Source organism: Phyllobates terribilis, unplaced genomic scaffold (genome assembly GCF_046119375.1).
Source record: "Phyllobates terribilis strain yellow unplaced genomic scaffold, ASM4611937v1 Scaffold_12__6_contigs__length_324123572, whole genome shotgun sequence".
NCBI lineage: Eukaryota > Metazoa > Chordata > Amphibia > Anura > Dendrobatidae > Phyllobates > Phyllobates terribilis.
The window spans coordinates 40,980,693-41,052,781 of NW_027362772.1; positions in this window are offsets into that span (position 1 = coordinate 40,980,693).

A 72,089-nucleotide genomic window follows, 5' to 3' on the forward strand; every position below is an offset into this window, starting at 1 on the left:
AATAGATAGATTGTGGGAGTAAAGACTAATTGTAATTGGAGTCCTTTTCAGGACTAGGTTACATCAGTTCCTATCAGTTTTTGCCAGGCAGGTCTGTGCCAGTGCTGTGCAAGTTTTTTTCACAGCATTTGGCTGAATCTAGCAAAGCTAATCATTTTTGGCCTATTGCAGAGTGTGTTAGTCAGTGGAGTAGCCTATCTGTGTTGCAAGATATACCACCTGTGTATAGAATACCAATTTTTTTACTGCACCTAGTGAAGTAAAATCTTTTGGGCATAGCATCATTCTATTAGTCCATCTATACTGACCTCCATCAGGTTGCAAACTGAATATAATTTTTTTCTGCATCTAGCTCTGAAAAAATATTTGGGCTTCTAGCAGTGTGTGGGACTTGGTCTATTAGTCCATCTATACTGACCTCCATCAGGTTGCAAATTAAAAATAATTTTTTTCTTCATTTAGCTCTGAAAAAATATTTGGGCTTCTAGCAGTGTGTGGGACTTGTTCTATTAGTCCTTCTATACTGACCTCCAGCAGGTTGCAAATTGAATATAATTTTTTTCTGCATCTAGCTCTGAAAAAATATTTGGGCTTCTAGCAGCGTGTGGGACTTGTTCTATTAGTCCATCTATACTGACCTCCATCAGGTTGCAAATTAAAAATAATTTTTTTCTGCATCTAGCTCTGAAAAAATATTTGGGCTTCTAGCAGTGTGTGGGACTTGGTCTATTAGTCCATCTATACTGACCTCCATCAGGTTGCAAATTAAAAATAATTTTTTTCTGCATCTAGCTCTGAAAAAATATTTGGGCTTCTAGCAGTGTGTGGGACTTGGTCTATTAGTCCATCTATACTGACCTCCATCAGGTTGCAAATTAAAAATAATTTTTTTCTTCATTTAGCTCTGAAAAAATATTTGGGCTTCTAGCAGTGTGTGGGACTTGTTCTATTAGTCCTTCTATACTGACCTCCAGCAGGTTGCAAATTGAATATAATTTTTTTCTGCATCTAGCTCTGAAAAAATATTTGGGCTTCTAGCGGTGTGTGGGACTTGGTCTATTAGTCCATCTATACTGACCTCCATCAGGTTGCAAATTAAAAATAATTTTTTTCTGCATCTAGCTCTGAAAAAATATTTGGGCTTCTAGCGGTGTGTGGGACTTGGTCTATTAGTCCATCTATACTGACCTCCATCAGGTTGCAAATTAAAAATAATTTTTTTCTGCATCTAACCCAGCCAATAGTTTTGGCCTAATACCACAGTTTGGCCACTCAGCTCTGCTCGGTTACCATCCATTGTTTTTTTGTGCAAACAACTCCAGAGTTGTGAATTAGTTAACCACCAAAATGAGTGGAAAAAGGCCTGCTGCTGGTGGAAAGGGGAATAGGCGTGTTGGGAAGGGGAAAAAAGGTTGTGTACGTGGGGTAGGTGCAGAAGAAAGACCATCTTCCAGCCAAACTAAAATGTCTACTTCTTTTAGCGGACAATGTGATAAGATCCCTTTCTTACGGCCACGTCAATCGCTACAAATTCCAGATGAGGCACAAAAACAGCAGGTGCTTCAACGGATATCAAGTGCTCCTTTAAGTGGGCTCTCCTCCACATCAACTTCAACATCACAAATACTCCAGTCCTCAAAGGTGTCACCCAAATCGCACTTGCTTCCTCACAGCTCCCAAATCTCCAGCTGCCCGTCTGAGTATGAGGTAGAACAGATGGTTGAGTCTGCAGAGCTGTTTACTCATACTATAGCCTGGGAATCAGAGGTCGACTCCAGCGCTTCTGTGAATCCAGACGAGGAAATGATCTGCACTGATGCCCAGAATCTTTATGAGTCGGATCCAGGACCAGACGCAGAAGGTTCTGACCATAATGTAGACCCTCATTCCCAAAACTGTAACTCCTGTTGGTGGAGACAATGAGGAAGACGATGATAAGACTCAAATACCTGATTGGAGCGACAACTTTAGTTTTTTGTCAGGGCAGGAACAGGTTGGCTCTGAGGACGACGGGTGTGATAACGCACAGGGTGATGATGATGAGGTCGGAGATCCCACTTACTGTCAACCCACAGTCAGCCAAGAGATGAGGTCAGCAGAGGAGGTGGAGGAAGATGCTAGTGACGACGAGGTCAGGTTGCGCCTTCCTGGACAGAGACGTAGTACTGGAAGCACGTCAACAACTGCATCCTCAAACACAACTCTGCCTCTCACCACAAGTCGTGGTGGCTCTTCAGGTCGCATGGGTGCTAAGCCTTGCATAGCCTGGGCATTTTTTCAGATCGATAAAGATGACCCAACTCGTGTTATCTGTAACATTTGTAAGCAAAAGCTAAGTAGAGGCCAAAAAATACATAGTTTGAGTACTTCATGCATGAACCGGCACATGGACATGAAGCATAAGTTGCAGTGGGAAGCTCAGTGTGCTACAATGCGGTCTAGCCGGCCGGGCCAACCACCGTCTGCCATATCTTGTGCATCCGCGGCCTCTTCATCCTCTGTGACTGGGGGGACAGCAGTCACACCTGTTTTGGGGCGCAGACCTGCCACCTCTTTACCCGCAACAGCCAGCGTGATTAGCAGGTCATCATTTTCTTTGGAGGTGGTAACACCAGCTGGTCTTGAGCGCTGTCCGACATCGATAGCACCACCTTTGGATCAAGGCAACCTAACATGTCCGCCTGCATCTTCCTCACAGACCGGCAGTTTGCCGGGGACACCCTTATCAACCCCGTCTAAGCACAATAGCCAGCCCTCGGTCCCTCAGATGTGGACAAGTAAAAGACCATTTCCTCCTAGCCATGAGAAAGCTAAGAGGTTGAATTTCACCATCTGCAAGCTCTTGGCTACAGAAATGCTGCCTTTCCGCCTGGTGGACACAGAGGATTTTCGAGACCTTATGTCCGTCGCAGTGCCCCAGTACCAGATGCCCAGTCGGTACTACTTCTCAAAGAAAGGTGTGCCTGCGCTCCACCAGCATGTCGCACACAACATCAACGCTTCTTTGAGAAACTCTGTGTGTGACAGGGTGCATTTCACCACAGACACTTGGACGAGTAGGCATGGACAGGGGCGTTACATGTCGCTGACTGGGCACTGGGTAACTATGGTGACAGCAGGACAAGGGGCTGCTGTCCAAGTCTTGCCGTCCCCACGAGTTGTGCGTCAATCCTCTTTATGTCATTTTTCCTCCACTGCTTCTGCCTCCTCAACCTCCTCTCGGTCTTCCACCTGCACCCAAAGCCTGTCTGGTCATGCCACAAGCTTTCTAACTGCGCAGAAGGGATCCTGCACACCTCCTTACTATGCTGGCAGTAGGGCTCAACGTCATCAGGCGGTTTTTACATTGAAATGTCTGGGAAATGTGAGTCACACAGCTGAGGAGTTGTGGTCAGCTCTGGAGAACCAATTTCATGAATGGTTGTCTCCACTGGACCTGAAACCAGGGAAGGCCGTGTGCGACAATGCTGCAAACCTGGGTGCGGCCCTTCGCCGGGGCAATGTCACACACGTGCCTTGTATGGCTCACGTGTTGAACCTGGTTGTCCAGCAATTTTTAGCCCACTATCCAAGACTAGATGGCCTTCTGCAGAGGGCACGGTCGCTGTGTGCTCACTTCCGCCGTTCGCATCCCGCAGCTCAGCGACTTACATCTCTACAGAAGTCGATGGGCCTGCCACTTCACCGGCTAAAATGCGATGTGCCTACCCGGTGGAATTCAACTCTGCACATGTTGCAGCGACTGTGGCAGCACCGACAAGCCCTGGTGCAATACGTTCTGACGTATAGCCTGGGCCAACGAGATTCAGAGGTGGGGCAAATCACGCTGGAGGAGTGGTCTCAGATCAGGGACCTATGCACCCTTCTGCACAGTTTTGAAATGGCGACGAAGATGTTTAGTGCTGACGATGCCATTATCAGCATGACTATTCCGGTGATTTACATGCTGGAGCACATGTTAAACAGAATTCGGAGTCAGGTGGTGGCACAAGAGGAGGTGGAGGAAGTAGAGGAGGAGGAGTTGTATGCGGAAGGGCTAACATCTGCAAGGTCCAGACGGTCGGCAGCACCAGGGCGGCAGGCATGTGAGGGTGGGGGAGATGATTTTACCAGGGCGCATGGTAGCAGCCAAACTAGTGAGGAAGGTGCAGGAGCCCAGGAAGAAATGGAGGACGAACTGATGGAAGACTCATCAGATGAGGGAGACCTTGATCACATTTCTGTTGTGCGAGGTTGGGGGGAGAGGACAGAGGAAGGAAGCATGATTGTTACCTCGCCACCAACACAACAGGGACTTGGTGCTCCTGGATGCGCAACACACATGAGTGCCTTCTTGCTGCACTACCTGCAACATGACCCTCGAATTGTGAGAATTAGAAATAATCCTGACTACTGGGTTGCCACACTGTTAGATCCCTGGTACAAAAGTAAATTTGCAGAAATTATTCCTGCCATAGAAAGGGATGCACGCATGCAGGAGTATCAGCAGAGACTGTTGCAGAATCTTACATGTGCTTTTCCACAAAATACCAGTGGTGCACGTAGTGAATCTCACAGTTCCAACTTGCCAACCGTGGTCTGTATGGAATTGTTCAATAAAGGGCCCAAAATTAAGATAACATAGATGGGAGAGGTCTCTATGAATAGGAATTCCTAAGTATTTGATACCCTGTGATGGCCAGGCAAAGGGAAAGTTGGACTGGATGGAATCCTATATGGATTTAGGGAGGGAGACATCGAGGGCCTCAGACTTCGCTGCATTGATTTTAAAATTTTACCATGTAACAAAGTGATCTATTTCAGCCATAACAGCAGGGATGGATATATGTGATTGAGTGATATATACTAGGACATCATCAGCAAATAGAGAGCACTTGTACTCGGTGCCTCCCACCTCAATCCACCTAATATTGGGGTTATGGCGAATTGATGAGAGCAGGTGCTCCGTCACTAGGATGTATAAGAGAGGGGACAGAGGACATCCCTGCCTTGTCCCATTGGTGATTGTGAAAGGTGATGAAAATGTTCTGACGCACCCCCTGGGCCTTGGGACACCCGGAGCCGGACCCTTTTTGGTGGATGCTGGTGGTTGTAGTCTTCGTGGCGGCGATCCGGTTCCGTGGCTCAGGGCGGTCAAACCAGTGGCGGAACTATTTATGTGGTTTTGATGTTTAAATGTCCGACTACGCCACCCGTGGATTGCGGTCAGAGTGAACCGCCGCTACAGGGCAGACCGCTAAGGCTGGTGTTGTGGGTGCAGCAGAGCGTAGCATAACTCCCCACGGGAGGAGTATAGCCTCAGGGCAGTGTATGCGGAGGATGGGGGTGATGGTGCAGGGCAGCAGCAGTAACGACACGGAGTCAGTGATGCAGTTCAGGGCCTTTACTCACAGTTCTTATTATCCAGACCACGTCTGCAGGTAACGGCTGCCCACGTCGTACTGTGCTCACCAGGTGAGGGGCTCAGACAACTCCCAGATAACTTTGGAGCGCTTCACAGGACCCCCTTTGTGTGTCCTTTGTCTGGCCTTTCTTACCAACACTTCTGTCCGGCTGCCTCGGGCCTCCTCTTGGTAAACTTGGCGCCAGTTTCCCTGACCCTATGTGGTGCCTTCCTAGCGGGTGGAGCAAGGGGCTGCGCCACATAAAATGTCAGAGCCTCCGGTTTCTAGCTGAGGGTCGTTTCCTGCCTCCACTAGTTCGGGGACCGGTCTCCCCCTTTGGCCTGACCCCTCCACGCAGGTGGATTCGGGCGTGTGGTGGCGACTCGCCCGTCCGCACCCCTGGGATCCCTTCATTCCTCGTTCCTGGAGCCTTCTCCGCTCCTCTTCCTTCCTTCTCCCTCTTGCAGGCCTGAGCCTCTGTTACTAGGCCCGCCTCCGGAGCAGAGCTCATGCAGAGCCCCTGCTCCCTGCCACTTCTGCTCAGACTTCTCTGCACTGAACTAAGATGGTGCCCACCTTTTATACTCCCTTCTCAATGCACCCAGGAACTGCTTCCTCCCTGCTCCTGCACTGCAGGGTTCCCCTTCCTCAGTGTTCCCTCCCCCCACTCCAGCCAGGGACAGGGACTGTCGTGCCCATCTCAGGGGCATATTGGTCGCCCTGCCCCACGGCAATGTGGTGTAATGCATGCAGGTGTCGGGTCCTGATCCACACTCCATCCTTATCTGAGAGTGAGATATCACACCTCTGGGTGAGGTGCAATACGTCTGTAGCAACCGAGCCCTCGGTGCTACAGTTCCATTTATCTTCAGCCTATGTGACGTATTGTGATACAGGGCCGTGATTTTGGCTATAAAAGGGTCCCCTAGACCCCTACCCCAAGCTTTTTAAGAGAATCATATATGGCGTGCCAGGAGACTCTATGGAATTCTTTCTCAGCATCCAACGAGAGTATCTACTTACAAATTTTTAACTGCATCTAGCCCAGTAAATACTTTGTGCCTAGTAGCAGTGTCTGCTAGTCAGCGGATTATCCCGGCTGTTAAGCAAGCTACACCACCTGTAGTTTGGACACTTAATTTTTTCAAAGGAAATGCTTCGGGACCACGGGATACTTAGTGAAGAGCATCAGGAGGCACCCCAAGGCATAGGGGCTGGGACTGGCACTAGGATGCCTTGCGGTGGACAGCCGAGCTCGATCCTTATAAAAGCTTTTTAACTGCAGCAGCTTTAGTGGACGCTACTGGAGCTGGAATTACGCGGCTGCTGGCATGAGACTTGCCCTCCAATAGATCCTTGTAAATGGATTTAAAGTGTATTCATTCAAATTAGAGGGACAATTTAAATTAAAAAGCTTAGAGCTGCCTCCACCACAGGGGGGCTCTCTCGACCCACCAGCGGACAGGCACCAGTATTGGGAGAGGGGGGCTGGCCGTCAGGGTTCACCGCGGCTCTGGCACAAACCCGGCGACACGGTGGTGGCACGGGCAGGAGCGGACTGGCCGTCTCGGCTTCTCACTTTTTGGATTTTAGAAGGGCATGACATGCCTATATCTGTGTCTCCCCCTCCTTTTACTCCTCCACCTCTTTTCTTTTCGCATGACTATATGTGCTTGTCACTTTTCCATGTTAGTTGTGTCTTCTGAGCAGTTTGTCAGCTTTTGGACACCTTTGAAGGTGTTTTCTATGTGTTTCTATGTGTTTTTGTTTGCCTGCCATTGGTTTTAACGGTGTTCGAAGGTGTTCGACGAACAGTTCGACGAACAGTTCGGCGAACACACGGGTGTTCGACGAACCGAACCGAACTCGAACACTACGGGGGTGGCTCAACACTACTAACAGACACTGAAGCTTTGGAGCAGAACTCTGAGTAAACAGCACTTCAGTCTCAACCATCTGTGTTATCCCAAGCCATAGTGTATGTAGTTTATTACAGTTAAAAGGGGGGGGCCACCCAACACACCTGGAATTGACGATGCCAATTTCACGCAAAACACAGCAAGGGGATTCCAAAAATAGTCTCCATTTTTTCCAAAAATTGTTGCACAGACACCACTTAAGTGGCATCAATTGCCCCAGAGTTGCTTAAAACGGTCGGTGAGGTGATTTTACCAAATCCTCAAGCATTTAGTCTCCCCAGTATGCCACAGGGGTAGAAAAGTCCTTGCAGATCCATGATTTGTTCATCTTTATGAATGTGAGTCTGTCTACATACTCAGTCGACAGCAGCGTGCGCTTATCTGGCAGCACACCACCAGCAGCACTGAACACATGTTCAGAGAGAACGCTGGTTGCAGGGCATGACAAGATCTCCAAGGCTTGAGAGGCAAGCTCCATCCGTTTTTCCAGATTGGAAGCCTAAAATGAGCAAGGGTCCAGTGACACAGCCATACCTTCGATATTCACTTGGAGATACTCCTGTACCATCCTCTCTAGGCATTGACTATGTGTCAGACTTCTTGTCTCCTGGGGCCTTGCAAAGAATGGTCTAAAAAAGTGGTGAAACGATTCCACAAAATTGCTGTTACCAGCAGATACTGTGTTACTGTTATGGTTTGAGTGATGAAGACTCGACAGTCCCACGGTTTTCAAGTTAGAACTGTGAGATTCACTACGTGCACCACTGGTGTCTTGTGGAAAAGCACATGTAAGATTCTGCAACAGCCTCTGCTGATACTCCTGCATGCGTGAATCCCTTTCTATGGCAGGGATTATTTCAGCAAATTTACTTTTGTACCGGGGATCTAAGAGTGTGGCAACCCAGTAGTCGGGATTACTTCGAATTCTGACAATCTGAGGGTCATGTTGCAGGTAGTGCAGCAAGAAGGCACTCATGTGTCCTGCGCATCCAGGAGGACCAAGTACTTGTTGTGTTTGTAGCGAGGTAAGAATCATGCTTCCTTCCTCTGCCCTCTCCCCCCAACCTCGCACAACAGAAATGTGATTAAGGTCTCCCTCATCTTATGAGTCTTACATGCTCATCGCCAGTTCGTCCTCCACTTCTTCCTCGGCTCCAGCACCTTCCTCAACAGTTTGGCAGCTACCATGCGCCCTGGTTAATCCCTCTCCCCTACCATCCCATGCCTGCCGCCTTGGTGTTGCCGACCGTTGGGACCTTGGAGATGTTATCCCTTCCGCATACGACTCCTCTTCTACTTCCTCCACCTCCTCTTGTCCCACCACCTGACTCTGAATTCTGTTTAATGTGTGCTCCAGCATGTAAATCACCAGAATAGTCATGCTGATAATTGCATCGTCGTCTGCACTAAACATCTTTGTCGCCATTTCAAAACTGCGCAGAAGGGTGTGTGGTGCCCCTGAGGGTTCAGTCGCTACAGAGGTACTGCATCTCACCCAGAGGTGTGGTATCTCACCATCAGGTAAGGAAGGAGTATGGCTCGGGACCCTAACACCTGCATCCAAAACATACCCGCAGTGGGGGTAGGGCGAGATTGCTCCTAAGGGAGAGCACAGTACTAGCTCCCTAGCTGGTGGGATGGTCCTATGTAGTGGGTGTGGGTGGAGAAAGCAGCTTAGGGGAGCACATGACAGGGAGAGTATAAATAGGAAGCCATCTTAGAAAGAGCAAGCCAGTCAGAGGAGAAGTGACAGGAGCAGAGGCTCTGCATGAGCTCTGCTCCGGAGGCGGGCATAGCCAGGGAGGCCCTGGACTGAAGGAGAGAAGAGAGGAGTGGGAGCAGGAAGGCTCCAGGAACCAAAGGGACCCTAGGGGTACGGGCCATGCAGAAGGCCACCCGTACGTCCGCTGCTACCAGGAGGTAGAGGGGTCAGGCCAGATAAGGGGAACCGGTGCCTCAACTAGTGGAGAAACAGCAAGGCTCAACTAGAAACCAGAGGCTGCAGTATTTCATGTACTGCAGGCCAAAGTCCACACCAGTCTCACTAAGAAGGTAACCACATAGGACCTAGGGGACGGAACACACGTCGCCCGCCAAGGCCCGAGGATACCGGATAGAAGTGTCACTGGGTGTGAGGTGCAGGGAGAAGGCCAGAGAAAGGACACACAGAAGGGGGTCCTGCTAAGTACTCCGGAGCTATCTGGGGGTGGACTGAGCCCCTCACTGAGTACGCACAGCACGGCGGGGGAGATTGATCTGGTACCTGTAATCTGGACTGCAACAACTGTGAGTAAAGATCTTGGGACTGCATCACATGGACTCTGTGTTAATTACTGACTCCCTGCACTACAAACACCATCATCCACCCACACTGCCCTGAAGCTACACTCTTCCTGTGAGGAGTAATAATACCATTGCTGCAAAACCACCAGCTTCAGAGGACTGTTCCGCAGCAGCGACCCCTTTGGCCACACTCCACAGGTGGCATAGTCAGACATTATAAAACCCATATATATAAATTAACAATGGATTCACCGCCCTGGGTCACGGAACGGGTCGCCGCCACAGTGACTACAACCCCCAGCGTCTACCGGCCCGGCTACCGGTACCTCACGGGCCAGGGGGCATGTCAACTTCATAGGTCCGTGATATGAGACCACTCCTGCAGCGTGATTTGCCCCACCTCTGGATCTCGTTGGCCCAGGCTATACATCAGAACATATTGCACCAGGGCTTGTTGGTGCTGCCACAGTCACTGCAACATGTGCAGATTTCAATTCCAACGTGTTGGCACATCGCATTTCAGCCGGTGAACTGGCAGGCCCAACGACTTCTGTAGAGATGTAAGTCGTTGAGCTGCGGGATGCGAATGGCGGAAGTGAGCACACAGCGACCGTGCCCTCTGCAGAAGGCCATCTAGTCTGGGATAGTGGGCAAAAAATTGCTGGACAACAAGGTTCAACACGTGAGCCATACAAGGCACGTGTGTGACATTGCCCTGGTGAAGGGCCGCAACCAGGTTTGCAGCATTGTCGCACGCGACCTTCCCTGGTTGCAGGTCCAGTGGAGACAACCATTCATGAAACTGGGTCTCCAGAGCTGACCACAACTTCTCAGCTGTGTGACTCACATTTCCCAGACATTTCAAAGTAAACACCACCTGATGCCGTTGAGCCCTGCTGCCAGCATAGTAAGGAGGTGTGCAGGATTCCTTCTACGCAGTTAGAATGCGGGTGGCATTACCAGACAGGCTTTGGGTGCAGGTGGAGGACCGAGAGGAGGTTGAGGAGGCAGAACCAGTGGAGGAACTTCTAGATAAAGAGGCTTGACGTACAACTCGTGGGGACGGCAAGACTTGGACAGCAGCCGCTTGTCCTGCTGTCACCATAGTTACCCAGTGCCCAGTCAGCGACATGTAACGCCCCTGTCCATGCCTACTCGTCCAAGTGTCTGTGGTGAAATGCACCCTGTCACACACAGAGTTTCTCAGAGAAGAGGTGATGTTGTGTGCGACATGCTGGTGGAGCGCAGGCACACCTTTCTTTGAGAAATAGTGCCGACTGGGCATCTGATACTGGGGCACTGCGACGGACATAAGGTCTCGAAAACCCTCTGTGTCCACCAGGCGGAAAGGCAGCATTTCTGTAGCCAAGAGCTTGTAGATGGTGAAATTCAATCTCTTAGCTTTCTCATGGCTAGAAGGAAATGGTATTTTACTTGTCCACAACTGAGGGACCGAGGGCTGGCTGTTGTGCTTAGATGGGGTTGATTAGGTTGTCCCCGGAAAACTTGCCGGTCTATGAGGAAGATGCAGGCGGAAAAGTTGGTTGCCTTGATCCAAAGGAGGTGCTCTTGATGTCAGAGAGAACTCAACACCAGCTGGTGTTTCCACTTCCAAATGAAATGATGACCTCCCAATCACATTGGCTGATGCGGGTAAAGAGGTGGCAGATCTGCGTCCAAAAACATGTGTGACTGCTGTCCCCCCAGTCACAGAGGATGAAGAAGCCGCGGATGCACAAGATGGGGCAGACCATGATTGGCATGGCCCGCTAGGCCGCATTGTAGCACGGTGAGCTTCCCACTGCAACTTATTCTTCATATCCATGTGACGGTTCATGCATGAAGTACTCAAACTATGGATTTTTTGGCCTCTACTTAGCTTTTGGTGACAAATATTACAGATAACATGAGTTGGGTCATCCTTATCGATCTGAAAAAATACCCAGGCTATGCAAGGCTTAGAGCCCATGCGACCTGAAGAGCCACTACGACTTGAGGTCAGAGGCAGAGTTGTGGTTGAGGATGCAGTTGTTGACGTGCTTCCAGTACTCCATCTCTGTCCTGGAAGGAGCAACCTAACCTCGTCGTCAATAGCATCTGTGATGCCCAGCTGCGCTTGGTATCACAGATCCTAGAAGAGTGCATTGATGGAATCCTCCAAGAGAGGTGCTTCTCACCAGATACCACAGGTGGCGTCACGAACTCTTATAAAATTAACAATTATCCACCCTTTTAAAGACTGATCCCAGGGTACGGGCCCGGGAGCCTACCCCCGTGACAGCCCAAAGGCCAGGCAAAGGCCTGGGTACCATGTCATCCCCATCCCCTGGGCTAGTCACATCCTCCTCCACCTCCTCTGCTGACCTCATCGACTGGCTGACTGTGGGTTGACAGTAAGTGGGATCTCCAACCTCGTCATCATCACCCTGTGTGTTCTCACACCCGTCGTCCTCAGAGCCAACCTCTTCCTGCCCTGACCGAAAAGTCAAGTTGTCACTCCAATCAGGTTTTTGAGTCTCATCATCGTCTTCATCATTGTCTCCACCAACAGGAGTTACAGTTTGGGAACGAGGGTCTACATTATGCTCAGAACCTTCTTCATCTGGTCCTGGATCTGACTCATAAAGATTCTGGGTATCAGTGCAGATCATTTCCTTGTCTGGATTAACAGAAGCTCTGGAGCAGACCTCCGTTTCCCAGGTTATAGTATCTCATATATACATCTCCACCTTCCTCCTCAGACCAGCAGAGGGAGCCCATTAGGTATATAAATAGGGAAGGTGGAGCTAGGCAGTTCATTTCCTCTGAAGAGTTCCTGCAGTAGAGAAGCCTAAAAGAGGTCAGTCTGCAGTGGAGCTCAGTCTAGTCTAGAGAACTCAGTTAATAGTTCAGCAGTGGAGCATGAGGCTCCTGTTAGCTAGATTCAGGGAGCCCAGTTAGAGCTTAAGGTGTGCCGGCACCATTAGATCGTTGAAGCGCGGCAAGTTGCCGTTAGTGTGTATACCCTAGTTAGGGCCCGAGTAGGCCGAAGGCGAGTGGAGAATTAGTACATAGGGCGCAGAGGAGCTTAACCAGCTCACCCTGAAGCAATTACCGGACACCGGATCCGAGCTTACCGGGATCTCTATGACCCAGTAAGGCATAACCGGAATCCCTGGAGAACAACAAGTCCCAGGATCGCTAAGGTGCTGATACATAACAGAGCCAGGAGAAGCTGAGGCCCCGCATACTGGGAGCGTGAACTCCAAGACAAAGCCCTACCACAAGGTCAGTCAGCGCAGGACACAGATAATGTTAGGCCTAGCTCCAGGCAGGTCAGAAACTTACTACGCAGAGGCAAGAAACTGGAGGCCCTACACCCGTTCACTGGGGAGGATCCTGATATGCACCCTTCACCCTACAGTGCTCCGGGAAGTGCCTGAATTTCCACCAGTAAAAGGTACTGAAGTAACTACCGTGTCCGTTCCCGTTCTTGTTCTGACCCAGCTGGGTCACGCCTGTCCTGCATTCCCCCTGCATACGCTTTTCTGAGGCCTAGCTCCACCTGTGGGGAGCTATACCATCGAGCTGCCTTATCACCAGCCTCAATGGACTACTGCAGCGGTGGTGCTTCTCACCAGATACCAGAGGTGACGTCACAAACTCTTATAAAATTAACAATTATCCACCCTTTTAAAGACTGATCCCAGGGTACGGGCCCAGGAGCCTACCCCCGCGACAGCCCAAAGGCCAGGCAAAGGCCTGCGTACCATGTCATCCCCATCCCCTGGGCTAGTCACATCCTCCTCCACCTCCTCTGCTGACCTCATCGACTGGCTGACTGTGGGTTGACAGTAAGTGGGATCTCCAACCTCGTCATCATCACCCTGTGTGTTCTCACACCCGTCGTCCTCAGAGCCAACCTCTTCCTGCCCTGACCAAAAAGTCAAGTTGTCACTACAATCAGGTATTTGAGTCTCATCATCGTCTTCATCATTGTCTCCACCAACAGGAGTTATAGTTTGGGAAAGAGGGTCTACATTATGCTCAGAACCTTCTTCATATGGTCCTGGATCGACTCATAAAGATACTGGGCATCAGTGCAGATCATTTCCTCATCTGGATTAACAGAAGCTCTGGAGCAGAACTCCATTTCCCAGGTTATAGTATGAGTAAACAGCTGTGCAGACTCAACCATCTGTGTTACACCATACTCAGACTGGCAGCTGGAGACTTGGGAGTAGGGTTGAGCATTCCGATACTGAAATATCGGGTATCGGCTGATATTCACGGTATTGGAATTCCGATACTTAATTCCGATACTTTTGCAATATCGTATACCGGAATCGGAAGTTCCCATAATGCAATGAGCCATTTTCATTTTATTCAGCCAATGAGGATCCTAAGAAGTGTGGGCACATCCTATTAGGCAAGTAGGCATCTTAACTAATGGCATGGCTGTGATTAGCTGATGAAATGATGTCATGATGCACTATAAAAGCCGCCGCCGCCATTTTGAGCTCACTCTGCTGTGAATTCAGTTAGGGATAGGATGCTGTTGTTCTGAGGGACAGTTTTAGCTACCTATTTGGTCTATTCTGCTTTACCCAAGCTACTTTATAAATCGCTGTGCGTTGCAGTGCTAGTGCACAGTTCTCTGTGCTGTTCACCGCTTTCTGCAAGGTCTGGTGTGTGAGTGCAGCTCACCCTGTAGTGTGTGCTTCAACCACGTCTGGTTGTAGTGCACTCAGTGTGTGTCACTGCCTCATACATTGTCCTTTTTTGCCAATTCATAATTTTTCCTGATATCTCCTATTAGTGTGGTGGTTCCATCCGTATTCAGCTAAATTGGTTCCAAACACACTATATAGGAGTAGATAGAGACATTTTTTTGGTCTTGCAGCGCTAGTGCACAGTGCTCTGCATTTGTACTAGAGATGAGCGTTGTTCTACTCGAACTGTTCGCCAATCTCAAATTCGAGCTGTTTTGGGCGGTGTTCGAGCCGTTCGGTGAACACGAACGATTTGAGAAAAATTCGGCTGTTCGAGGTTATGTTCGATAACTGTTCGTGCACCAAAATCATAACTGGATTTTTTCTCAGTAATGATGAAAATTAATGTTAATACGCAGTTTGAGTGTACAGCGGGGTGGTGGGAGGGGCAGGGGATGGATCTCTGCAGGAATAATGAAAATCTCCATTTTTTTTTCTCTTTCCCAAATTTACAGTGGGGAGGTGCACTCTGTCAGCCTATCAGCAGCGCACACACGGAGCGAAGTGCTTTTTTTCACACAAGCAAGGGCATGTGTCATTGGCAGTGTATGTCACATGTCCTTGCCATATAAGACCAAGCCATTTTCCCCGTCGCCACCATTTTCTCACTGCTGCAGCTGCGTGTTAGATGGCACCGCTGTTGCTGTGTGCGCTATATCTTGTTAATTTCAAGCCAATTTTCGCGCAAATCTACAGATAGCTTGGGAGTAGGGAATAGTTGTGATTGCAGTCCTTTTAAGGACTAGGTTACAGCATTTCCTACGACTATTTTCAGGCAGGTCTGTGCTCTTAAATAGATAGATTGTGGGAGTAAAGACTAATTGTAATTGCAGTCCTTTTCAGGACTAGGTTACATCAGTTCCTATCAGTTTTTGCCAGGCAGGTCTGTGCCAGTGCTGTGCAAGTTTTTTTCACAGCATTTGGCTGAATCTAGCAAAGCTAATCCTTTTTGGCCTATTGCAGAGTGTGTTAGTCAGTGGAGTAGCCTATCTGTGTTGCAAAATATACCACCTGTGTATAGAATACCAATTTTTTTACTGCACCTAGTGAAGTAAAATCTTTTGGGCATAGCATCATTCTATTAGTCCATCTATACTGACCTCCATCAGGTTGCAAATTGAATATAATTTTTTTCTGCATCTAGCTCTGAAAAAATATTTGGGCATCTAGCAGTGTGTGGGACTTGTTCTATTAGTCCATCTATATTGACCTCCATCAGGTTGCAAACTGAATATAATTTTTTTCTGCATCTAGCTCTGAAAAAATATTTGGCCTTCTAGCAGTGTGTGGGACTTGTTCTATTAGTCCATCTTTACTGACCTCCATCACGCTGCAAATTCAAAATAAATTTTTGTCTGCATCTAACTCTGAAAAAATATTTGGCCTTCTAGCAGTGTGTGGGACTTTCTCTGTTAGTCCATCTATACTGACCTCCATCAGGTTGCAAATTAAAAATAATTTTTATCTGCATCTACCTCTGAAAAAATATTTGGGCTTCTAGCTGTGTGTGGGACTTGTTCTATTAGTCCATCTGTACTGACCTCCATCAGGTTGCAAACTGAATATAATTTTTTGTCTGCATCTAGCTCTGAAAAAATATTTGGCCTTCTAGCAGTGTGTGAGACTTTCTCTATTAGTCCATCTATACTGGCCTCCATCAGGTTGCAAATTAAAATAATTTTTATCTGCATCTAGCTCTGAAAAAATATTTGGCCTTCTAGCAGTGTGTGGGACTTTCTCTATTAGTCCATCTATACTGACCTCCATCAGGTTGCAAATTAAAAATAATTTTTATCCGCATCTACCTCTGAAAAAATATTTGGGCTTCTAGCTGTGTGTGGGACTTGTTCTATTAGTCCATCTATACTGACCTCCATCAGGTTGCAAACTGAATATAATTTTTTTCTGCATCTAGCTCTGAAAAAATATTTGGCCTTCTAGCAGTGTGTGGGACTTTCTCTATTAGTCCATCTATACTGACCTCCATCAGGTTGCAAATTAAAAATAATTTTTATCTGCATCTAGCTCTGAAAATATATTTGGCCTTCTAGCAGTGTGTGGGACTTTCTCTATTAGTCCATCTATACTGACCTCCATCAGGTTGCAAATTAAAAATAATTTTTTGCCTGCATCTAGCTCTGAAAAAATATTTGGCCTTCTAGCAGTGTGTGGGACTTTCTCTATTAGTCCATCTATACTGACCTCCATCAGGTTGCAAATTAAAAATAATTTTTATCTGCATCTACCTCTGAAAAAATATTTGGGCTTCTAGCTGTGTGTGGGATTTGTTCTATTAGTCCATCTATACTGACCTCCATCAGGTTGCAAATTAAAAATAATTTTTTTCTGCATCTAGCTCTGAAAAAATATTTGGCCTCCTAGCAGTGTGTGGTACTTTCTCTATTAGTCCATTTATACTGACCTCCATCAGGTTGCAAATTAAAAATAATTTTTTGTCTGCATCGAGCTCTGAAAAAATATTTGGCCTTCTAGCAGTGTGTGGGACTTTCTCTATTAGTCCATCTATACTGACCTCCATCAGGTTGCAAACTGAATATATTTTTTTTCTGCATCTACCTCTGAAAAAATATTGGGCTTCTATCTGTGTGTGGGACTTGTTCTATTAATCCATCTATACAGACCTCCATCAGGTTGCAAACTGAATATTATTTTTTTCTGCATCTAGCTCAGAAAAAATATTTGGGCTTCTAGCTGTGTGTGGGACTTGTTCTATTAGTCCATCTATAGTGACCTCCATCAGGTTGCAAACTGAATATAATTTTTTTCTGCATCTAGCTCTGAAAAAATATTTGGCCTTCTAGCAGTGTGTGGGACTTGTTCTATTAGTCCACCTATACTGACCTCCATCAGGTTGCAGATTCAAAATAATTTTTTGTCTGCATCTAGCTCTGAAAAATTATTTGGCCTTCTAGCAGTGTGTGGGACTTTCTCTATTAGTCCATCTATACTGACCTCCATCAGGTTGCAAACTGAATATATTTTTTTTCTGCATCTACCTCTGAAAAAATATTTGGGCTTCTAGCTGTGTGTGGGACTTGTTCTATTAGTCCATCTATACTGACCTCCATCAGGTTGCAAATTGAATATAATTTTTTCCTGCATCTAACCCAGCCAATAGTTTTGGCCTAATACCACAGTTTGGCCACTCAGCTCTGCTCGGTTCCCATCCATTGTTTTTTTGTGCAAACAACTCCAGAGTTGTGAATTAGTTAACCACCAAAATGAGTGGAAAAAGGCCTGCTGCTGGTGGAAAGGGGAATAGGCGTGTTGGGAAGGGGAAAAAAGGTTGTGTCCGTGGGGTAGGTGTTAATGCAACAGTAACATCTGCAGAAGAAAGACCATCTTCCAGGTAAACTAAAATGTCTACTTCTTTTAGCGGACAATGTGATAAGATCCCTTTCTTACGGCCACGCCAATCGCTACAAATTCCAGATGAGGCACAAAAATAGCAGGTGCTTCAACGGATATCAAGTGCTCCTTTAAGTGGGCTCTCCTCCACATCAACTTCAACATCACAAATACTCCAGTCCTCAAAGGTGTCACCCCAATCGCACTTGCTTCCTCACAGCTCCCAAATCTCCAGCTGCCCGTCTGAGTTTGAGGTAGAACAGATGGTTGAGTCTGCAGAGCTGTTTACTCATACTATAGCCTGTGAATCAGAGGTCGACTCCAGCGCTTCTGTGAATCCAGACGAGGAAATGATCTGCACTGATGCCCAGAATCTTTATGAGTCGGATCCAGGACCAGACGCAGAAGGTTCCGACCATAATGTAGACCCTCATTCCCAAACTGTAACTCCTGTTTGTGGAGACAATGAGGAAGACGATGATGAGACTCAAATACCTGATTGGAGCGACAACTTTAGTTTTTTGTCAGGGCAGGAACAGGTTGGCTCTGAGGACGACGGGTGTGATAACGCACAGGGTGATGATGATGAGGTTGGAGATCCCACTTACTGTCAACCCACAGCCAGCCAAGAGATGAGGTCAGCAGAGGAGGTGGTGGAACATGCTAGTGACGACGAGGTCAGGTTGCGCCTTCCTGGACAGAGACGTAGTACTGGAAGCACGTCAACAACTGCATCCTCAAACACAACTCTGCCTCTCACCACAAGTCATGGTGGCTCTTCAGGTCGCATGGGTGCTAAGCCTTGCATAGCCTGGGCATTTTTTCACATCGATAAAGATGACCCAACTCGTGTTATCTGCAACATTTGTCAGCAAAAGCTAAGTAGAGGCCAAAAAATACATAGTTTGAGTACTTCATGCATGAACCGGCACATGGACATGAAGCATAATTTGCAGTGGGAAGCTCAGTGTGCTACAATGCGGCCTAGCCGGCCATGCCAATCACCGTCTGCCATATCTTGTGCATCCGCGGCCTCTTCATCCTCTGTGACTGGGGGGACAGCAGTCACACCTGTTTTGGGGCGCAGACCTGCCACATCTTTACCCGCAACAGCCAGCGTGATTGGCAGGTCATCATTTTCTTTGGAGGTGGTAACACCAGCTGGTGTTGAGCACTGTCCGACATCGATAGCACCACCTTTGGATCAAGGCAACCTAACATGTCCGCCTGCATCTTCCTCACAGACCGGCAGTTTGCCGGGGACACCCTTATCAACCCTGTCTAAGCACAATAGCCAGCCCTCGGTCCCTCAGATGTGGACAAGTAAAAGCCCATTTCCTCCTAGCCATGAGAAAGCTAAGAGGTTGAATTTCACCATCTGCAAGCTCTTGGCTACAGAAATGCTGCCTTTCCGCCTGGTGGACACAGAGGATTTTCGAGACCTTATGTCCGTCGCAGTGCCTCAGTACCAGATGCCCAGTCGGCACTACTTCTCAAAGAAAGGTGTGCCTGCGCTCCACCAGTATGTCGCATACAACATCACCGCTTCTTTGAGAAACTCTGTGTGTGACAGGGTGCATTTCACCACAGACACTTGGACGAGTAGGCATGGACAGAGGCGTTACATGTCGCTGACTGGGCACTGGGTAACTATGGTGACAGCAGGACAAGGGGCTGCTGTCCAAGTCTTGCAGTCCCCACGAGTTGTGCGTCAGTCCTCTTTATGTCAAAGTTCCTCCACTGCTTCTGCCTCCTCAACCTCCTCTCGGTCTTCCACCTGCACCCAAAGGCTGTCTGGTCATGCCACAAGCTTTCTAACTGCGCAGAAGGGATCCTGCACACCTCCTTACTATGCGGGCAGTAGGGCTCAACGTCATCAGGCGGTTTTTACTATGAAATGTCTGGGAAATGTGAGTCCCACAGCTGAGGAGTTGTGGTCAGCTCTGGAGAACCAATTTCATGAATGGTTGTCTCCACTGGACCTGAAACCAGGGAAGGCCGTGTGCGACAATGCTGCAAACCTGGGTGCGGCCCTTCGCTGGGGCAATGTCACACACGTGCCTTGTATGGCTCACGTGTTGAACCTGGCTGTCCAGCAATTTTTAGCCCACTATCCCAGACTGGATGGCCTTCTGCAGAGGGCACGGTCGCTGTGTGCTCACTTCCGCCGTACGCATCCCGTAGCTCAGCGACTTACATCTCTACAGAAGTCGTTGGGCCTGCCACTTCACCGGCTAAAATGCAATGTGCCTACCCGGTGGAATTGAACTCTGCACATGTTGCAGCGACTGTGGCAGCACCGACAAGCCCTGGTGCAATACGTTCTGACGTATAGCCTGGGCCAACGAGATCCAGAGGTGGGGAAAATCACGCTGGAGAAGTGGTCTCAGATCAGGGACCTATGCACCCTTCTGCACAGATTTGAAATGGCGACGAAGATGTTTAGCGCTGACGATGCCATTATCAGCATGACTATTCCAGTGATTTACATGTTGGAGTACATGTTAAACAGAATTCGGAGTCCGGTGGTGGCACAAGAGGAGGTGGAGGAAGTAGAGGAGGAGGAGTTGTATGCGGAAGGGCTAACATCTGCAAGGTCCAGAAGGTCGGCAGCACTAAGGCGGCAGGAATGTGAGGGTGGGGGAGATGGTTTTACCAGGGCGCATGGTAGCAGCTAAACTAGTGAGGAAGGTGCAGGAGCCCAGGAAGAAGTGGAGGACGAACTGATGGAAGACTCATCAGATGAGGGAGACCTTGATCACATTTCTGTTGTGCGAGGTTGGGGGGAGAGGACAGAGGAAGGAAGCATGATTGTTACCTCGCCACCAACACAACAGGGACTTGGTGCTCCTGGATGCGCAACACACATGACTGCCTTCTTGCTGCACTACCTGCAACATGACCCACGAATTGTGAGAATTAGAAATAATCCTGACTACTGGGTTGCCACACTGTTAGATCCCCGGTACAAAAGTAAATTTGCAGAAATTATTCCTGCCATAGAAAGAGATGCACGCATGCAGGAGTATCAGCAGAGACTGTTGGAGAATCTTACATGTGCTTTTCCACAAAACACCAGTGGTGCACGTAGTGAATCTCACAGTTCCAACTTGCCAACCGTGGGACCGTCAAGTGTTCAGCACTCAAACCGTAACAGAACCACAGTATCTGCTGGTAACATCAATTTTGCAGAATCATTTCACCACTTTTTTAGCCCATCCTTTGCAAGGCCACAGGAGATAAGAAGTCTGACACATAGTCAACCCCTAGAGACGATGGTACAGGAGTATCTCCAAGTAAACATTGAAGCCATGACTGTGTCACTGGACCCTTGCTCTTTTTGGGCTTCCAATCTGGATAAATGGCCGGAGCTAGCCACTTACGCCTTGGAGATCTTGTCATGCCCCGCAGCCAGCGTTCTGTCTGAACGTGTGTTCAGCGCTGCTGGTGGTGTTCTGACAGATAAGCGCACGCGGCTCTCCACTGATAATGTAGACAGACTCACGTTCATAAAGATGAACAAATCATGGATCCGAAACGACTTTTCTACCCCTGTGTCATCCTGGGGAGAGTAAAAGCTTTATGATTGGTTAAAATCACCCTACCAACCGTTTTAAGCTTTCAAATTACTTATCATGTTTATCTGTATCTTGGCTGGAAAATAATTTGGGCTTTGCAGCAGTGTGCAGCACTGATTCTATTAGGCCATCTATAATAAGCTCCACCAGATTTAAAATTAAAAATAATTTTTAGCTGCATCTAGCCCGGAAAATATTTTTGGGGCTCCGAGATGCGCAAGACACATAAGTGCCTTCTTGCTGCACTACCTGCAACATGACCCTCATATTGTCAGAATTCGAAGTAATCATGACTACTGGGTTGCCACACTCTTAGATCCCCCAAACTTTTCGATCAACCTTTTCATTTTAATAAAGACCAAAAAAATGGTAATTTTTGAAATTATAAGCATCAGCAGGTTATTAGAAACTGAAATCAAACAGTTTTCAACTCAAAACTTTATTCTAGGTGATGTTACATTTTCACATAGGACCCCTTGTTCGAAAGGAGCTTCTGAACTCTCTCGTCCATTGAATTTGTCAGGTTTTGGATGGTTTCTGCTTCAATTGTTTTGCATGAGGACAGAATACCCTCCCAGAGCTGTTGCTTAGATGTGATCTGCCTCCCGCCATCATAGACCCTCCTTTTGATGATGCTCCAGAGGTTCTGAATGGGGTAGAGGTCAGGGGAGCATGGGGGTCACACCATAAGTTTGTCCCCTTTTATGCCCATATCAGCCAGAGATGCAGATGTTTTATGTGCAGCATGAGATGGTGCATTATCATGCAAAAAAATGATCTTGCTGTGAAATACACGGTTCTTCTTCTTGAACCATGGCAGGAAGTGCTGTTTGAGAAATCCACATACATTATGGAGTTCATCTTTAGCGCCTTCAGGGATCCTAAAGGGGCCGACAATCTCTCTCCCCATGATTCCAGCCCAAAACATTACTCCACCTCCTCCTTGTTGGCGCTGTAGCCGTGTTTGCGTGGGGTGTCCATCAACCAGCCATCCTCCACTCCATCCATCTGGAACATCGAGCGCTGCACGGCACTCATCCGTGAACAAAACAGTTTTGAAATCAGTCTTCATGTAATGTTTGGCCCACTGGAGCCATTTCTGCTTGTGTGAAGTGGATAGAGGAGGTCGACAGGATGGCGTATGCACAGCTGCAAACCTCTGAAGGACCCTGCATCTTGTTGTTCGGGGGACGTTGGAGGCACCAGCAGCTTCAAAAACTTGTCTGCTGCTATGACAAGGCTTTTTTTGCCTCTGCTCTTTTAACCTGACGTAATTGCCTGTAGGAAAGAGTCCTCAATTTGCCCTTATCAGCACGCACACGTGTGTACTGTGAATCAGCTATATACTTGATTGCCAAGACACCTCATTCTGATCATCGCACAATGTTGATTGTAGTCATGCCTTGACCTAAACACTCCACAATTTGTTGCTTCTCAGCAGTCGACACATCCTTTTTCTTTCCCATTTTGGCAGAAAATGTAGGCTGCTTAATAATGTGAGACAGCCTTCTTAAGTAGTCTTGCCTTTCATTGGACACACCTGCCAAACTAATTAGCACAGGTGTCTGCAATTGCTTACAGTGATATAAAGAGCCCTGACACACATCACCATCAATGAGTTTAACTGACAAACAAACAAATTCTTCCCTTATCAATCCTAAACACTTCATGCATAATAATTTGGAACACAGTGTACATGTGCTTTTCCACAAAACACCAGTGGTTCACGTAGTGAATCTTACAGTTCTAACTTGCCAACCGTGGTCTGTATGGAGTTGTTCAATAAAGGGCCCAAAATTAAGATAACATAGATGGGAGAGGTCTCTATGAATAGGAATTCCTAAGTATTTGATACCCTGTGAGGGCCAGGCAAAGTGAAAGTTGGACTGGATGGAATCCTATATGGATTTGGGGAGGGAGACTTCGAGGGCCTCAGACTTCGCTGCATTGATTTTAAAATTTGGCCATGTAACAAAGTGATCTATTTCAGCCATAACAGCATGGATGGATATATGTGATTGAGTGATATATACTAGGACATCATCAGCAAATAGAGAGCACTTGTACTCGGTGCCTTACACCTCAATCCACCTAATATTGGGGTTATGGCGAATTGATGAGAGCAGGTGCTCCGTCACTAGGATGTATAAGAGAGGGGACAGAGGACATCCCTGCCTTGTCCCATTGGTGATTGTGAAAGGTGATGAAAATGTTCTGATGCACCCCCTGGGCCTTGGGACACCCGGAGCCGGACCCTTTTTGGTGGATGCTGGTGGTTGTAGTCTTCGTGGCGGCGACCCGGTTCCGTGGCTCAGGGTGGTCAAACCAGTGGCGGAACTATTTATGTGGTTTTGATGTTTAAATGTCTGACTACGCCACCCGTGGATTGCGGTCAGAGTGAACCGCCGCTGCAGGGCAGACCGCTGAGGCTGGTGTTGTGGGTGCAGCAGAGCGTAGCATAACTCCCCAAGGGAGGAGTATAGCCTCAGGGCAGTGTATGCGGATGATGGGGGTGATGGTGCAGGGCAGCAGCAGTAACGACACGGAGTCAATGATGCAGTCCAGGGCCTTTACTCACAGTTCTTATTATCCAGACCACGTCTGCAGGTAACGGCTGCCCACGTCGTACTGTGCTCACCAGGTGAGGGGCTCAGACAACTCCCAGATAACTTTGGAGCGCTTCACAGGACCCCCTTTGTGTGTCCTTTGTCTGGCCTTTCTTACCAACCCTTCTGTCCGGCTGCCTCGGGCCTCCTCTTGGTAAACTTGGCACCAGTTTCCCTGACCCTGTGTGGTGCCTTCCTAGCAGGTGTAGCGAGGGGCTGCGCCACATAAAATGTCACAGCCTCCGGTTTCTAGCTGAGGGTCGTTTCCTGCCTCCACTAGTTTCGGGGACCGGTCTCCCCCTTTGGCCTGACCCCTCCACGCAGGTGGATTCGGGCGTGCGGTGGCGACTCACCCGTCCACACCCCTTCGATCCCTTCATTCCTCATTCCTGGAGCCTTCTCCGCTCCTCTTCCTTCCTTCTCCCTCTTCCAGGCCTGGGCCTCTGTTACTAGGCCCGCCTCCGGAGCAGAGCTCATGCAGAGCCCCTGCTCCCTGCCACTTCTGCTCAGACTTCTCTGCACTGAACTAAGATGGTGCCCACCTTTTATACTCCCTTCTCAATGCACCCAGGAACTGCTTCCTCCCTGCTCCTGCACTACAGGTTTCCCCTTCCTCAGTGTTCCCTCCCCCCACTCCAGCCAGGGACAGGGACTGTCGTGCCCATCTCAGAGGCATATTGGTTGCCCTGCCCCACGGCAATGTGGTGTAATGCATGCAGGTGTCGGGTCCTGATCCACACTCCATCCTTACCTGAGAGTGAGATATCACACCTCTGGGTGAGGTGCAATACCTCTGTAGCAACCGAGCCCTCGGGGTGCTACAGTTCCATTAATCTTCAGCCTAGGTGACGTATTGTGATACAGGGCTGTGATTTTGGCTATAAAAGGGTCCCCTAGACCCCTACCCCAAGCTTTTTAAGAGAATCATATATGGCGTGCAAGGATACTCTATGGAATGCTTTCTCAGCATCCAGCGAGAGTATCTAATTACAAATTTTTAACTGCATCTAGCCCAGGAAATACTTTGTGCCTAGTAGCAGTGTCTGCTAGTCAGCGGATTATCCCGGCTGTTAAGCAAGCTACACCACCTGTAATTTGGACACTTAATTTTTTCAAAGGAAATGCTTCGGGACCACGGGATACTCAGTGAAGAGCATCAGGAGGCACCCCAAGGCATAGGGGCTGGGACTGGCAGTAGGATGCCTTGCGGTGGACAGCCGAGCTCGATCCTTATAAAAGCTTTTTTTCTGCAGCAGCTTTAGTGGACGCTACTGGAGCTGGAATTACGCGGCTGCTGGCATGAGACTTGCCCTTCAATAGATCCTTGTAAATGGATTTAAAGTGTATTCATTCAAATTAGAGAGACAATTTAAATTAAAAAGCTTAGAGCTGCCTCCACCACAGGGGGGCTCGCTCGACCCACCAGCGGACAGGCACCAGTATTGGGAGAGGGGGGCTGGCCGTCCGGGTTCACCGCGGCTCTGGCACAAACCCGACGACACGGAGGTGGCACGGGCAGGAGCGGACTGAACGTGTCGGCTTCTCACTTTTTGGATTTTAGAAGGGCATGACATGCCTATACCTGTGTCTCCCTCTCCTTTTACTCCTCCACCTCTTTTCTTTTCGCAAGACTATATGTACTTGTCACTTTTCCATGTGTTAGTTGTGTCTTCTGAGCAGTTTGTCAGCTTTTGGACACCTTTGAAGGTGTTTTCTATGTGTTTCTATGTGTTTTTGTTTGCCTGCCATTGGTTTTAACGGTGTTCGAAGGTGTTCGACGAACAGTTCGACGAACAGTTCGGCGAACACACGGGTGTTCGACGAACCGAACCGAACTCGAACACTACGGGGGTGGCTCAACACTAATCTGTACTGTTCACCGCTGTCTGCAAGGTCTGGTGTGTGAGTGCAGCTCACCCTGTAGTGTGTGCTTCAACCACGTCTGGTTGTAGTGCACTCAGTGTGTGTCACTGCCTCATACATTGTCCTTTTTTGCCAATTCACAATTTTTCCTGATTTCTCCTATTAGTGTGGTGGTTCCATCCGTATTCAGCTAAATTGGTTCCAAACACACTATATAGGAGTAGTTAGAGGAGCCTTTCTGCAGCATTGGGCCCTGCAGCCCCAGCCAGATTAGTATTAGCCTACTTTTTGCAGCCTCATCTATTGCATTGTAGGTTACCTTCCTACATTGTAATAGCTTCAAAAAGTTTGTGATACTATCGTTATTACATCTTTAGGCACATCCAGTGTCTTTTTGTGACAAAAAAAACCTAAATAAAGTTCACCAAACACTCCACTTTACAGTTGTGTAGGCCACATTAGCTCATATTAAAGTCTAGTCCACACTTTATAAAATTAGTGTTTCTTATACCTGTTAGCAGCTGTTCAGGAATAAGCACACTAAGCCCTTAGTACTTTTCTGCCTATCTTTATCAGTCTACCAAGATGAAGAAGGCAGGGAGTAAGACATGTGGTCGTGGGCGTGGGCATGGGCGTGGAGTTTCTGCAGGGAGAGGACGTGAGGATTCTGTGCCTGCAGGGAGAGGACGTGGGGATTCTGTGCCTGCTGCGGGCACCAGTGACTCAGCATCCCCCAGTTTTACCAGGGAACAGTCCTTTATGCGCAGCTTTGTAGGAGCTAGCCGTACCCCACTGATGCACGAGGACCAAATTGAAGCCGTTGTCGGATGGATGGCAGCTAACGCATCGACTTCAATTAGTTCCAGATCCTCTCAGGTCCTGAGCACTGAAGAGCACCCATCTGTCTCTTCACCACCTGCCAAATTGCCCAGGCAGTCAGAGAGCCCTGCACAGGAGCCATCTCTACTTCTGTTCTCTGAATCTCTTGGCTTGGAAAGAGGGGACCAGCCAAGCAGAATTCGAGAATTTGAAGAAGAGGTAGTATGCAGTGATGCGCAACCGTTTTGTTTCTCTGAATCTGAAGAGGCGCGTGGGCCAGTGCCTATGGTCAGCAGCACACCTCAGTATGCATCTGATGATGAGACTCAGGTGCCACTTTCTGGTGCGTACTGTGCTGTCGAGACTACCCAGGAGAAGCAGTTGTTTGAAGAGGGTGGTGTAGATGATGAGGTCCTTGACCCATCATGGCGTGAGGGACAGGAAGGTGGTGGGAGCAGCTCTGAGGAAGAGATTCCCCGAACAGCCCAAAAAGGAGGGAGAGGGAGGGGGCAGACTTGGTTGCCTGTAGCCTCCACTTCAGCACCCATTAGGAGCATGGCTCTTCCAAAATCCAAAGCAGGCGCTCCCAAGACTTGCAGTGCCTGGTCCTTTTTGACACAGTTGCAGATGACATTTGCTTTGTCAAATGCAAGCTGTGTAATCAGAAGGTGAAAAGAGGGAAAAGTGTCAGCAACCTCAATACCACAAATATGTGGAAACATGTGCGGACCAAGCACGTGGTGGAGTTACAAAAACACACTGAAGACCTAGGCCAACCTACAGCGCCACCTACCACCTCTTCAGCTCGTGTTGTAGCCTCTTCCTGCAGCTCACACACAGCTGGTTCGGCTTCCTCACAGGATCGCCATGGAAGAATCTCTTGCACTGTTGTACAGAGACACAGTGTAATTCCACCCACAGCAACACTTTCCCAGTCATCCTCACACTCCCAGGCCAGTCTACAGCCATCGTTAGCACAGGCATGGGAGAAAAGGCGCCCATACTCGGCAAACCACCCCTGAGCACAGGCTCTGAATTCTGGCATTGCTAAACTACTGGCCCTTGAAATGCTATCATTCAGGCTGGTGGAGACTGACACATTCCGTAACTTTATGGCATTGGCAGTCCCACAATACAACGTGCCCAGCCGATTTTATTTCAGCAGGCAAGCCATCCCTGCCCTGCAACATCATGTGGAGGGAAAAATTAAACATGCGCTACAAAACGCCGTCAGTAGCAAGGTCCACCTGACCACCGATGCGTGGACCAGTAAGCATGGACAGGGACATTACCTTTCCCTCACTGCCCATTGGGTAAATGTTGTGGAGCCGGGTACAGATCTTGAGTGGCGTTGTACGTGTTCTGCCAACTCCAAGGATTGCAGGAATCCAGTCTGTACACATTGACTCCTCCTCATACTCCAGTTCCTCTGAATCAGCGCTGCAGGAGCCGTCACGGTCTACCTCCACATCGACCCGTGAACGGTTACCTGTTATGGTGACCAATATGAGCGCAGCCGTGGCCAAACGTCAACAGGCCGTATTAAAATTAATTTCTTTGGGGAATCGAAGCCACACAGCGCAGGAGCTCTGGAATGCCATCAAGCAGCAGAGCGACGTGTGGTTTGTGCCAGCGAATCTCCAGCCAGGCATGGTAGTGTGTGACAATGGCCGAAATCTGGTGGCAGCTCTGGGCCTAGGCAACCTCACTCACATCCCATGTCTGGCACATGTGCTCAACTTGGTCGTGCAGAGTTTTTTGAGGGACTATCCGGATCTTGATGCACTGCTTCACAAGGTCCGCATAGAGTGCGCTCACTTGCGGCGTTCCAGCAATGCAAGATCACGCATTGCAGCTCTGCAGCGCCGATTACGTCTTCCGGAACATCGCATCATATGTGACCTACCCACCATGTGGAATTCAACGTTACATATGTTGGAGAGGTTGTGTGAGCAGCAGGCAGCAGTAATGGAGTACCAGCTGCAGCAGGCGCAAACAAGTCACAGTGCGCGCCGTTCACACTTCACCACCACTGAGTGGGCCTCTATGAAGGACATTTGCCACGTTTTGCGTGCCTTCGATTATTCCACGCGGATGGCGAGTGCCGATGATGCACTAGTCAGCATGACTATCCCCCTTATCTGCCTGCTTGAAAAAACACTGCAAGCACTAAGGGACGAGGTTTTGGAAGAGGTGGAGGATGAGGAGTCACAAATGCCATCTGCTTCTCTACAGTCTGCGCAACGTGGTTCCTCACAAAGGCCTAGGCAGGGGACACTTTGTGAGGAGGATGAGGAGGAGTCAATGGATGAGGAAGACATCTATCCAGAGGAGGGAGGTACACAATGCTCTAGTAGTCAGTATCTAGGGTGGGGTGATGCAGAGCAGGCAGAGATCACGCCTCAAGCAGGGGACAGCGTTTCTTGGCCAGTTGGCAGTCTGCAGCACATGGTTGATTTCATGCTGCAGTGCCTGAGAAACGACCGCCGCATCGCCCACATTCTCAACACGGCTGATTATTGGGTGTCCACCCTCCTAGATCCTCGCTACCGGGACAACTTACAAAGGCTCATAACACCGTTGAACCGGGAGCGTAAAATGCGGGAGTACCAAGACGCACTGGTGCATTCCATCATGTTCTCCATTCCAACCGAGAGCAGTGCTGCTAGTGCTTTACAAAGCAGCTCAGTGCCTCGAGGCAGTGGAGGAAGCTCTGCACAAAGAGGGAGCAGAAGCAGCGCCTCAGCACAAGGCAAGACCAGTATGGCCGAAATGTGGCAAAGTTTTGTGTATCCGCCGCCACAAATGTCTACACCATCACAGACGGCTCCAGTCAGCAGGAGGCAACGTTTCCGTCAGATGGTGACAGACTACATGTCTTGCCCTCTTAGTGTACTCCCAGACGGCTCTTCTCCCTTCAAGTTTTGGGTCTGTAAGCTGGATACATGGCCAGAGCTTAGTCAGTATGCATTGGAGGTGCTAGCTTGCCCTGCTGCTAGTATATTATCGGAACGCGTCTTTAGTGCCGCAGGTGGTGTACTAACAGACCGTCGCATGCGACTATCCTCCGATAACGTTGAAAGCTTACTTTTCTCAAAATGAACAAGGCCTGGATCTCTCATGAATTTGCCAGTCCTCTTCCAGAATAAATAATTGGTTGGCAACAGTATCCAGGTCTCCTGTTCTGTTCATGTTTCTACCACCTGAACTGTAGTCCCTGAGCTCCAACACCGCCAGTTGGCGCTTGGAAGTGCCATCTGCACAGTCAACACTTGCTGCCGTGTTATTGGGGTTTAGTAACGTCAGCTGTTCCCCTGCTGTGCGGATGGCAATTTCTCCTGCTCTGTCCACATTCACTGTACTACTGATTTAAAACCTCCTCCAAATACACCTCTTGCTCCTCTGTTTTCAGTATTATCCCTGAGCTCCAACACCGCCAGTTGGCGTTCGGAAGTGCCGTCTGCACAGTCAACACTTGCTGCCGTGTTATTGGGGTTCAGTAACGTCAGCTGTTCCCCTGCTGTGCGGACGGCAATTTCTCCTGCTCTGTCCACATTCTGACTACTACAGATTTTAAAGTTGCTCCAATTACACCTCTGGCTCCTCTGTTTTCAGTATTATCCCTGAGCTCCAACACCGCCAGTTGGCGTTCGGAAGTGCCGTCTGCACAGTCAACACTTGCTGCCGTGTTATTGGGGTTCAGTAACGTCAGCTGTTCCCCTGCTGTGCGGACGGCAATTTCTCCTGCTGTCCACATTCTCACTACTACTGATTTTAAAGTTGCTCCAATTACACCTCTGGCTCCTCTGTTTTCAGTATTATCCCTGAGCTCCAACACCGCCAGTTGGCGCTCGGAAGTGCCATCTGCACAGTCAACACTTGCTGCCGTGTTATTGGGGTTCAGTAACGTCAGCTGTTCCCCAGCTGTGCAGACGGCAATTTCTCCTGCTCTGTCCACATTCTCACTACTACAGATTTTAAAGTTGCTCCAATTACACCTCTTGCTCCTCTGTTTTCAGTATTATCCCTGAGCTCCAACACCGCCAGTTGGCGTTCGGAAGTGCCGTCTGCACAGTCAACACTTGCTGCCGTGTTATTGGGGTTCAGTAACGTCAGCTGTTCCCCTGCTGTGCGGACGGCAATTTCTCCTGCTCTGTCCACATTCTCACTACTACTGATTTTAAAGTTGCTTCAATTACACCTCTGGCTCCTCTGTTTTCAGTATTATCCCTGAGCTCCAACACCGCCAGTTGGCGCTCGGAAGTGCCATCTGCACAGTCAACACTTGCTGCCGTGTTATTGGGGTTCAGTAACGTCAGCTGTTCCCCAGCTGTGCAGACGGCAATTTCTCCTGCTCTGTCCACATTCTCACTACTACAGATTTTAAAGTTGCTCCAATTACACCTCTGGATCCTCTGTTTTCAGTATTATCCCTGAGCTCCAACACCGCCAGTTGGCGCTCGGAATTGCCGTCTGCACAGTCAACACTTGCTGCCGTGACATTGGGGTTCAGTAACGTCAGCTGTTCCCCTGCTGTGCGGACGTCAATTTCTCCTGCTCTGTCCACATCCACTGTACTACTGATTTAAAACCTCCTCCAAATACACCTCTGGCTCCTCTGTTTTCAGTATTATCCCTGAGCTGTAAAACCGCCAGTTGGCGCTCGGAAGTGCCATCTGCACAGTCAATACTTGCTGCCGTGTTATTGGGGGTCAGTAACGTCAGCTGCTCCCCTGCTGTGCGGACGGCAATTTCTCCTGCTCTGTCCACATTCTCACTACTACAGATTTTAAAGTTGCTCCAATTACCCCTCTAGCTCCTCTGTTTTCAGTATTATCCCTGAGCTCCAACACCGCCAGTTGGCGCTCGGAAGAGCCGTCTCCACAGTCAACACTTGCTGCCGTGTTATTGGGGTTCAGTAACGTCAGCTGTTCCCCTGCTGTGCGGACGGCAATTTCTCCTGCTCTGTCCACATTCTCACTACTACAGATTTTAAAGTTGCTCCAATTACACCTCTGGCTCCTCTGTTTTCAGTATTATCCCTGAGCTCCAACACCGCCAGTTGGCGCTTGGAAGTGCCGTCTGCACAGTCAACACTTGCTGCCGTGTTATTGGGGTTCAGTAACGTCAGCTGTTCCCCAGCTGTGCAGACGGCAATTTCTCCTGCTCTGTCCACATTCTCACAACTACAGATTTTAAAGTTGCTCCAATTACACCTCTGGCTCCTCTGTTTTCAGTATTATCCCTAGGCTCCAACACTGCCAGTTGGCACTCGGAAGTGCCGTCTGCACAGTCAACACTTGCTGCCATGTTATTGGGGTTCAGTAACGTCAGCTGTTCCCCTGCTGTGCGGACGGCAATTTCTCCTGCTCTGTCCACATTCTCACTGTTACAACTCTCCTGTTAGGTTTTTTTTTTTGTTTGCTGGTCACATGACCATTTTGCCTATTTAATCCGGCTCCGCCCTCCTGGCTTTGCTGGACTTCATTTGTATTTACTACTGTTGAGCTAGCTTGTTGCTCTATTGCCGTACTCTGTTAGTTTTGCTAGGTCTTATGACCTCTTTGCTTTTTGTTGTGTGTTTGTCTTTGACTGCTACTATTTCTGCTAGGAGGTGTCCAACTTATTCCAGTCCCTAGATCTTGTAGGGATCCCTCCCCCACATCTATAGGTCTGCGTTCAGACTAGCCGAGGACTTTAGCGGGTCTGATCGCAGGATCAGGTTCCCCGTTACATCGTAGGGATCTAGTTTAGTTCTATTGTAGGGACAGATCTCCTGCCTTTCCTTAGTCTCTGTAGCAGATCATAACAGTAAGTCCAGCCAGTAAAAAAAAAAAATTTTCTCTAAGGAAAGACCTCCAGTTTTCCATCATGGTCTCGGTGCAAGATTTGGCTTAACGCTTGCAGGGACTCTCTCTGAGGGTGACCAAGCTCCAACAACACGTGAGTAGCTGTTCTGGAGCGCATTTTGTTGAACCTAAGGTACGTCTGCCTGATCTATTTTTTGGTGAACAACAAGATTTTTTTTCTTTTAAAAATGCTTGTCTATTATATTTTCGTTTGAGACCCGGATCCTCTGGTGATGAATCACAGCGCATAGGGTTCATAATGTCACTTTTGCGCAAAGATCCTCAGGGATGGGCCTTCTCTCTCCAACCTAGTGATCCGTGCTTTAGATCAGTGGATAGTTTTTTTTCTGCTTTGGGTTTGTTGTACGATGATCCTGATCGTGTCTCATCTGCTGAGTCTGAATTAAGATGTTTGAGGCAGGGATCAGGTAATGTGGAAAAATATTGTTCTCACTTCCGTCGGTGGTCTGCCCAGGTGGGGTGGAACGATTCTGCTTTGAAAAGCTTGTTTCTTGCAGGGCTATGTGAAAGGGTAAAGGATTTACTGATTGCTTATCCCACACCTGGAAACTTGCAGGAGGCAATGCAATTAGCTATACGGGTGGACAGGAGACTGCGTGAAAGGGTTAATGTGAGCAAATCCTCTGCTATGTCAGCTTCGAGTTCTGAGAGGTTCTGTGCTGACAATGAAGAGCCGATGGAAATTGGGGTGATTGCACCCCGCTCTCAGGAAAAAGACCGCCGACTTTCTGAAGGCTTGTGTTTCTATTGCGGAAATTCTGGTCAATTTATTAAAAGCTGTGTGCTTCGTATGAAGAAAGAAAAAAAAATGGTCAGTCATGCCCGCATTGCCTGTCTAAATTCTAAGGGAGTATTCCTATCTGCCACTACTGCTGCTCAGGATGAATTAATTGAATTTCGGGTATTTGTGGATTGTGGATCTACTCTGAATGTGATTGATGGGGGATTCTTGGAAAAACTTAAATTAGAACCTAAAACTTTGTCATCCCCTATTGCTGTGGTTTCTGTCGATGGCTCTCCCTTGAAGAGTGTTACTCACAAGGTCTGTGAATTTCCCCTCACTATTAATGGTATTCATCAAGAGAATTTGGATTTGGTGGTATTGAATAATTTGCCTTCTCCAGTAATATTGGGGTTACCCTGGTTGAAATTGCACAATCCTGTACTGGATTGGTCTACCAATGAAATTAAGTCCTGGAGCCCTAAGTGTTATGACAAGTGTTGTAACGGGCGCATTGCTGCTGTGGATAGAGGGGAATTGCCTGTACCTATTCAGGATTTTTGGAGAGTTTTTTCTGAGGAGGAGTCGCAGGTTTTGCCTCCCCATAGAGACTATGATTGTACCATTGAATTTGTCCCTGGAGCGACTCTTCCTAAGAGTCGTTTATTTAATCTTACTATTCCTGAGAGAAAGGCTTTGGAGGAATACATACAGACAAGCTTGGCCGCCGGTCACATTAGGCCTTCCAAGTCTCCTGTGGCTGTTGGTTTTTTTTTTGTAAAAAAAAAAAAGATGGCGGTTTACGTCCTTGTCTGGACTTTCGTGAGATTAATAAAATTACTGTACGCAATCCTTACCCACTGCCATTGATTCCCGATTTATTTAACCAGTTAGTGGGGGCCAAGTGGTTCTCTAAAATTGATCTCCGGGGGGCATACAATTTGTTGCGCATGAAGGAGGGTGATGAATGGAAGACTGCTTTTAACACTCCTGTGGGTCATTTTGAGAATCTGGTTATGCCTTTTGGTCTCACCAATGCTCCAGCATTTTTTCAGAATCTTATTAATGATATCCTTAGACCTTTAATCGGCAAAAATGTGGTTGTGTATTTGGATGACATTTTGATTTATTCGCCGGATCTGGAGTCTCATTGGCGGAGCGTACGTGAGGTATTACAGTTATTAATGGACAATTCACTTTTTGCTAAGCTGGAGAAATGTGAGTTCGCTGTACAGAGAATTAGTTTTTTTGGGCTACATTATCTCCAGTGAAGGTTTTGAGATGGACCCGGTTAAAGTTCAAGCTGTGCAGGAATGGCCTAGGCCTATTGGTTTGAAATCGATACAGAGGTTTTTGGGTTTCGCCAATTATTACAGAAAATTCATAAAAAAAATTTCTATTATTGTCAAACCGCTGACCGATCTCACCAGGAAAGGTGCTAATGCGGTTCAGTGGACTTCTGAGGCCATTGAAGCTTTTGTGTTTTTAAAGGAGAGGTTCACCTCTGCTCCCATCCTTATGCAGCCTGATGTGACTAAGCCATTTTTGGTTGAGGTTGATGCTTCTTCGGTGGGGGTTGGTGCGGTGTTGTCTCAGGAAAACAATGATGGAGTACATCCCTGTGCCTTTTTTTCAAAAAAAATTTCCGAGACTGAACTTAATTACGATATTGGTAATCGGGAATTGCTGGCGATTAAACTCGCATTTGGACACTGGCGTCACCTCTTGGAAGGTGCTGAATTTCCCGTTCAGGTTTTCACTGATCATAAAAATCTGATCTATCTTGATGCTGCCAAGCGCTTGAATGCCCGCCAGGCTAGGTGGGCACTTTTTTTCTCGCGGTTTAATTTTTCCGTTACTTACATCCCGGGTACCAAGAATGTTAAAGGGGATGCTTTGTCTCGCAGCTTTTCTCCCATGGTCGGTGTTGAGGAGGAGGAGGAGACCATTTTACAAGAAGGTGTTGTGATTGCTGCTTTGGACTCCATTTTGGAGGATGAGATTGTTAAAGCACAGGAGAATGCACCATCTAACACTCCCCATGGGAGGTTGTTTGTGCCTAGGACCTTTAGGAGAGATTTGTTTGTTGAGTGTCATGAGTCTCGGTTGGCAGGTCATCCAGGAATTTCTGAGACCAAGAGACTTGTGGGTCGCAGTTTTTGGTGGCCTGGATGGCAGAAGGAAGTCATTAAGTGGGTGCGCCAATGTACCGTGTGTGCAAGATCCAAGTCTTCGCATGCTCCTGCTGTGGGGTTGCTTTGCCCTCTGGAGGTTCCTAGTGCACCTTGGACACATCTGGCTATGGACTTTATTACTGACCTTCCTCCCTCTGAAGGTTTCACGGTCATCTGGGTGGTCGTGGACCGTTTTAGCAAGATGTGTCACTTGGTTCCCTTCATCAAACTGCCTTGCGCTAAGACACTCGCTAAGGCCTTTGTCAAGGAGATTGTCAGACTACATGGTGTTCCTACTGACATTGTTTCTGATAGGGGACCTCAGTTCGTGGTTTGTTTTTGGCGTGCCTTTTGTGACAGGTTGGGAGTTCATTTGTCATTTTCATCCAGATATCATCCTGAGTCTAATGGCCAGACAGAAAGGAAGAACCAGGATGTTGAGCAGTTCTTGCGTTGTTTTGTGGCAGACAATCAAGAGGGGTGGTCTGAGTTTCTGCCACTTGCTGAATTTGCTCTTAACAACCATACATCCTCTTCTGCTGGGTGTTCGCCTTTTTTTTGTTGTTCTGGGAGACATCCGTCTTTTGGGTCATTTTCCAAATTGGTTTCGGCTGTGCCTGAGGAGGAGAGTTTTTCCGGTGATTTGGAGAGAGTTTGGACGGATGTGCGTGGTAATCTTCAGGAGGCTAACAATAAATCTAAGAGGTACTTTGATAGGAAACGGCAAAAGGTTTTGTTTGCTGTTGGTGACATGGTTTGGTTGTCCTCTAAGAATCTGCGATTGAGGATTCCTTCTAAAAAATTGGGTCCCAAGTTCGTAGGGCCCTTTAAGGTACTTCAGATAGTTAACCAATCTGCTGTTAGGCTGGAGGTTCCTACGTCCTGGAGGATTAATCCGGTGTTTCATGTTTCTCTGTTGAAAAAAGCTTTTGTGTCGGATGGTGACGCCTCTGCTACTGTTCCTCCGGTGGTGGAGGACGGGGAATATGAAATTTCCCGCATCCTAAATTCTAGACGGTATAGAGGGAGTTTGCAGTATCTCGTCGCTTGGAAGGGTTTCGGACCTGAGGATAACTCATGGGTGAGGGCGGATGATGTTTCTGCCCCAGACTTGTCCGAGCGTTTCACAGGAGGTTTCCTGGTAAGCCTGGGCCTAGGGGATCCGGAGGATCCTCTTAGAAGAGAGGGTACTGTTACAACTCTTCTGTTAGGTTTTTTTTTAGTTTGCTGGTCACATGACCATTTTGCCTATTTAATCCGGCTCCGCCCTCCTGGCTTTGCTGGACTTCATTTGTATTTACTACTGTTGAGCTAGCTTGTTGCTCTATTGCCGTACTCTGTTAGTTTTGCTAGGCCTTATGACCTCTTTGCTTTTTGTTGTGTGTTTGTCTTTGACTGCTACTATTTCTGCTAGGAGGTGTCCAACTTATTCCAGTCCCTAGAACTTGTAGGGATCCCTCCCCCACATCTATAGGTCTGCGTTCAGACTAGCCGAGGACTTTAGCGGGTCTGATCGCAGGATCAGGTTCCCCGTTACATCGTAGGGATCTAGTTTAGTTCTATTGTAGGGACAGATCTCCTGCCTTTCCTTAGTCTCTGTAGCAGATCATAACACTCACTACTACAGATTTTAAAGTTGCTCCAATTACACCTCTGGCTCCTCTGTTTTCAGTATTATCCCTGAGCTCCAACACCGCCAGTTGGCGCTCGGAAGTGCCGTCTGCACAGTCAACACTAGAGATGAGCGTTGTTCTACTCGAACTGTTCGCCAATCTCAAATTCGAGCTGTTTTGGGCGGTGTTCGAGCCGGTCGGCGAACACGAACAATTTGAGAAAAATTCGGCTGTTCGAGGTTATGTTCGATAACTGTTCGTGCACCGAAATCATAACTGGATTTTTTCTCAGTAATGATGAAAATTAATGTTAATACGCAGTTTGAGTGTACAGCGGGGCGGGGGGAGGGGCAGGGGATGGATCTCTGCAGGAACAATGAAGATCTCCATTTTTTTTTCTCTTTCCCGCATTTGCAGTGGGGAGGTGCAATCTGTCAGCTTATCAGCAGCGCACACACGGAGCGAAGTGCTTTTTTTCACACAAGCAAGGGCATGTGTGATTGGCAGTGTATGTCACATGTCCTTGCCCTATAAGACCAAGCCATTTTCCCCGTCGCCACCATTTTCTCACTGCTGCAGCTGCGTGTTAGACGGCACCGCTGTTGCTGTGTGCGCTATAACTTGTTAATTTCAAGCCAATTTTCGCACAAATATACAGATAGCTTGGGAGTAGGGAATAGTTGTGATTGCAGTCCTTTTAAGGACTAGGTTACAGCATTTCCTACGACTTTTATCAGGCAGGTCTGTGCTCTTAAATAGATAGATTGTGGGAGTAAAGACTAATTGTAATTGGAGTCCTTTTCAGGACTAGGTTACATCAGTTTTTGCCAGGCAGGTCTGTGCCAGTGCTGTGCAAGTTTTTTTCACAGCATTTGGCTGAATCTAGCAAAGCTAATCCTTTTTGGCCTATTGCAGAGTGTGTTAGTCAGTGGAGTAGCCTATCTGTGTTGCAAGATATACCACCTGTGTATAGAATACCAATTTTTTTACTGCACCTAGTGAAGTAAAATCTTTTGGGCATAGCATCATTCTATTAGTCCATCTATACTGACCTCCATCAGGTTGCAAACTGAATATAATTTTTTTCTGCATCTAGCTCTGAAAAAATATTTGGGTTCTAGCGGTGTGTGGGACTTGGTCTATTAGTCCATCTATACTGACCTCCATCAGGTTGCAAATTAAAAATAATTTTTTTCTGCATCTAGCTCTGAAAAAATATTTGGGCTTCTAGCAGTGTGTGGGACTTGGTCTATTAGTCCATCTATACTGACCTCCATCAGGTTGCAAATTAAAAATAATTTTTTTCTGCATCTAGCTCTGAAAAAATATTTGGGCTTCTAGCAGTGTGTGGGACTTGGTCTATTAGTCCATCTATACTGACCTCCATCAGGTTGCAAATTAAAAATATTTTTTTTCTTCATTTAGCTCTGAAAAAATATTTGGGCTTCTAGCAGTGTGTGGGACTTGTTCTATTAGTCCTTCTATACTGATCTCCAGCAGGTTGCAAATTGAATATAATTTTTTTCTGCATCTAGCTCTGAAAAAATATTTGGGCTTCTAGCGGTGTGTGGGACTTGGTCTATTAGTCCATCTATACTGACCTCCATCAGGTTGCAAATTAAAAATAATTTTTTTCTGCATCTAGCTCTGAAAAAATATTTGGGCTTCTAGCGGTGTGTGGGACTTGGTCTATTAGTCCATCTATACTGACCTCCATCAGGTTGCAAATTAAAAATAATTTTTTTCTGCATCTAGCTCTGAAAAAATATTTGGGCTTCTAGCAGTGTGTGGGACTTGGTCTATTAGTCCATCTATACTGACCTCCATCAGGTTGCAAATTGAATAAAAAAATTTTCTGCATCTAGCTCTGAAAAAATATTTGGGCTTCTAGCGGTGTGTGGGACTTGGTCTATTAGTCCATCTATACTGACCTCCATCAGGTTGCAAATTAAAAATAATTTTTTTCTGCATCTAACCCAGCCAATAGTTTTGGCCTAATACCACAGTTTGGCCACTCAGCTCTGCTCGGTTACCATCCATTGTTTTTTTGTGCAAACAACTCCAGAGTTGTGAATAAGTTAACCACCAAAATGAGTGGAAAAAGGCCTGCTGCTGGTGGAAAGGGGAATAGGCGTGTTGGGAAGGGGAAAAAAGGTTGTGTCCGTGGGGTAGGTGCAGAAGAAAGACCATCTTCCAGCCAAACTAAAATGTCTACTTCTTTTAGCGGACAATGTGATAAGATCCCTTTCTTACGGCCACGCCAATCGCTACAAATTCCAGATGAGGCACAAAAACAGCAGGTGCTTCAACGGATATCAAGTGCTCCTTTAAGTGGGCTCTCCTCCACATCAACTTCAACATCACAAATACTCCAGTCCTCAAAGGTGTCACCCAAATCGCACTTGCTTCCTCACAGCTCCCAAATCTCCAGCTGCCCGTCTGAGTATGAGGTAGAACAGATGGTTGAGTCTGCAGAGCTGTTTACTCATACTATAGCCTGGGAATCAGAGGTCGACTCCAGCGCTTCTGTGAATCCAGACGAGGAAATGATCTGCACTGATGCCCAGAATCTTTATGAGTCGGATCCAGGACCAGACGCAGAAGGTTCTGACCATAATGTAGACCCTCATTCCCAAACTGTAACTCCTGTTGGTGGAGACAATGAGGAAGACGATGATAAGACTCAAATACCTGATTGGAGCGACAACTTTAGTTTTTTGTCAGGGCAGGAACAGGTTGGCTCTGAGGACGACGGGTGTGATAACGCACAGGGTGATGATGATGAGGTCGGAGATCCCACTTACTGTCAAACCACAGTCAGCCAAGAGATGAGGTCAGCAGAGGAGGTGGAGGAAGATGCTAGTGACGACGAGGTCAGGTTGCGCCTTCCTGGACAGAGACGTAGTACTGGAAGCACGTCAACAACTGCATCCTCAAACACAACTCTGCCTCTCACCACAAGTCGTGGTGGCTCTTCAGGTCGCATGGGTGCTAAGCCTTGCATAGCCTGGGCATTTTTTCAGATCGATAAAGATGACCCAACTCGTGTTATCTGTAACATTTGTCAGCAAAAGCTAAGTAGAGGCCAAAAAATACATAGTTTGAGTACTTCATGCATGAACCGGCACATGGACATGAAGCATAAGTTGCAGTGGGAAGCTCAGTGTGCTACAATGCGGTCTAGCCGGCCGGGCCAACCACCGTCTGCCATATCTTGTGCATCCGCGGCCTCTTCATCCTCTGTGACTGGGGGGACAGCAGTCACACCTGTTTTGGGGCGCAGACCTGCCACCTCTTTACCCGCAACAGCCAGCGTGATTGGCAGGTCATCATTTTCTTTGGAGGTGGTAACACCAGCTGGTCTTGAGCGCTGTCCGACATCGATAGCACCACCTTTGGATCAAGGCAACCTAACATGTCCGCCTGCATCTTCCTCACAGACCGGCAGTTTGCCGGGGACACCCTTATCAACCCCGTCTAAGCACAATAGCCAGCCCTCGGTCCCTCAGATGTGGACAAGTAAAAGACCATTTCCTCCTAGCCATGAGAAAGCTAAGAGGTTGAATTTCACCATCTGCAAGCTCTTGGCTACAGAAATGCTGCCTTTCCGCCTGGTGGACACAGAGGATTTTCGAGACCTTATGTCCGTCGCAGTGCCCCAGTACCAGATGCCCAGTCGGCACTACTTCTCAAAGAAAGGTGTGCCTGCGCTCCACCAGCATGTCGCACACAACATCACCGCTTCTTTGAGAAACTCTGTGTGTGACAGGGTGCATTTCACCACAGACACTTGGACGAGTAGGCATGGACAGGGGCGTTACATGTCGCTGACTGGGCACTGGGTAACTATGGTGACAGCAGGACAAGGGGCTGCTGTCCAAGTCTTGCCGTCCCCACGAGTTGTGCGTCAATCCTCTTTATGTCATTTTTCCTCCACTGCTTCTGCCTCCTCAACCTCCTCTCGGTCTTCCACCTGCACCCAAAGGCTGTCTGGTCATGCCACAAGCTTTCTAACTGCGCAGAAGGGATCCTGCACACCTCCTTACTATGCTGGCAGTAGGGCTCAACGTCATCAGGCGGTTTTTACATTGAAATGTCTGGGAAATGTGAGTCACACAGCTGAGGAGTTGTGGTCAGCTCTGGAGAACCAATTTCATGAATGGTTGTCTCCACTGGACCTGAAACCAGGGAAGGCCGTGTGCGACAATGCTGCAAACCTGGGTGCGGCCCTTCGCCGGGGCAATGTCACACACGTGCCTTGTATGGCTCACGTGTTGAACCTGGTTGTCCAGCAATTTTTAGCCCACTATCCCAGACTAGATGGCCTTCTGCAGAGGGCACGGTCGCTGTGTGCTCACTTCCGCCGTTCGCATCCCGCAGCTCAGCGACTTACATCTCTACAGAAGTCGTTGGGCCTGCCACTTCACCGGCTAAAATGCGATGTGCCTACCCGGTGGAATTCAACTCTGCACATGTTGCAGCGACTGTGGCAGCACCGACAAGCCCTGGTGCAATACGTTCTGACGTATAGCCTGGGCCAACGAGATTCAGAGGTGGGGCAAATCACGCTGGAGGAGTGGTCTCAGATCAGGGACCTATGCACCCTTCTGCACAGTTTTGAAATGGCGACGAAGATGTTTAGTGCTGACGATGCCATTATCAGCATGACTATTCCGGTGATTTACATGCTGGAGCACATGTTAAACAGAATTCGGAGTCAGGTGGTGGCACAAGAGGAGGTGGAGGAAGTAGAGGAGGAGGAGTTGTATGCGGAAGGGCTAACATCTGCAAGGTCCAGACGGTCGGCAGCACCAAGGCGGCAGGCATGTGAGGGTGGGGGAGATGATTTTACCAGGGCGCATGGTAGCAGCCAAACTAGTGAGGAAGGTGCAGGAGCCCAGGAAGAAGTGGAGGACGAACTGATGGAAGACTCATCAGATGAGGGAGAACTTGATCACATTTCTGTTGTGCGAGGTTGGGGGGAGAGGACAGAGGAAGGAAGCATGATTGCTACCTCGCCACCAACACAACAGGGACTTGGTGCTCCTGGATGCGCAACACACATGAGTGCCTTCTTGCTGCACTACCTGCAACATGACCCTCGAATTGTGAGAATTAGAAATAATCCTGACTACTGGGTTGCCACACTGTTAGATCCCCGGTACAAAAGTAAATTTGCAGAAATTATTCCTGCCATAGAAAGGGATGCACGCATGCAGGAGTATCAGCAGAGACTGTTGCAGAATCTTACATGTGCTTTTCCACAAAATACCAGTGGTGCACGTAGTGAATCTCACAGTTCCAACTTGCCAACCGTGGGACCGTCAAGTGTTCAGCACTCAAACCGTAACAGAACCACAGTATCTGCTGGTAACATCAATTTTGCGGAATCATTTCACCACTTTTTTAGCCCATCCTTTGCAAGGCCACAGGAGACAAGAAGTCTGACACATAGTCAACGCCTAGAGACGATGGTACAGGAGTATCTCCAAGTAAACATTGAAGCCACGACTGTGTCACTGGACCCTTGCTCTTTTTGGGCTTCCAATCTGGATAAATGGCCGGAGCTAGCCACTTACGCCTTGGAGATCTTGTCATGCCCCGCAGCCAGCGTTCTGTCTGAACGTGTGTTCAGCGCTGCTGGTGGTGTGCTGACAGATAAGCGCACGCGGCTCTCCACTGATAATGTAGACAGACTCACGTTCATAAAGATGAACAAATCATGGATCCGAAACGACTTTTCTACCCCTGTGTCATCCTGGGGAGAGTAAAAGCTTGATGATTGGTTAAAATCACCCTACCAACCGTTTTAAGCTTTCAAATTACTAATCATGTTTATCTGTATCTTGACTGGAAAATAATTTGGGCTTTGTAGCAGTGTGCAGCACTGATCCTATTAGGCCATCTATAATAAGCTTCACCAGATTTAAAATTAAAAATAATTTTTAGCTGCATCTAGCCCGGAAAATAATTTTGGGGCTCCGAGATGCGCAAGACACATAAGTGCCTTCTTGCTGCACTACCTGCAGCATGACCCTCATATTGTCAGAATTCGAAGTAATCATGACTACTGGGTTGCCACACTCTTAGATCCCCCAAACTTTTCGATCAACCTTTTCATTTTAATAAAGACCAAAAAAATGGTCATTTTTGAAATTATAAGCATTAGCAGGTTGTTAGAAACTGAAATCAAACAGTTTTCAACTCAAAACTTTATTCTAGGTGATGTTACATTTTCACATAGGACCCCTTGTTCGAAAGGAGCTTCTGAACTCTCTCGTCCATTGAATTTGTCAGGTTTTGGATGGTTTCTGCTTCAATTGTTTTGCATGAGGACAGAATACCCTCCCAGAGCTGTTGCTTAGATGTGAACTGCCTCCCGCCATCATAGACACTCCTTTTAATGATGCTCCAAAGGTTCTGAATGGGGTAGAGGTCAGGGGAGCATGGGGGTCACACCATAAGTTTGTCCCCTTTTATGCCCATATCAGCCAGAGATGCAGATGTTTTATGTGCAGCATGAGATGGTGCATTATCATGCAGAAAAATGATCTTGCTGTGAAATACACGGTTCTTCTTCTTGAACCATGGCAGGAAGTGCTGTTTGAGAAAATCCACATACATTATGGAGTTCATCTTTAGCGCCTTCAGGGATCCTAAAGGGGCCGACAATCTCTCTCCCCATGATTCCAGCCCAAAACATTACTCCACCTCCTCCTTGTTGGCGCTGTAGCCGTGTTTGCGTGGGGTGTCCATCAACCAGCCATCCTCCACTCCATTCATCTGGACCATCGAGCGCTGCACGGCACTCATCCGTGAACAAAACAGTTTTGAAATCAGTCTTCATGTAATGTTTGGCCCACTGGAGCCGTTTCTGCTTGTGTGAAGTGGATAGAGGAGGTCGACAGGATGGCATATGCACAGCTGCAAACCTCTGAAGGACCCTGCATCTTGTTGTTCGGGGGACGTTGGAGGCACAAGCAGCTTCAAAAACTTGTCTGCTGCTATGACAAGGCTTTTTTGCCGCTGCTGTTTCAACCTGACGTAATTGCCTGTAGGAAAGAGTCCTCAATTTGCCCTTATCAGCACGCACACGTGTGTACTGTGAATCAGCTACATACTTCTTGATTGCCAAGACACTTCATCCTGATCATCGCACAATGTTGATTGTAGTCATGCCTTGACCTAAACACTCCACAATTTGTTGCTTCTCAGCAGCCGACACATCCTTTTTCTTTCCCATTTTGGCAGAAAATGTAGGCTGCTTAATAATGTGAGACAGCCTTCTTAAGTAGTCTTGCCTTTCATTGGACACACCTGCCAAACTAATTAGCACAGGTGTCTGCAATTGCTTACAGTGATATAAAGAGCCCTGACACACATCACCATCAATGAGTTTAACTGACAAACAAACAAATTCTTCCCTTATCACTCCTAAACACTTTTTGCATAATAATTTGGAACGCGGTGTACATGTGCTTTTCCACAAAACACCAGTGGTTCACGTAGTGAATCTTACAGTTCTAACTTGCCAACCGTGGTCTGTATGGAATTGTTCAATAAAGGGCCCAAAATTAAGATAACATAGATGGGAGAGGTCTCTATGAATAGGAATTCCTAAGTATTTGATACCCTGTGAGGGCCAGGCAAAGGGAAAGTTGGACTGGATGGAATCCTATATGGATTTAGGGAGGGAGACATCGAGGGCCTCAGACTAAGCTGCATTGATTTTAAAATTTTACCATGTAACAAAGTGATCTATTTCAGCCATAACAGCAGGGATGGATATATGTGATTGAGTGATATATACTAGGACATCATCAGCAAATAGAGAGCACTTGTACTCGGTGCCTCCCACCTCAATCCACCTAATATTGGGGTTATGGCGAATTGATGAGAGCAGGTGCTCCGTCACTAGGATGTATAAGAGAGGGGACAGAGGACATCCCTGCCCTGTCCCATTGGTGATTGTGAAAGGTGATGAAAATGTTCTGACGCACCCCCTGGGCCTTGGGACACCCGGAGCAGGACCCTTTTTGGTGGATGCTGGTGGTTGTAGTCTTCGTGGCGGCGATCCGGTTCCGTGGCTCAGGGCGGTCAAACCAGTGGCGGAACTATTTATGTGGTTTTGATGTTTAAATGTCCGACTACGCCACCCGTGGATTGTGGTCAGAGTGAACCGCCGCTACAGGGCAGACCGCTAAGGCTGGTGTTGTGGGTGCAGCAGAGCGTAGCATAACTCCCCACGGGAGGAGTATAGCCTCAGGGCAGTGTATGCGGAGGATGGGGGTGATGGTGCAGGGCAGCAGCAGTAACGACACGGAGTCAGTGATGCAGTTCAGGGCCTTTACTCACAGTTCTTATTATCCAGACCACGTCTGCAGGTAACGGCTGCCCACGTCGTACTGTGCTCACCAGGTGAGGGGCTCAGACAACTCCCAGATAACTTTGGAGCGCTTCACAGGACCCCCTTTGTGTGTCCTTTGTCTGGCCTTTCTTACCAACACTTCTGTCCGGCTGCCTCGGGCCTCCTCTTGGTAAACTTGGCGCCAGTTTCCCTGACCCTATGTGGTGCCTTCCTAGCGGGTGGAGCAAGGGGCTGCGCCACATAAAATGTCAGAGCCTCCGGTTTCTAGCTGAGGGTCGTTTCCTGCCTCCACTAGTTCGGGGACCGGTCTCCCCCTTTGGCCTGACCCCTCCACGCAGGTGGATTCGGGCGTGCGGTGGCGACTCGCCCGTCCGCACCCCTGGGATCCCTTCATTCCTCGTTCCTGGAGCCTTCTCCGCTCCTCTTCCTTCCTTCTCCCTCTTGCAGGCCTGGGCCTCTGTTACTAGGCCCGCCTCCGGAGCAGAGCTCATGCAGAGCCCCTGCTCCCTGCCACTTCTGCTCAGACTTCTCTGCACTGAACTAAGATGGTGCCCACCTTTTATACTCCCTTCTCAATGCACCCAGGAACTGCTTCCTCCCTGCTCCTGCACTGCAGGGTTCCCCTTCCTCAGTGTTCCCTCCCCCCACTCCAGCCAGGGACAGGGACTGTCGTGCCCATCTCAGGGGCATATTGGTCGCCCTGCCCCAAGGCAATGTGGTGTAATGCATGCAGGTGTCGGGTCCTGATCCACACTCCATCCTTATCTGAGAGTGAGATATCACACCTCTGGGTGAGGTGCAATACGTCTGTAGCAACCGAGCCCTCGGTGCTACAGTTCCATTTATCTTCAGCCTAGGTGACGTATTGTGATACAGGGCCGTGATTTTGGCTATAAAAGGGTCCCCTAGACCCCTACCCCAAGCTTTTTAAGAGAATCATATATGGCGTGCCAGGAGACTCTATGGAATGCTTTCTCAGCATCCAACGAGAGTATCTACTTACAAATTTTTAACTGCATCTAGCCCAGGAAATACTTTGTGCCTAGTAGCAGTGTCTGCTAGTCAGCGGATTATCCCGGCTGTTAAGCAAGCTACACCACCTGTAGTTTGGACACTTAATTTTTTCAAAGGAAATGCTTCGGGACCACGGGATACTTAGTGAAGAGCATCAGGAGGCACCCCAAGGCATAGGGGCTGGGACTGGCACTAGGATGCCTTGCGGTGGACAGCCGAGCTCGATCCTTATAAAAGCTTTTTAACTGCAGCAGCTTTAGTGGACGCTACTGGAGCTGGAATTACGCGGCTGCTGGCATGAGACTTGCCCTCCAATAGATCCTTGTAAATGGATTTAAAGTGTATTCATTCAAATTAGAGGGACAATTTAAATTAAAAAGCTTAGAGCTGCCTCCACCACAGGGGGGCTCTCTCGACCCACCAGCGGACAGGCACCAGTATTGGGAGAGGGGGGCTGGCCGTCAGGGTTCACCGCGGCTCTGGCACAAACCCGGCGACACAGAGGTGGCACGGGCAGGAGCGGACTGGCCGTCTCGGCTTCTCACTTTTTGGATTTTAGAAGGGCATGACATGCCTATATCTGTGTCTCCCCCTCCTTTTACTCCTTCACCTCTTTTCTTTTCGCATGACTATATGTACTTGTCACTTTTCCATGTGTTAGTTGTGACTTCTGAGCAGTTTGTCAGCTTTTGGACACCTTTGAAGGTGTTTTCTATGTGTTTCTATGTGTTTTTGTTTGCCTGCCATTGGTTTTAACGGTGTTCGAAGGTGTTCGACGAACAGTTCGACGAACAGTTCGGCGAACACACGGGTGTTCGACGAACCGAACCGAACTCGAACACTACGGGGGTGGCTCAACACTAGTCAACACTTGCTGCCGTGTTATTGGGGTTCAGTAACGTCAGCTGTTCCCCTGCTGTGCGGACGTCAATTTCTCCTGCTCTGTCCACATTCTCACTACTACAGATTTTAAAGTTGCTCCAATTACACCTCTGGCTCCTCTGTTTTCAGAATTATCCCTGAGCTCCAACACCGCCAGTTGGCGCTCGGAAGTGCCGTCTGCACAGTCAACACTTGCTGCCGTGTTATTGGGGTTCAGTAACGTCAGCTGTTCCCCTGCTGTGCAGACGGCAATTTCTCCTGCTCTGTCCACATTCTCACTACTACAGATTTTAAAGTTGCTCCAATTACACCTCTGGCTCCTCTGTTTTCAGTATTATCCCTGAGCTCCAACACCGCCAGTTGGCGCTCGGAAGTGCCGTCTGCACAGTCAACACTTGCTGCCGTGTTATTGGGGTTCAGTAACGTCAGCTGTTCCCCTGCTGTGCGGACGGCAATTTCTCCTGCTCTGTCCACATCCACTGTACTACTGATTTAAAACCTCCTCCAAATACATCTCTGGCTCCTCTGTTTTCAGTATTATCCCTGAGCTCCAACACCGCCAGTTGGCGCTCGGAAGTGCCGTCTGTACAGTCAACACTTGCTGCCGTGTTATTGGGGTTCAGTAACATCAGCTGTTCCCCTGCTGTGCGGACGGCAATTTCTCCAGCTCTGTCCACATTCTCACTACTACAGATTTTAAAGTTACTCCAATTACCCCTCTGGCTCCTCTGTTTTCAGTATTATCTCTGAGCTCCAACACCGCCAGTTGGCGCTCGGAAGAGCCGTCTCCACAGTCAACACTTGCTGCCGTGTTATTGGGGTTCAGTAACATCAGCTGTTCCCCTGCTGTGCGGACGGCAATTTCTCCTGCTCTGTCCACATTCTCACTACTACAGATTTTAAAGTTGCTTCAATTACACCTCTGGCTCCTCTGTTTTCAGTATTATCCCTGAGCTCCAACACCGCCAGTTGGCGCTCGGAAGTGCCATCTGCACAGTCAACTCTTGCTGCCGTGTTATTGGGGTTCAGTAACGTCAGCTGTTCCCCTGCTGTGCGGACGGCAATTTCTCCTACTCTGTCCACATTCTCACTACTACAGATTTTAAAGTTGCTCCAATTACACCTCTGGCTCCTCTGTTTTCAGTATTATCCCTGAGCTCCAACACCGCCAGTTGGCGCTCGGAAGTGCCGTCTGCACAGGCAACACTTGCTGCCGTGTTATTGGGGTTCAGTAACGTCAGCTGTTCCCCTGCTGTGCGGACGGCAATTTCTCCTGCTCTGTCCACATTCTCACTACTACAGATTTTAAAGTTGCTCCAATTACACCTCTGGCTGCTCTGTTTTCAGTATTATTCCTGAGCTCCAACACCGCCAGTTGGCGCTCAGAAGTGCCGTCTGCACAGTCAACACTTGCTGCCGTGTTATTGGGGTTCAGTAACGTCAACTGCTCCCCTGCTCTGTCCACATTCTCACTACTACTGATTTAAAACTTGCTCCAATTACACCTCTAGCTCCACTCTGTTTTTATTATTTACCCTGGGTTCCAGCACTGCCAGCTGGTTCTCGGCAGTGCCTTTGGATTAGGTGCCTCCTTCTCGGTATCCAAGTTCCACCAACGTCTGCTGGTCCTTGGTAGTGCTTTCTGGCACAGGTACCTCCTGCTTAATAACCGAGTTCCAGTACCGTCAGCTTGTCTTCGCCAGTTCCATTGGCTCTTGTACCTTCTGCTACCCATCCGGATTCCAGTACCGTCAGCTGGTCCTCGGTAGTTCCATTTGCTCTTGTACCTTCTACTACCCATCCGGGTTCCAATACCGTCAGCTGGTTCTCGGCAGTGACTTTGGCATGAGTACTCCCTCCTGCCCAGCCTGGTTCCAGCACGCCAGCTGTTTCCGGGTAGTGTCAACGTCACTTTGCCTCCAATGCGTTGTCCTGTCGTGTTGCGGTCGGGTTAGCCGACTCTATGGTGCCTGCAGTTTAGGTGACTCCTATGTGGGCTGCGGGATCTGGCAATGAAGGCTGGTTCCATAGTGCCAATAGGACAAGCAGCCCCTGTAGGACTGTGGGTTTTGGTAACTGCGGCCGGCTCGCGGCCTTGAACTTTTTTTTACATGGGTACCTTCTGCTACCCATCCGGGTTCCAGTACCGTCAGCTGGTTCTCGGCAGTGCCTTTGGATTAGGTGCCTCCTTCTCGGTATCCAAGTTCCACCAACGTCTGCTGGTCCTTGGTAGTGCTTTCTGGCACAGGTACCTCCTGCTTAGTAACCGAGTTCCAGTACCGTCAGCTGGTCTTCGGCAGTTCCATTGGCTCTTGTACCTTCTGCTACCCATCCGGGTTCAAATACCGTCAGCTGGTCCTCGGTAGTTCCATTTGCTCTTGTACCTTCTACTACCCATCCGGGTTCCAGTACCATCAGCTGGTTCTCGGCAGTGACTTTGGCATGGGTACTCCCTCCTGCCCAGCCTGGTTCCAGCACGCCAGCTGTTTCCGGGTAGTGTCAACGTCACTTTGCCTCCAATGCGTTGTCCTGTCGTGTTGCGGTCGGGTTAGCCGACTCTATGGTGCCTGCAGTTTAGGTGACTCCTATGTGGGCTGCGGGATCTGGCAATGAAGGCTGGTTCCATAGTGCCAATAGGACAAGCAGCCCCTGTAGGACTGTGGGTTTTGGTAACTGCGGCCGGCTCGCGGCCTTGAACTTTTTTTTACATGGGTACCTTCTGCTACCCATCCGGGTTCCAGTACCGTCAGCTGGTTCTCGGCAGTGCCTTTGGATTAGGTGCCTCCTTCTCGGTATCCAAGTTCCACCAACGTCTGCTGGTCCTTGGTAGTGCTTTCTGGCACAGGTACCTCCTGCTTAGTAACCGAGTTCCAGTACCGTCAGCTGGTCTTCGGCAGTTCCATTGGCTCTTGTACCTTCTGCTACCCATCCGGGTTCAAATACCGTCAGCTGGTCCTCGGTAGTTCCATTTGCTCTTGTACCTTCTACTACCCATCCGGGTTCCAGTACCATCAGCTGGTTCTCGGCAGTGACTTTGGCATGGGTACTCCCTCCTGCCCAGCCTGGTTCCAGCACGCCAGCTGTTTCCGGGTAGTGTCAACGTCACTTTGCCTCCAATGCGTTGTCCTGTCGTGTTGCGGTCGGGTTAGCCGACTCTATGGTGCCTGCAGTTTAGGTGACTCCTATGTGGGCTGCGGGATCTGGCAATGAAGGCTGGTTCCATAGTGCCAATAGGACAAGCACCCCCTGTAGGACTGTGGGTTTTGGTAACTGCGGCGGGCTTGCGGCTTTGAACTTTTTTTTACATGGGTACCTTCTGCTACCCATCCGGGTTCCAGTACCGTCAGCTGGTTCTCGGCAGTGCCTTTGGATTAGGTGCCTCCTTCTTGGTATCCAAGTTCCACCAACATCTGCTGGTCCTTGGTAGTGCTTTCTGGCACAGGTACCTCCTGCTTAGTAACCGAGTTCCTGTACCGTCAGCTGGTCTTCGGCAGTTCCATTGGCTCTTGTACCTTCTGCTACCCATCCGGGTTCCAGTACCGTCAGCTGGTCCTCGGTAGTTCCTCAGCTTTCTTGTACCTTCTGCTACATTTCCAAGTTCAAGCTTTTTGAAATGGTTCTTGGTAATCACTCTAGATCTCCCTGACGAGGACCCTGAAGACGAGGACCCTGAAGACCAACCCTAAGAAGACGAGGACCCCGAAGACGACGACCCTGAAGACGAGGACCCTGAAGACCACCCCGAAGAAGACGAGGACCCTGAAGACCACCCCGAAGAAGACGAGGACCCTGAAGACCACTCCAAAGAAGACGAGGACCCCGAAGACGAGGACCCAGAAGACCAACCCGAAGAAGACGAGGACCCCAAAGACGAGGACCCCTGAAGACGACAACCCTGAAGACCACCCCGAAGAAGACCAAGAAGATGACCCTGAAGAAGTTGACCAAGAGGACAAAGAAGAGAAGACAAGCACCAAGATACAGACGAACAAGAGACAGAAAACCAAGACGCAGAAATACAAGAAGCTGCAGAACAAAAAGCGGAAGAGCATTAAGCATAAGACTAAAAATCAAAGCAAAAGATAATATCTAAATTATAAGCAGAAGATGACTAAGCAGTGTATGGGGGTGAGTCCGTTCCTCCTCGTGGTGCCCCTGGAAAAGACCTGCTGCTGCAGGCCAAACTGACCGTGGACAAATCCTGTTGTAAATCTTTTGTGACGGGCAGAACGAAAGGTGTAATGTCCAACCTTTTATAGATAACAACTACAGGAATGCCTGCCACAAATAAGAATATGATGAAGAAGAAGAAGATGAAGAAGATGAAGAAGTAGAATATGAAGAATGTAAAAAAAAAGAATAATACGAAGAAGATGAAGAAGGTGAAGAAGAAGTGGATGAAAAAGATGCTGAGGATGATGAAGGAGAAAGTGTGGGAGAAGTAAAAAAGAAGGTGAAGAGCATGGAAGTAGTGAAACATAAATATCTGACAAAATATAAAAATACTTAACATAGTCAATATTTCCGTAACTCAGAACGTCTTAAAAAAAATATTAATTCCTGCTATTCCATTTGATTGGGCTAAACCTCTATGCCTTTATTGTCTCCCCAACCTCCCCAAATACATTCTACATTATTATTAGTTGTTTTACTTCATGTAGAATTAACCTACAAGGAAAGAAAGGGTTTATTTTCATTCCGATATTTCTGTCCCATTGACTTGCATTGGTTTCCGGTATTGGAATCGGCGATATCCGATACTTTTTCGGTATCGGTCCGATCCAATCCGATCCGATATTTCCCGATATCGGAAGGTATCGCTCAACACTACTTGGGAGCTGTGAGGAAGCAAATGCGATTGGGGTGACACCTCTGAGGACTTGAGTATTTGTGATGTTGAAGTTGAGGTGGAGGAAAGCCCACTTGAAGGAGCACTTGATATACGTTGAAGCACCTGCTGTTTTTGTGCCTCATCTGGAATTTGTAGCGATGGGCGTGTCCGTAAGAAAGGGATCGTATCACATTGTCCACGAAAAGAAGTAGACATCTAAGTTTGGCTGAAAAATGGTCTTTCTTCTGCAGATGTTACTCCCCCCCCCCCACAGCTGGGGGGCTCGACCCACCAGCGGACAGGCACCAGTATTGAGAGGGGGGGCTGGCCATCAGGATCCACTGCAGCTCTGGCAAAACCCGGTGACACAGAGGTCGCATGGGCCGGAACGGACTGGCCGTGTCGGCTTAGCACTTTTTTGGTTTTAGAAGGGCATGACATGCCTATGTCTGTGTCTCCCCCTCCTTTTACTCCTCCACCTCTATTCTTTTCGCATGACTATATGTACTTGTCACTTTTCCATGTGTTAGTTGTGTCTTCTGAGCAGTTTTTCAGCTTTTGGACACCTTTTGAAGGTGTTTTCTATGTGTTTCTATGTGTTTTTGTTTGCCTGACATTGGTTTTAACGGTGTTCGACGAACAGTTCGGCGAACATACGGGTGTTCGACGAACCGAACCAAACTCGAACACTAAGGGGGTGGGTCAACACTATTCATGACTGCTTGCATTGGAACTGCTGCCTTTTAGGCTGGTGGAGACGGAATCCTTTCACAACCTTATGGCGGTGGCCGTCCCTCGGTACTCGGTCCCCAGCCGACACTATTTTGCCCGGTGTGCCATCCCCGCACTGCACAAGCATGTGTCCCAAAACATCTGCCGTGCCCTCAACAATGCAGTTACTGGGAGAGTCCACCTGAAAACGGACATGTGGACAAGTGCTTGTGGCCAGGGACTGTACATCTCCCTGACGGCACACTGGGAAAACATAGTGGAAGCCAGGACCCAGTCGGACATTGGGATGGAACACATCCTCTCCACACCAAGGATTGCGGGCCCTATGTAAGTCAGAGTTGCCCCCACAGTGTACATCTCCTACGCATCATCGTCCTCCTCAACCTCATGTTCAGCCTCCATCTAAGATATCAACACATCAGTTACAAGCTGGAAGCACTGCAGTACTGCCTCAGCCAAGTGGCATCAGGCTGTGCTGAAACTCATAAGCTTAGGTGATAAACCTCACACTGCTTGTGAGTTGTGGACAGATGTGATAGAGCAGGCAGATCTGTGGCTGAGACCACTGAACCTACTTTCAGGCATGGTCGTGTGTGACAATGGCCGTAACCTGGTGGCGGCACTGAGGCGAGGCGAGATCACACATGTACTATGCCTGGCTCATGTGCTTAACCTCGTGGTTCAGCTGTTTCTTGAATCGTACCCTGAGTTGCCAGATCTGCTCGTCAAAGTACGCCGCCTGTCAGCTCATGTTCGCATGTCGGCTACAGCTTCCGCCGCCTTTGCTATGTTGCAGCAGTGTTTGCAGCTTCCGGCACACCGACTGGTGTGTGATGTCCCCACACGTTGGAACTCTACCCTCCACATGTTGCAAAGGATTTGTCAGCAGAAGAGAGCAGTTGTGGAGTATCAGCTTCAACAAGGCCGTCGATATTCATGTCAGACTCCACACATAAGACTTCAGGAGTGGACCTGGATGTCTGACATATGTACCATTCTGACAAAATTTGAGGAGTCCACCAAGATGGTGAGTGGCGATGATGTCATAATTAGCATCAGCATCCCACTTGTCTGTCTTTTGCAATGCTCTCTGCAGAGAATTAAAGAGGATGCATTGCAGCCAGAGTATGATGAGATGGATCAAGAAGCCGTAGCGGGCGATTACACACAGCCCAGCCTCATCTCATCCCAACGTGCATTGGGGGACAATGAGGGAGAGGAGGAGGAGGAAGAACAGGAGCTGCTATTATGCGCTGTAGATGGTAGTACCTGTACAACTGTCATACCGTCGGTTCAGCGTGGGTGGCCTGAGGACAGGGGGGAGGAGGAGGAGGAGAGCATGGTCAGTCATCATCTTGGTGACTTGGCTGACTTGATGTTACGCTGCCGTGACCCTCGCATTGTCAAAATGTTGGGTGACAGTCATTACTTTTTGGTGACACTTTTAGACCCCCAATACAAGGAGAACTTTCATTCTCTTATTCCTGAGGTGGAGAGGTCTACAAAGATGGGGCAGCACCAGAAGGCCCTTGCTGCAGAACTGTTAAAAAAATTCCCATCTGAACACTCTAGCATCAGAGGTCACAGTTCGTTGCCCAACCAAGGCATGCAGGCAAGAGAGACGCATCTCCAATCCAGCAGATGCAGGGGAACACTGTCAACATTCTGGTAAAGCTCTCTGAGACCCGCCCAGCTTACAGTCCCTGAGGCGTGGGGTACTCTCACAAGGAGTGGAAAGTTCAAAAGATGGTGAGGAAGTACCTTGCCGAAAGTACCAGCATCCTCCGTAATTCCTCTGTGCCTTTTAATTATTGGGTATCCAAGCTGGACACTTGGAATGTACTCACTCTGTACGCCTTGGAGGTCCTCGCCTGCCCTGCCACTAGCGTGTTATCGGAGCGTGATTTTAGTGCTGCTGGGGGAATTATAACTGATAAGCGCACTCGCCTGTCAACTGACAATGCTGACAAGCTGACCCTTATCAAAATGAACAAGGGCTGGATTGGGCAAGACTTCTCATCACCACCAAATGACAGCAAAGTAACAAAGTCAAATCCACTGTGTTATTTTGGGAGGTGTATTCCCATGCACCGCTTCACACCCACACATGGGTATATGCTTCCTCATTTCGGCTGTATTTTGCTCTTCTCCTTATCCTCAGCCTCCACCACCACTATACCACCAGGGTGACCGTGGTCCGTGTTGCCAGCATTGCAATTTCCTCCGTCCTAATTTTTGGCAACTTTCGCTTGGAAGGCATAGGCAAAGACGATGGAGACCCACTCCCCAATGATGGGAATAATGTTTTTAATATGCTGTACTGCATGGATATTGTTTGCCTGCATTGCAAGCTCCTCCGTCCTAATTTTTGCCTGCTTTTGCTTGGAAGGCATAGGCAAAGACTATGGGAGACCAACTCCCCAATAATGGGAATAATGTTTTTAATATGCTGTACTGCATGGCTCTTGTAAGAGGCATTAAAAACGTCTTGTTAAGCTACTCTGACCTCCACCACTCTGCCAAGGGGCATTAAAACTAGTGTTGAGCCACCCCCTTAGTGTTCGAGTTCGGTTCGGTTCGTCGAACACCCGTATGTTCACCGAACTGTTCGTCGAACACCTTCGAACACCGTTAAAACCAATGGCAGGCAAACAAAAACACATAGAAACACATAGAAAACACCTTCAAAGGTGTCCAAAAGCTGACAAACTGCTCAGAAGACACAACTAACACATGGAAAAGTGACAAGTACATATAGTCATGCGAAAAGAAAAGAGGTGGAGGACTAAAAGGAGGGGGAGACACAGATATAAGCATGTCATGCCCTTCTAAAACTGAAAAAGTGCTAAGCCGACATGGCCAGTCCGTTCTAGCCCGTGCGACCTCCGTGTCGCCGGGTTTGTGCCAGAGCTGCGGTGGACCCTGATGGCCAGCCCCCCTCTCCCAATACTGGTGCCTGTCCGCTGGTGGGTCGAGCGAGCCCCCCTGTGGTGGAGGCAGCTCTAAGCTTTTTAATTTAAATTGTCTCTCTAATTTGAATAAATACACTTTAATTCCTTTTACAAGGATCTATTGGAGGGCAAGTCTCATGCCGCATAATTCCAGCTCCGGTAGCGTCCACTAAAGCTGCTGCAGTTAAAAAGCTTTTATAAGGAACGAGCTCGGCGGTCCACCGCAAGGCGTCTTACAGCCAGTCCCAGCCCCTATGCCTTGGGGTGCCTCCCGATGCTCTTCACTGAGTATCCCGGGGGCCTGAAGCATTTCCTTTGAAAACATTAAGTGTCCAAACTACAGGTGGTGTAGCTTGCTTAACAGCTGGGATAATCCGCTGACTAGCAGACACTGCTACTAGGCACAAAGTATTTCCTGGGCTAGATGCAGTTAAAAATTTGTAATTAGATACTCTCGTTGGATGCTGAGAAAGCATTCCATAGAGTCTCCTGGCACGCCATATATTATTCTCTTAAAAAGCTTTGGGTAGGGGTCTAGGGGACCCTTTTATAGCCAAAATCACGGCCCTGTATCGCAATATGTCACCTAGGCTGAAGATAAATGGAACTGTAGCACCCCGAGGGCTCGGTTGCTAGAGAGGTATTGCAACTCACCCAGAGGTGTGATATCTCACTCTCAGGTAAGTGCAAGCATTACACCACATTGCCGTGGGGCTGGGCGATTAATATGCCAATATGCCCCTGAGATGGGCACAACAGTCCCTGTCCCTGGCTGGAGTGGGGGGAGGGAACACCGAGGAAGGGGAACCCTGTAGTGCAGGAGCAGGGAGGAAGCAGTTCCTGGGTGCATTGAGAAGGGAGTATAAAAGGTGGGCACCATCTAAGTTCAGTGCAGAGAAGTCTGAGCAGAAGTGACAGGGAGCAGGGGCTCTGCATGAGCTCTGCTCCGGAGGCGGGCCTAGTAACAGAGGCCCAGGCTTGGAAGAGGGAGAAGGAAGTAAGAGTAGTGGAGAAGGCTCCAGGAACGAGGAGCGAAGGGATCCCCGGGGTGCGGACGGGCGAGTCGCCACCCCACTCCCGAATCCATCTGCGTGGAGGGGTCAGGCCAAAGGGGGAGACTGGTCCAAGAAACTAGTGGAGGCGGGAAATGACCCTCAGCTAGAAACCGGAAGCTGTGACATTTTATGTGGCGCAGCCCCTCGCTACACCCGCTAGGATGGTACCACATAGGGTCAGGGAAACTGGCGACAAGTTTACCAAGAGGAGGCCCGAGGCAGCCGGACAGAAGCATTGGTAAGAAAGGCCAGAAAAAGTACACACAACTTTTGAGCGCTTCACAGGACCCACTTTATCTCGGAGTTGTCTGAGCCCCTCACCTGGTGAGCACAGTACGACGTGGGCAGCCGTTAACTGCAGAAGTGGTCTGGATAATAAGAACTGTGAGTAAAGGTTCTGGACTGCATCACTGACTCCGTGTCATTACTGCTGCTGCCCTGCACCATCACCTCCATCCTCCGCATACACTGCCCTGAGGCTATACTCCTCCCATGGGGAGTTATACTATGCTCTGCTGCACCCACAACACCAGCCTCAGCGGTCTGCCCTGCAGCGGAGGTTCACTCTAACCGCAATCCACGGGTGGTGTAGCCGGACATTTAAACATCAAAACCACATAAATAGTTCCGCCACTGGTTTGATCGCCCTGATCCACGGAACCGGGTCGCCGCCATGGAGACTACAACCCCCAGCATCCACCAAAAAGGGTTTGGCTCCGGGTGTCCCAAGGCCCAGGGGGCGCGTCAGAACATTTTCATCACCTTTCATAATCACCAATGGGACAAGGAAGGGATGTCCTCTGTCCCCTCTCTTATACATTCTAGTGACGGAGCACCTGCTCTCATCAATTCGCCATAACCCCAATATTAGGTGGATTGAGGTGGGAGGCTCCGAGTACAAGTGCTCTGCATTTGCTGATGATGTCCTAGTATATATCACTCAATCACATATATCCATCCCTGCTGTTATGGCTGAAATAGTTCATTTTGTTACATGGTCAAATTTTAAAATCAATGCAGCGAAGTCTGAGGCCCTCGATGTCTCCCTCCCCAAATCCATATAGGATTCCATCCAGTCCAACTTTCCCTTTGCCTGGCCCTCACAGGGTATCAAATACTTAGGAATTCCTATTCATAGAGACCTCTCCCGTCTATGTTATCTTAATTTTGGGCCCCTTTATTGAACAACTCCATACAGACCACGGTTGGCAAGTTAGAACTGTAAGATTCACTACATGAACCACTGGTGTTTTGTGGAAAAGCACATGTACACTGTGTTCCAAATTATTATGCAAAAAGTGTTTAGGAGTAATAAGGGAAGAATTTGTTTTGTTTGTCAGTTAAACTCATTGATGGTGTTGTGTGTCAGGGCTCTTTATATCACTGTAAGCAATTGCATACACCTGTGCTAATTAGTTTGGCAGGTGTGTCCAATGAAAGGCAAGACTACTTAAGAAGGCTGTCCCACATTATTAAGCAGCCTACTTTTTCTGCCAAAATGGGAAAGAAAAAGGATGTGTCCGCTGATGAGGAGCAACAAATTGTGGAGAGTTTAGGTCAAGGCATGACTACAATCAACATTGCCAAGACACTTCATCCTGATCATCGAACAATCAAGAAGTATGTAGCTGATTCACAGTACACACGTGTGCGTGCTGATAAGGTAAAATTGAGGACTCTTTCCTACAGGCAATTACGTCAGGTTAAAAGAGCAGCGGCAAAAAAGCTTGGTCATAGTAGCAGACAAGTTTTTGAAGCAGCTGGTGCCTCCAACGTCCCCTAACTACAAGATGCAGAGTCCTTCAGAGGTTTGCAGCTGTGCTTAAGCCATCCTGTCGACCACCTCTTTCCACTGCACACAAGTAGAAACGGCTCCAGTGGGCCAAACAATACATGAAGACTGACTTCAAAACTGTTTTGTTCACCGATGAGTGCCGTGTAACGCTTGATGGTCCAGATGGATGGAGTGGAGGATGGCTGGTTGATGGACACCCCACGCAAACATGGCTACAGCGCCAACAAGGAGGAGGTGGAGTAATGTTTTGGGCTGGAATCATGGGGAGAGAGATTGTCGGGCCCTTTAGGATCACTGAAGGGGTAAAGATGAACTCCATAATGTATGTGGAGTTTCTCAAACAGCACTTCCTGCCATGGTTCAAGAAGAAGAACCGTGTATTCCACAGCAAGGTCATTTTCATGCATGATAATGCACCGTCTTATGCTGGACATAACACATCTGCATCTGTGGCTGATATGGGCATAAAAGGGGACAAACTTATGGTGTGACCCCCATGCTCCCCTGACCTCAATCCCATTCAGAACCTCTGGAGCATCATCAAAAGGAGTGTCTATGATGGCGTGAGGCAGTTCACATCTAAGCAACAGCTCTGGGATGGTATTCTGTCCTCATGCAAAACAATTGAAGCAGAAACCATCCAAAACCAACAAATTCAATGGACGAGACAGTTCAAAAGCTCCTTTCGAACAAGGGGTCCAATGCGCAAATGTAACATCACCTAGAATAAAGTTTTGAGTTGAAAACTGTTTGATTTCAGTTTCTAATAACCTGCTATTGCTTATGATTTCAAAAATTACCATTTTTTTGTTCTTTATTAAAAAGAAAAGTTTGAACGAAGAGTGTGGGGGGATCTAAGAGTGTGGCAACCCAGTAGTCAGGATTACTTCGAATTCTGACAATCTGAGGGTCATGTTGCAGGTAGTGCAGCAAGAAGGCACTCATGTGTCTTGCACTTCTAGGAGACCCAAAATTATTTTCCGGGCTAGATGCAGCTAAAAATTATTATTAATTTTAAATCTGGTGGAGCTTAGTATAGATGGCCTAATAGGATCAGTGCTGCACACTGCTACAAAGCCCAAATTATTTTCCAGCCAAGATACAGATAAACATGATTAGTAATTTTAAATCTGGTGGAGCTTATTATAGATGGCCTAATAGAATCAGTGCTGCACACTGCTGCAAAGCCCAAATTATTTTCCAGCCAAGATACAGATAAACATGATTAGTAATTTTAAATCTGGTGGAGCTTATTATAGATGGCCTAATAGAATGAGTGCTGCACACTGCTACAAAGCCCAAATTATTTTCCAGCCAAGATACAGATAAACATGATTAGTAATTTGAAAGCTTAAAACGGTTGGTAGGGTGATTTTAACCAATCATCCATCTTTTAATCTCCCCAGGATGACACAGGGGTAGAAAAATCGTTTCGGATCCATGATTTGTTCATCTTTATGAACGTGAGTCTGTCTACATTATCAGTGGAGAGCCGCGTGCGCTTATCTGTCAGCACACCACCAGCAGCGCTGAACACACGTTCAGACAGAACGCTGGCTGCGGGGCATGACAAGATCTCAAAGGCGTAAGTGGCTAGCTCCGGCCATTTATCCAGATTGGAAGCCCAAAAAGAGCAAGGGTCCAGTGACACAGTCATGGCTTCAATGTTTACTTGGAGATACTCCTGTACCATCGTCTCTAGGCGTTGACTATGTGTCAGACTTCTTGTCTCCTGTGGCCTTGCAAAGGATGGGCTAAAAAAGTGGTGAAATGATTCCGCAAAATTGATGTTACCAGCAGATACTGTGGTTCTGTTACGGTTTGAGTGCTGAACACTTGACGGTCCCACGGTTGGCAAGTTGGAACTGTGAGATTCACTACGTGCACCACTGGTGTTTTGTGGAAAAGCACATGTAAGATTCTGCAACAGTCTCTGCTGATACTCCTGCATGCGTGCATCCCTTTCTATGGCAGGAATAATTTCGGCAAATTTATTTTTGTACCGGGGATCTAACAGTGTGGCAACCCAGTAGTCAGCATTATTTCTAATTCTCACAATTCGAGGGTCATGTTGCAGGTAGTGCAGCAAGATGGCACTCATGTGTGTTGCGCATCCAGGAGCACCAAGTCCCTGTTGTGTTGGTGGCGAGGTAACAATCATGCTTCCTTCCTCTGTCCTCTCCCCCCAACCTCGCACAACAGAAATGTGATCAAGGTCTCCCTCATCTGATGAGTCTTCCATCAGTTAGTCCTCCACTTCTTCATGGGCTCCTGCACCTTCCTCACTAGTTTGGCTGCTACCATGCGCCCTGGTAAAACCATCTCCCCCACCCTCACATGCCTGCCGCCTTGGTGCTGCCGACCGACTGGACCTTGCAGATGTTAGCCCTTCTGCATACAACTCCTCCTCCTCTACTTCCTCCACCTCCTCTTGTGCCACCACCTGACTCCGAATTCTGTTTAACATGTGCTCCAGCATGTAAATCACCGGAATAGTCATGCTGATAATGGCATCGTCAGCACTAAACATCTTCGTCGCCATTTCAAAACTGTGCAGAAGGGTGCATAGGTCCCTGATCTGAGACCACTCCTCCAGCGTGATTTGCCCCTCCTCCGGATCTCGTTGACCCAGGCTATACGTCAGAACGTATTGCACCAGAGCTTGTCGGTGCTGCCACAGTCGCTGCAACATGTGCAGAGTTGAATTCCACCGGGTAGGCACATCGCATTTTAGCCGGTGAAGTGGCAGGCCCAACGACTTCTGTAAAGATGTAAGTCGCTGAGCTGCGGGATGCGAATGGCGGAAGTGAGCACACAGCGACTGTGCCCTCTGCAGAAGGCCATCTAGTCTGGGATAGTGGGCTAAAAATTGCTGGACAACCAGGTTCAACACTTGAGCCATACAAGGCACGTGTTTGACATTGCCCCAGCGAAGGGCCGCACCCAGGTTTGCAGCATTGTCGCACACGGCCTTCCCTGGTTTCAGGTCCAGTGGAGACAACCATTCATGAAATTGGATCTCCAGAGCTGACCACAACTCCTCAGCTGTGTGACTCACATTTCCCAGACATTTCAAAGTAAAAACCGCCTGATGACGTTGAGCCCTACTGCCAGCATAGTAAGGAGGTGTGCAGGATCCCTTCTGCGCAGTTAGAAAGCTTGTGGCATGACCAGACAGGCTTTGGGTGCAGGTGGAAGACCGAGAGGAGGTTGAAGAGGCAGAAGCAGTGGAGGATCTTTGAGATAAAGAGGATTGACGCACAACTCGTGGGGACTGCAAGACTTGGACAGCAGCCCCTTGTCCTGCTGTCACCATAGTTACCCAGTGCCCAGTCAGCGACATGTAACGCCCCTGTCCATGCCTACTCGTCCAAGTGTCTGTGGTGAAATGCACCCTGTCACACACAGAGTTTCTCAAAGAAGCGTTGATGTTGTGTGCGACATGCTGGTGGAGCGCAGGCACACCTTTCTTTGAGAAGTAGTGCCGACTGGGCATCTGGTACTCGGGCACTGCGACGGACATAAGGTCTCGAAAATCCTCTGTGTCCACCAGGTGGAAAGGCAGCATTTCTGTAGCCAAGAGCTTGCAGATGGTGAAATTCAACCTCTTAGCTTTCTCATGGCTAGGAGGAAATGGTCTTTTACTTGTCCACATCTGAGGGACCGAGGGCTGGCTATTGTGCTTAGACGGGGTTGATAAAGGTGTCCCCGGCAAACTGCCTGTCTGTGAGGAAGATGCAGGCGGACATGTTAGGTTGCCTTGATCCAAAGGTGGTGCTATCGATGTCGGACAGCGCTCAACACCAGCTGGTGTTACCACCTCCAAAGAAAATGATGACCTGCCAATCACGCTGGCTGTTGTGGGTAAAGAGGTGGCAGGTCTGCTCCCCAAAACAGGTGTGACTGCTGTCCCCCCAGTCACAGAGGATGAAGAGGCCGCGGATGCACAAGATATGGCAGACGGTGGTTGGCCCGGCGGGCTAGGCCGCATTGTAGCACACTGAGCTTCCCACTGCAACTTATGCTTCATGTCCATGTGCCGGTTCATGCATGAAGTACTCAAACTATGTATTTATTGGCCTCTACTTAGCTTTTGCTGAGAAATGTTACAGATAACACGAGTTGGGTCATCTTTATCGATCTGAAAAAATGCCCAGGCTATGCAAGGCTTAGCACCCATGCGACCTGAAGAGCCACCACGACTTGTGGTGAGAGGCAGAGTTGTGTTTGAGGATGCAGTTGTTGACGTGCTTCCAGTACTACGTCTCTGTCCAGGAAGGCGCAACCTGACCTCGTCGTCACTAGCATCTTCCTCCACCTCCTCTGCTGACCTCATCTCTTGGCTGACTGTGGGTTGACAGTAAGTGGGATCTCCAACCTCATCATCATCACCCTGTGCGTTATCACACCCGTCGTCCTCAGAGCCAACCTGTTCCTGCCCTGACAAAAAATTAAAGTTGTCGCTCCAATCAGGTATTTGAGTCTCATCATCGTCTTCCTCATTGTCACCACCAACAGGAGTTACAGTTTGGGAATGAGGGTGTACATTATGGTCAGAACCTTCTGCGTCTGGTCCTGGATCCGACTCATAAAGATTCTGGGCATCAGTGCAGATCATTTCCTCGTCTGGATTCACAGAAGCACTGGAGTCGACCTCTGATTCAAAGGCTATAGTATGAGTAAACAGCTCTGCAGACTCAACCATCTGTTCTACCTCATACTCAGACGGGCAGCTGGAGATTTGGGAGCTGTGAGGAAGCAAGTGCGATTGGGGTGACACCTTTGAGGACTGGAGTATTTGTGATGTTGAAGTTGATGTGGAGGAGAGCCCACTTAAAGGAGCACTTGATATCTGTTGAAGCCCCTGCTGTTTTTGTGCCTCATCTGGAATTTGTAGCGATTGGCGTGGCAGTAAGAAAGGGATCTTATCACATTGTCCGCTAAAAGAAGTAGACATTTTAGTTTGGCTGGAAGATGGTCTTTCTTCTGCAGATGTTACTGTTGCTTTAACACCTACCCCACGGACACAACCTTTTTTCCCCTTCCCAACACGCCTATTCCCCTTTCCACCAGCAGCAGGCCTTTTTCCACTCATTTTGGTGGTTAACTAATTCACAACTCTGGAGTTGTTTGCACAAAAAAACAATGGATGGGAACCGAGCAGAGCTGAGTAGCCAAACTGTGGTATTAGGCCAAAACTATTGGCTGGGTTAGATGCAGAAAAAAATTATATTCAATTTGCAACCTGATGGAGGTCAGTATAGATGGACTAATAGAACAAGTCCCACACACAGCTAGAAGCCCAAATATTTTTTCAGAGGTAGATGCAGAAAAAATATATATTCAGTTTGCAACCTGATGGAGGTCAGTATAGATGGACTAATAGAGAATGTCCAACACACTGCTAGAAGGCCAAATAGTTTTTCAGAGTTGGATGCAGACAAAAAATTATTTTTAATTTGCAACCTGATGGAGGTCAGTATAGATGGACTAATAGAAAAAGTCCCACACACTGCTAGAAGGCCAAATATTTTTTCAGAGCTAGATGCAGAAAAAAATTATATTCAGTTTGCAACCTGATGGAGGTCAGTATAGATGGACTAATAGAACAAGTCCCACACACAGCTAGAAGCCCAAATATTTTTTCAGAGGTAGATGCAGATAAAAATTATTTTTAATTTGCAACCTGATGGAGGTCAGTATAGATGGACTAATAGAGAAAGTCCCACACACTGCTAGAAGCCCAAATATTTTTTCAGAGGTAGATGCAGAAAAAAATTATATTCAGTTTGCAACCTGATGGAGGTCTGTATTGATGGATTAATAGAACAAGTCCCACACACAGCTACAAGCCCAATATTTTTTCAGAGGTAGATGCAGAAAAATAATATATTCAGTTTGCAAACTGATGGAGGTCAGTATAGATGGACTAATAGAGAAAGTCCCACACACTGCTAGAAGGCCAAATAGTTTTTCAGAGCTAGATGCAGACAAAAAATAATTTTTAATTTGCAACCTGATGGATGTCAGTATAGATGGACTAATAGAACAAGTCCCACACACTGCTAGAAGCCCAAATATTTTTTCAGAGCTAGATGCAGAAAAAAAATATATTCAGTTTGCAACCTGATGGAGGTCAGTATAGATGGATTAATAGAACAAGTCCCACACACAGCTAGAAGCCCAATATTTTTTCAGAGGTAGATGCAGAAAAAAAATATATTCAGTTTGCAACCTGATGGAGGTCAGTATAGATGGACTAATAGAACAAGTCCCACACACAGCTTAGCACCCATGCGACCTGAAGAGCCACCCAGACTTGAGGTCAGAGGCAGAATTGTGTTTGAGGATGCAGTTGTTGACTTGCTTCCAGTACTACGTCTCTGTCCAGGAAGGCGTAAGCTGACCTCGTCGTTACTAGCATCCTCCTCCACCTCCTCTGCTGACCTCATCTCTTGGCTGACTGTGGGTTGACAGAAAGTGGGATCTCCAACCTCATCATCATGACCCAGTGTGTTATCACACCCGTCGTCCTCAGAACCAACCTGTTCTTGCCCTGACAAAAAACTAAAGTTGTCGCTCCAATCAGGTATTTGAGTCTCATCATTGTCTTCCTCATTGTCTCCACCAACAGGAGTTAAATTTTGGGAACGAGGGTCTACATTATATTTTTTCAGAGGTAGATGCAGATAAAAATTATTTTTAATTTGCAACCTGATGGAGGTCAGTATAGATGGACTAATAGACCAAGTCCCACACACTGCTAGAAGGCCAAATATTTTTTCAGAGCTAGATGCAGAAAAAAATTATATTCAATTTGCAACCTGATGGAGGTCAGTATAGATGGACTAATAGAATGATGCTATGCCCAAAAGATTTTACTTCACTAGGTGCAGTAAAAAAATTGGTATTCTATACACAGGTGGTTTATCTTGCAACACAGATAGGCTACTCCACTGACTAACACACTTTGCAATAGGCCAAAAAGGATTAGCTTTGCTAGATTCAGCCAAATGCTGTGAAAAAAACTTGCACAGCACTGGCACAGACCTGCCTGGCAAAAACTGATAGGAACTGATGTAACCTAGTCCTGATAAGGACTGCAATTACAATTAGTCTTTACTCCCACAATCTATCTATTTAAGAGCACAGACCTGCCTGATAAAAGTCGTAGGAAATGCTGTAACCTAGTCCTTAAAAGGACTGCAATCACAACTATTCCCTACTCCCAAGCTATCTGTAGATTTGTGCGAAAATTGGCTTGAAATTAACAAGGTATAGCGCACACAGCAACAGCGGTGCCGTCTAACACGCAGCTGCAGCAGTGAGAAAATGGTGGCGACGGGGAAAATGGCTGGGTCTTATAGGGCAAGGAGATGTGACATACACTGCCAATGACACATGCCCTTGCTTGTGTGAAAAAAAGCTCCGTGTGTGCGCTGCTGATAGGCTGACAGATTGCACCTCCCCACTGTAAATGCGGGAAAGAGAAAAAAAAATGGAGATCTTCATTGTTCATTGCACCAAAATCATAACTGGATTTTTTTCTCAGTAATGCTGAAAATTAATGTTAATACACAGTTTGAGTGTACAGCGGGGCGGGGGGAAGGGCAGGGGATGGATCTGTGCAGGAATAATGAAGATCTCCATTTTTTTTTCTCTTTCCCGCATTTACAGTGGGGAGGTGCAGTCTGTCAGCCTATCAGCAGAGCACACACAGAGTGAACTGCTTTTTTTCACACAAGCAAGGGCATGTGTCATTGGCAGTGTATTTCACATGTCCTTGCCCTATAAGACCAAGCCATTTTCCCCGTCGCCACCATTTTTTCACTGCTGCAGCTGCGTGTTAGACGGCACCGCTGTTGCTGTGTGCACTACACCTTGTTAATTTCAAGCCAATTTTCGCACAAATCTACAGATAGCTTGGGAGTAGGGAAGAGTTGTGATTGCAGTCCTTTAAAGGACTAGGTTACAGCATTTCCTACGACTTTTATCAGGTAGGTCTGTGCTCTTAAATAGATAGGTTGGGAGTAAAGACTAATTGTAATTGCAGTCTGTGCCAGTGCTGTGCAAGTTTTTTTCACAGCATTTGGCTAAATCTAGCAAAGCAAATCCTTTTTGGCCTATTGCAGAGTGTGTTAGTCAGTGGAGTAGCCTATCTGTGTTGCAAGCTACACCACCTGTGTGTAGAATACCAATTTTTTCACTGCACCTAGTGAAGTAAAACCTTTTGGGCATAGCATCATTCTATTAGTCCATGTATACTGACCTCCATCAGTTTGCAAATTGAATATAATTTTTTTTCTGCATCTAGCTCTGAAAAAATATTTTGGCTTCTAGCAGTGTGTGGGACTTGGTCTATTAGTCCATCTATACTGACCTCCATCAGGTTGCAAATTGAATATAATTTTTTTCTGCTTCTAGCTCTGGAAAAATATTTGGGCTTCTAGCAGTGTGTTGTACTTGGTCTATTAATCCATCTATACTGACCTCCATCAGGTTGCAAATTGAATATAATTTTTTTCTGCATCTAGCTCTGATAAAATATTTGGGCTTCTAGCAGTGTGTGGGACTTGGTCTTATCGTCCATCTATACTGACCTCCATAAGGTTGCAAATTGAATATAATTTTTTTCTGCATCTAGCTATGAAAAAATATTTGAGCATCTAGCAGTGTGTGGGACTTGGTCTATTAGTCCATCTATACTGACCTCCATCAGGTTGCAAATGGAATATAATTTTTTTCTGCATCTAGCTCTGAAAAAATATTTGGGCTTCTAGCAGTGTGTGGGACTTGTTCTATTAGTCCATCTATACTGACCTCCATCAGGTTGCAAATTGAATATAATTTTTTTCTGCATCTAGCTCTGATAAAATATTTGGGATTCTAGCAGTGTGTGGGCCTTGGTCTTATCGTCCATCTATACTGACCTCCATAAGGTTGCAAATTGAATATAATTTTTTTCTGCATCTAGCTCTGAAAAATATTTGGGCTTCTAGCAGTGTGTGGGACTTGTTCTATTAGTCCATCTATACTGACCTCCATCAGGTTGCAAATTGAATATAATTTTTTTCTGCATCTAACCCAGACGATAGTTTTGGCCTAATACCACAGTTTGGCCACTCAGCTCTGCTCGGTACCCATCCATTGTTTTTTTGTGCAAAGCTCCTGAGTTGTGAATTAGTTAACCACCAAAATGAGTGGAAAAAGGCCTGCTGCTGGTGGAAAGGGTAATAGGCATGATGGGAAAGGTAAAAAAGGTTGTGTCCGTGGGGTAGGTGTTAAAGCAACAGTAACATCTGCAGAAGAAAGACCATCTTCCAGCCAAACTAAAATGTCTACTTCTTTTAGCGGACAATGTGATAAGATCCCTTTCTTATGGCCACGCCAATCGCTATAAATTCCAGATGAGGCACAAAAACAGCAGGTGCTTCAACGGATATCAAGTGCTCCTTTAAGTGGGCTCTCCTCCACATCAACTTCAACATCACAAATACTCCAGTCCTAAGAGGTGTCACCCCAATCGCACTTGTTCCCTCACAGCTCCCAAATCTCCATCTGCCTATCTGAGTATGAGGTCGAACAGATGGTTGAGTCTGCAGAGCTGTTTACTCATACTATAGCCTGGGAATCAGAGGTCGGCTCCAGCGCTTCTGTGAATCCAGACGAGGAAATGATCTTCACTGATGGCCAGAATCTTTATGAGTCGGATCCAGGACCAGACGCAGAAGGTTCTGAACATAATGTAGACCCTCATTCTCAAACTGTAACTCCTGTTGGTGTAGACAATGAGGAAGACAATGATGAGACTCAAATACCTGATTGGAGCGACAACTTTAGTTTTTTGTCAGGACAGGAACAGGTTGGCTCTGAGGACGATGGGTGTGATAACACACAGGGTGATGATGATGAGGTTGGAGATCCCACTTACTCTCAACCCACAGTCAGCCAAGAGATGAGATCAGCAGAGGAGGTGGAGGAGGATGCTAGTGAAGACGAGGTCAGGTTGCGCCTTCCTGGACAGAGACGTAGTACTGGAAGCACGTCAACAACTGCATCCTCAAACAGAACTCTGCCTCTGACCACAAGTCGTGGTGGCTCTTCAGGTCGCATGGGTGCTAAGCCTTGCATAGCCTGGGCATTTTTTCAGATCGATAAAGATGACCCAACTCGTGTTATCTGTAACATTTGTCAACAAAAGCTAAGTAGAGGCCAAAAAAATACATAGTTTGAGTACTTCATGCATGAACCGGCACAAGGACATGAAGCATAAGTTGCAGTTTGAAGCTCACTGTGCTACAATGCGGCCTAGCTGGACGGGCCAACCACCATCTGCCCCATCTTGTGCATCTGCGGCCACTTTATCCTCAGTGACTGGGGGGACAGCAGTCACACCTGTTTTGGGACGCAGACTTGCCACCTCTTTACCCGCAACAGCCAGCGTGATTAGCAGGTCATCATTTTCTTTGGAGGTGGTAACACCAGCTGGTGTTGAGCGCTGTCCGACATCGATAGCACCACCTTTGGATCAAGGCAACCTAACATGTCCACCTGCATCTTCCTCACAGACTGGCAGTTTGCCGGGGACACCCTTATGAACCCCGTCTAAGCACAATAGCCAGCCCTCGGTCCCTCAGATGTGGACAAGTAAAAGCCCATTTCCTCCTAGCCATGAGAAAGCTAAGAGGTTGTATTTCACCATCTGCAAGCTCTTGGCTACAGAAATGCTGCCTTTCCGCCTGGTGGACACAGAGGATTTTCGAGACCTTATGTCCGTCGCAGTGCCCCAGTACCAGATGCCCAGTCGGTACTACTTCTCAAAGAAAGGTGTGCCTGCGGTCCACCAGCATGTCGCACACAACATCACCGCTTCTTTAAGAAACTCTGTGTGTGACAGGGTGCATTTCACCACAGACACTTGGACGAGTAGGCATGGACAGGGGCGTTACATGTCGCTGACTGGGCACTGGGTAATTATGGTGACAGCAGAACAAGGGGCTGCTGTCCAAGTCTTGCAGTCCCCACGAGTTGTGCGTCAATCCTCTTTATCTCAAAGTTCCTCCACTGCTTCTGCCTCCTCAACCTCCTCTCAGTCCTCCACCTGCACCCAAAGCCTGTCTGGTCATGCCACAAGCTTTCTATCTACGCAGAAGGGATCCTGCACACCTCCTTACTATGCAGGCAGTAGGGCTCAACGTCATCAGGCGGTTTTTACTTTGAAATGTCTGAGAAATGTGAGTCACACAGCTGAGGAGTTGTGGTCACCTCTGGAAAACCAATTTCATGAATGGTTGTCTCCACTGTACCTGACACCAGGGAAGGCCGTGTGCGACAATGCTGCAAACCTGGGTGCGACCCTTCGCCGGGGCAATGTCACACACGTGCCTTGTATGGCTCACATGTTGAACCTGATTGTCCAGGAATTTTAGCCCACTATCATGGACTAGATGGCCTTCTGCAGAGGGCACGGTAGCTGTGTGCTCACTTCCGCCGTTCGCATCCCGCAGCTCAGCGACTTACATCTCTACAGAAGTCGTTGGTCCTGCAACTTCACCGGCTAAAATGCGATGTGCCTACTCGATGGAATTCAACTCTGCACATGTTGCAGCGACTGTGGCAGCACCGACAAGCTCTGGTGCAATACGTTCTGACGTATAGCCTGGGCCAACGAGATCCAGAGGTGGGGCAAATTCACGCTGGACGAGTGGTCTCAGATCAGGGACCTATGCACCCTTCTGCACAGTTTTGAAATAGCGACGAAGATGTTTAGTGCTGACGATGCCATTATCAGCATGACTATTCCGGTGATTTACATGCTGGAGCACATGTTAAACAGAATTCGGAGTCAAGTGGTGGCACAAGAGGAGGTGGAGGAAGTAGAGGAGGAGGAGTTGCATGCGGAAGGGCTAACATCTGCAAGGTCCAGACGGTCGGCAGCACCAAGGCGGCAGGCATGTGAGGGTGGGGGAGATGGTTTTACCAGGGCGCATGGTAGCAGCCAAACTAGTGAGGAAGGTGCAGGAGCCCAGGAAGAAGTGGAGGACGAACTGATGGAAGACTCATCAGATGAGGGAGACCTTGATCAAATTTCTGTTGTGCGAGGTTGGGGGGAGAGGACAGAGGAAGGAAGCATGATTGTTATCTCGCCACCAACACAGCAGGGACTTGGTGCTCCTGGATGCGCAAGACACATGAGTGCCTTCTTGCTGCACTACCTGCAACATGACCCTCGAATTGTGTGAATTAGAAATAATCCTGACTACTGGGTTGCCACACTGTTAGATCCCCGGTACAAAAGTAAATTTGCAGAAATTATTCCTGCCATAGAAAGGGATGCACGCATGCAGGATTATCAGCAGAGACTGTTCCAGAATCATACATGTGCTTTTCCACAAAACACCAGTGGTGCACGTAGTGAATCTCACAGTTGAAACTTGCCAACCATGGGACCGTCGAGTGTTCAGCCCTCAAACCGTAACAGAAACACAGTATCTGCTGGTAACATCAATTTTGCGGAATCATTTCACCAATTTTTTAGCCCATCCTTTGCAAAGCCACAGGAGACATGAAGTCTGACACATAGTCAACGCCTAGAGACGATGGTACAGGAGTATCTCCAAGTAAACATTGAAGCCATGACTGTGTCACTGGACCCTTGCTCTTTTTGGGCTTCCAATTTGGATAAATGGCTGAAGCTCGCCACTTACGCCTTGGAGATCTTGTCATGCCCCGCAGCCAGCGTTCTGTCTGAACGTGTGTTCAGCGCTGCTGGTGGTGTGCTGACAGATAAGCGCACGCGGCTCTCCACTGATAATGTAGACAGACTCACGTTCATAAAGATGAGCAAATCATGGATCCGAAATGACTTTTCTACCCCTGTGTCATCCTGGGGAGAGTAAAAGCTTGATGATTGGTTAAAATCACCTCACCAACCATTTTAAGCTTTCAAATTACTAATCATGTTTATCTGTATCTTGGCAGGAAAATAATTTGGGCTTTGTAGCAGTGTGCAGTACTGATTCTATTAGGCCATCTATAGTAAGCTCCACCTGATTTAAAATTACTAATCATGTTTATCTGTATCTGGGCTGGAAAATAATTTGGGCTTTGTAGCAGTGTGCAGTACTGATTCTATTAGGCCATCTATACTAAGCTCCACCAGATTTAAAATTAATAATAATTTTTAGCTGCATCTAGCCTGGAAAATAATTTTGGGGCTCCGAGATGCGCAAGACACATAAGTGCCTTCTTGCTGCACTACCTGCAACTTGACACTCAGATTGTCAGAATTCGAAGTAATCCTGACTACTGGGTTGCCACACTCTTAGATCCCCCACACTCTTCGATCAACCTTTTTTCATTTTAATAAAGACCAAAAAAATGGTCATTTTTGAAATTATAAGCATTAGCCGGTTATTAGAAACTGAAATCAAACAGTTTTCAACTCAAAACTTTATTCTAGGTTATGTTACGTTTGCACATAGGACACCTTGTTCGAAAGGAGCTTCTGA